Raw genomic sequence first — 72,089 nt, 5'->3', positions numbered from 1 at the left:
CAACACTTGAGAATAAGCAGTGCCAGCCAAGCTTATAAAATTAAAAAAGAAAAAAGAAAAGAAATGTTCCTGTTGCATCTATTAACAGCCCTGACACAAAGCTTGTTGCAAGAAATATTTAATAAATTTAGCATAACGTGCATTATTTATATAATAAGCATACAATTTAGTAGTAACCAAAACAGTATTAGATTAACAACTAATATATTCAAAGTCAAGAAACAATTTCTGTTTATTAGTTATTTTCCCATTTGCTCACTCAAAACACATTTAATGAGTGGTGGACCTGTCAGACAGATCCTTTCTTCATGAACCTTAAATTAAAGTTGATCATAGGACAATAAAAAAAAGAAAGAATTAATGAAATGAGCAAATTTCAGATAATCACAGGGGCTATGAAGGCAAAACAATGTTAAAATTCACTAGAATAGAATTTCTGGTGTCAAGGCAATAAAAGGTTGGTCAGTTGCTTTAGGTAAGTTGGTTAGACAGGTCTTTCTGGGGAAATTATGTTTGAACTGAGATCTTCATGACAAGGAGCCTCCTTTGTACATTTAGGGGAAAACTATCAAGCTGAAGGAATAGTTAACGTAAAAGTTTTTTGAAGGATGAATTTAGAAATGTCAAAGGCCAAAAGAAGTTTTATGTGACTCAAGCCTAATTAAGAAGAGGAATAGGATTTCCATGTGAGATCAGAGCAGTAACAAAGAGTCAGTTTGTACAGGACCCCATAAGCCATGGTACATATTTGGATTTAATTTAATTTCAACAGAACACTTTGGGAGATATTTGAGCAGAGAAATAAAAAGATTTTTTCACATTATCTTCACTATTATATTATCTTCTTAAAATTAATTAATTTTAATTGAAGGACAATTATTTTACAATATTATGATGGTTTTTGTCACACATCGACCTGAATCAGCCATGGTTATACCAGTGTCTCCTTATCCTGAACACCCCTCTCACTTTCCACCCCACTCTATCTCTCTGTGTTGTCCCAGAGCACTGGCTTTAGGTACCCTGCTTCATGCTTCTAACATGCACCGGTCATCTATTTTACATATGATAATATACATGTTTCAGTGCTTTCTCTCAAATCATCCCACCTTTGCCTTCTCCCACTTACATCTGTGTCTCTTTTGCTGTCCTGTATGTAGGATCATCATTATCATCTTTCTAAATTCTGTACATATCTGTTCAATTCAGTTCAGTTCAGTCACACAGTCGTGACCGACTCTTTGCAACCCCATGAACCGCAGCACCCCAGGCCTCCCTGTCCATCACCACCTCCCAGAGTTTACCCAAACTCATGTCCATTGAGTCGGTGATGCCATCCAACCATCACATCCTCCGTCATCTCGTTCTCCTCCTGACCTCAATCTTTCCCAGCATTAGAGTCTTTTCAAATGAGTCAGCTCTTTGCATCAGGTGGCCATCTAGGTTGCTCCCATGTCCGATTTATTGTAAATAGTGCTGCAATGAACATTAGAGTACATGTGTCTCTTTCAATTCTGGCTTCCTCTGGCTTCCCCATATGCTTAGCAATGAGATTGCTGGGTCATATGGCATAGAAAGATTTGGTTGATCTCTTTTATTATATTTATGTTAGTGATCAAACTGGCTAAAGCTAGATTGAGAACAACAATAGGAGAAGATGAGTGCCTGCCTGAGACTTTCATTCAGGTGATGTGTTGTTCAGAGCAGGGTTGATAGCAGTGAGGGGGGAAAAAAAAGTTAAATCTGCAATGTTTGACATACTTGACTAAATGTTGGAGAAACAAAAATAAAACAGATAACCATATACTTGAAAAATTTATAGGCCATCTAAAATAGCATAAGTGCTGTGATCACTAATGTAATTAGAGGAATGTAATCATAGTTTTAAAATTTTGTGTTTGGGAGCTGGACTGTTAAAAAGCATAAATCCAAGTCCTGGCATTTATTAAAAATGAGAACTCACTAAATAACCTACACTTCTCTGAGACCATTTTCTTATTTCTAAAAAAAACTTATACACAATTTAACTCTTTTAAGATGTCAATTCTTCTCATTTTGACATATAAATAATAAAATACCAATCAAAATCACAAGCTATTTTGTACAAACTGACAAACTTATTCTGAAGATTGTAGGAAAGGCAAAAGACTTTGAGTAAAGAATAGAGCAGTGAGGAAGAAAAAAGTGAGAGGGCTCCCACTGCAGAATTTAAGTTTTGAGACAGAATTATAGTAACCAAGATACTATAGTACTGGTAAAAGAATAGAAACACAGATCGTTGGAACAGAATAGAGAACCCAGAAATAGACATATGCATTTAGTCAAGTTTGACAAGGGACCAAAGATGTTCAATGGGTAATGGATAATCAATTTAGTGCTAGAATAATTGGATGTCAATATGCAAAATCCATGGATAGATAAACCTACACACAAGCCTTCTAATTTTCACAAAAAATACCAAAAATAGATAGTAAACTTAAATATAGGATATACAATTGTATAATATATAGAAGGTAACATGGAAGAAAATTATGGCATTGGAATTGCTGACAGGCTTTTTATATATAAAACATTAGTGTCATAAAAAAATAAGTTGAAATGTATTAAAATTTAAAAATTATCTTCTTAAAAGGACATTATTAAGAAAATGAAATTGGAAGCCACATACTAGGGGAAAATATGTGAAAAACATATTTAATAAATGCCTTCTGTCTAAAATAGACAAAGAACTATTAAAGTTTCACAAAAAAAGTTAACCTAGGCAAAAAAATGTGAACAGATATGTTATCAAAAAAGACACAGTACTTTCAAATAAGTATATAAAAGATGATTAGCATCATCTGTTACTAGGGAATTTTAGATTAAAATACTAAGATAATACCACACATTTATTAAAACAGTAAACATCGTAAAGTTGACCAGTTGTGAATAAAAATACAGAAAAATGGAGACTGTCATTCATTGCTAGTAAGAATGCAAAACATCACTTCTACTTTTGAAGTTTTTATAGCCTTGCCACATGATCCAGCAATCACACTCCTAGGTATTAACCCAGCTGATTTGAAAACTTACATCCACACAAAAAGCTGCAGATGCATGTTTATGGCAGCTTTATTCATAATTAAAAAAAAAAGGCAACAGTAAACAAGACGACATATCCTTGAACAAGTAAATGGATAAACAAACTGGAACATTCCTATAATAAATTTCTATTCATCAAAATAGGAATTATTAAGCAATGAAAAGACAATGAAATTTCTTAAATGCATATTGCTAAGTGAAAGAAGTCAGTCTATAAAAACTGCATACTATATACATGAGTCCAATTATATGATATTCTGGAAAAAGGCAAAGTTACAGTTATGCTATATTAGTTTCTTATGGTTGCCATAGCAAATAGTACAAAATTGGTGACTTAACACAATAGAAATTTATTATTTCATAGTTCTGAAAACGGTAAGTCTGAAATAAACGTTTTGGCAGGGTTATACTCCCTCCAAAGATACTAGGTTCCTTGCGTTTTCCAACGTCTGGAAGCATCTGGACCCAGACATTTCCATGCTGGTAGACACATTACTCCTCTCTCTGCCTCAGGGGTCACATGGGTTTTTCCTCTTCACTGTTTGTCTTCCTGCTGTTTGTTTCTTATAAGTTCATTTGTCATTGAATTAATACTCATCTGAGTCATTCAGGACATTCTCCTAATCTTTAACTTAATTACATTAGTAAAGACCATTTTTGCAAATACTGTTGCATTCAATGCACTACAAATGGTAATGTTGCCACTAGCTTAGGGATGGGTGGAGGATTGGAGAGCTAAAACACAGGTGATCTTTTTAGGATTGTAAAATGACTATATGATACTAAAGTGTGGGTACAAAACATTATGTATTTGTTGAAGATCCATAAAACTTATGCCACAAAGTGCATTCATGCATGCTCAGTTGCTAAACGTGTCCGACTCTTTTCAATTCTGTGAACTGTAGCTCACTAGGCTCCTCTGTCCATGGGATTCTCCAGGCAAAAATGCTGGAGTGGATTGCCATTTCCTCCTCCGGTGATCTTTGTGACACAGGGATCAAACCCCAGGTCTTCTGCATTGACAGGTGGATTGTTTACCACTGAACCACCTGGGATGGAGAAGGAAATGACAACACACTCCAGTATTCTTGCCTGGAGAATCCCAGGGATGGAGGAGCCTGCTTGGCTGCCGTCTATGGGGTTGCACAGAGTCGGACACGACTGAAGTGCTTAGCAGCAGTGGAACCACCTAGGAAGCCTCACAAAGAGTGGATCTTAATGTATGCAAATTATAAATTATTTTGAAGGCCTGAGGATTTCTGGATAGAATGTAAAGTATGATAAATCAATTGAACTATATTACACATTTAGAAAATAATTAAAGGGGTGGGGAAAATAATGTTGACCTAAGTAACTGGAAATGAGTAGAGTTTATAAAGTTAAAGGTATATGAAATCGTTCATAGCACTACACGTTAGTTGATAAAATTATTCTCACTGAAGTTATGGGTTAGCAATTCTGATAGCACTACACACATGCTGGAGTTAAACAATTATGTAATAAGTCGTGGCTTGTGGGAGCCAGGCTTCTCAATTTTGAAGTAGGACATTATATATGAGCAAGGGAAGGAGGTTAAACTGATCCATGTGTTAATAGATTAGAGTTGGGGATGTCTGAAGTCATATTAGCTTAATATAAGTACAGATGGTTGCATACAGAAATACTTTTACATATGACATATGTTAGTTTATATACATGCATTTCCTTGTCATGCCAGTTGAGAGGACATAGAAGCCATAACATTCTAGTAGGATTGGCACACCTGACACTCAGATCTTGATTTCTCAATTTATTCTCCAATAAAATTGACTGCAGTTCATTGAAATAATTGGCCGGTTTTGGGACTGGGTCAGAAAACATAGAAGATGAGCCTGGAGCACCTAGTAGTGCCCCAAAGTAAGAAAAGTGCTTAACAAACAAAAACAAAACAAAATGATGAAGGCAACAACCAAGAGGAAAAAAAAAAAAGAAGGGAATATGTAAAAGTGGGGCCAAGAGTCAACTGAAAAAGCTCTCAATGACCAAATCTGAGACTATGTGAATAATAAAATGCATGAAATTTCATTGGATTATAATTGAAAGTATAAAATAAATATTATAGAGTCCACACTGATATAAATAAATGACTGAATAAATTAATATGTCAGGGAGAATAGGCAAATCTCCAATGCAGAAGAATTTCAAATTAATTTAGATACTCCACTGTCAAGAAAGTGTGACTAGGATATCCATTCTTGACGTAGGTGGTACATAATGACTTCCTTCCAAAGTGCAGTATGCTATTTCCAAAAAGTGCAGTATGGGAAAAAGAGTAACTGTATAGTTGAGAGCTCGGACAAATATCACCTCAGCCAGGTGGTTAAGGTTAATATCAACAGTTATGAGCAATATTGATAGTATGTATCCTTGATATGATGTGATGAAAATGGCACTTTACCTTGGTCGTCTTCCTCCCCTAAACAAATCAGTCTAACCTAATAATGAAAGAAAAGAAGATTTCAATCAAAAGACATTCTATAAACTATCTGAATAGTACTTTTTCCAACTGTTGAGATAATAAAAATCAAGGAAAATCTGGAGAAAAGTCATAGTTAAGAGAAGCCAATAATATATAATGACTAAATTTAATGTGGTATTCTGGATGGGACTCCAACTGAAATATACATCAGATTAATGCTAATAAAGTATTATTAATGCATGGATTTATCTAAGATAATGTATCAGTATAGATTCATTACTTGGAACAAATACATACTTATGTAAGATACTGATAATAGTGGAACCTGGATATAAGTTATATGGGAACTCTGTCTTCACAATTTTTCTTTAAGGCTAAAACTGTTCTAAAAATCTTAAAAGATTTTTTTTTTTTTAGTGTTGTTTAACAACATGGTGGAAATAAATGTAAGAAACCTAAAACATTAACTGTGAAAGAGTATTAGCTCATTATATGAGTGTATATATTATTTTGGGGGTTTCCCTGGTAACTCGGGATTAAAGAATCTGCCTGCAATGCAAGAGACACAGGAGACTCAGGTTCAATCCCTGGGTTGGGAAGATCCCATGGAAGAGGGCAGGGCAACTCACCCCAGTATTCTTGCCTGGAGAATCCTATGGACCGAGGAGCCTGGCAGGCTACAGTCCATAGGGTCACAAAGAGTCAAACAGGACTGAAACAACTGAGCAACACACACATTATTATTTTTACTTTGAATAATTGAAACATCCTCCAGTGCCGGAGTCCAGCTCCAGCAGCCAGGGAATCAGCCTGAAGGGATGAGTGGTGTTGGCGGGGAATGATGCAGCCTCTGACTCAAGGTGCGGGACTGCATGTTTATTTTAAGCATCAGGTTTTCTTCTATACTTTTACCAAAGCATTAGGTCAGAGGTTTGACATCGTCACTTTCCCCTCACCCAGATTTACTGTCTCCATAAATCGTTGTTGTCCTTCAGAGTTCCCTCTTAAGTGTCCTTGTGATTACATTGTAACTCATGTTTGTCTCTGGGCTACATACCATATTCCTCAGTTTATTTCTTATCTTTCCAAATCCTGCTAGCCCCTAGTATCCTAAGCTCATTATCTCCTAAAAAGTCTTCTAGCTATTAGTATCTCTAAAATTCCTAGTCTCTATAAGCTGTAGTAAAATATGCCAACACTACAACATTCCTTAAACTTTTAGCTTCTAACTATTCTTAATTATTCCTAAACCCTAAACTCAGCAAACTTCTTTTGCCATAAACATTTCCCTCACAAGCAGGTCTCAGATAACAATGTTTCCATGGCCTCAAGCTGCGGCCTATGTGTTCATCTTGGAACATTCTTTGTAAAGATCCTTGAACAAATGTCAATAGTTAACTTTATGGATTATTTCCTGGACATAACTGCAGAAGGCTTTGTGCTTTCTCATGCTCCTCGCAAGAACAATAAGCACCTTAACATTCTTTCCAGCCAACTCAACCGAAGGAAGGAAAGGACAAGTCAGAATCACAAGACCTAACTCCTTCATCCTGGGACCGTGCCTGCGGGATGAGGAGAGGGATTGGGGCCATGCCTCCATTTTGTCAGTAATGCCTAACGTGGCTCCCGACGTCTCCCCCTTTCTTATTTTTTAGAGCATATGTGTGAAACTCAGTAGATAAAGCAGAAATACTTCAGTTGAGTATTCTGAAAAGGCACGGGGCTAATAGACAAATCAGAACCAACAGGCATAAGCATATGGCCGCATTAATCATTATTGTAAAAAAGGATCCATGGAAAGATATCCCTCCAGATTTTTAAAAAGGGAATTAGAAAGCCATTGAGAGGAAAAGTCAGACTCCACCTGCTTCATATTTTGAATATCCTGATGTAACTTAGAAATATCAATACTAAAATCTGAGTGATTCCAAACACCTAAAATATGATTCCTCATGCATTCCCAAGAATGCACGGAATCATTTACTTATAGAGGGGTAACGCACATCCATTTAAATTCAGCATGGCACCTTAAAGACAACTTAATTTTTAAATTTGGAATTTCTTTCCCTATAAGCAGGACTGCTTCTTCTAAAGCGTTGACCTTATTTTCTATCTTCCTATCTATAATTTCCTGTGTAGTAAGAGCTACAGAGACATTTTTGGACAGGTGATCGACAGATGAAGCAGTATGCACTTCTTTTGACAGGGCAACAGCAGAAACCGTAACTGAAGCAATTATGGCAATCAAGGCAGTTATTCCCACAATCAGAGCTTCAATGAATCTTTTAGGTCGAGAAATTAAGCCATTAAATTCATACAAAACTTTCAGTGCATAATCATCAAACGATTGTCCCTCTAATTTTACAGGAACCATTAAATATGGTGGTTGCTTTACAATCATCACAGCCTTATAATTACTATAATCATTCCCATCAACACAATTTTATATAAAACAATTCACACATTTAACATTATAAACAGTTTCTCCTTCAAAAACTCCCAAATCATTCCGATTTTTGGCCAACAGAAAGGCATAGGGAGAAGGTACACAGGCCCATACAATATATCTTTGTTCATTTAAAGGTCTGTGTAAAATCACAGGTGCCATAGCAGCCAATGCTCTCCATAATTCAGGTTGCATGGGATCTGTTCCATCGAAACTTACTAAAGGAGGAACCCATCCATTAACATGCCACTTAGTAATTGCTAAAAGATAAGGGATAAATGAATCATTCCATGTGGACCTATAAGATTCTTCAAAAATTAATCTGTTGGCCTGTCCCTTCCAAAGCGCTTCCCTCTGTTTATTTGGCTTCTGTTTGGAGATTCAATCATTGATCCGAAAGATAGAGGCACCCCCTTTCAATCAGAAAATGTTTGGTGGCAACAATGGGAATAGGTAACTTTAGGGCATACATGCATTCTTTCCAACAAGGAAAGCCAGAAATTCTGCTTATGCTTTCCCAGGCCTGTAGTCCTTGTTCATCAGAATCTGGGGGCGGGGAGTGTACAGCTCGGAAAGTCCTTTAAATGCGGGGCTGCCTGTTTTATGGCGTCATATTGTTTTTCTTGTGCCCCCGGCATCAGCAGCTGTAAGGACCAAAAGACTCTCTTGCCATTGTTTCTCGGAGAATCAGTAAGCATGCCTTTCAAGAAAGTGCTAACACATCGGAGCTGATCCTTGTAAGGAGGAAGGTATGACAAAGCAAATAGGTGGATAAACGGACATGCCTGAAAAATTGAAGTGAGCACTGACCACTGTTTTAACATTATTAGGATAGATGGAAGCCCCGGCCAAAAGATGAGTATCATTAACAAAAACACGAATGGGCTCATCCATCCAATCAACAGGCTGGAAAGAAGGTGGATTAGGCAAATAGGCCCAAAGAACTTTTTCTGCGCTGGAGGGTCTCGTCTGAGAAGCCAACACAAGCAAGCATAGCCACAAACATTACCATAGGAGTGGCCTCATATCTCCCCCTTTCTATTAATTCTTCAGTCTGCTGAGAGAGGTGTTTCAGCTGGCCCCATGTTGGCACCGTGCTGGAGGTAGTTGCTTGAGTACCATGACGGCGACGAGGTGGAGCAGAATACAGCTGGACTCGATCAGCATGTCTCTGCTAAAGCGCCAGGTGCCTGAAACGATGTACTAGCAGTGAAGGCTCAGGTGAAGGGTCACTTGCCCTTCGGCTTCTCCTTGGCTCCCTCAGGTCCGGACTCAATGAGCTTCTGATCTCCCCATTTTCCCTCTGTCCCGGACTCCAGGGATCTCAGTGACTTCAGGAGTCTTCATGATCTTGGAGATCTCATGGGGCTGGACATGTCAAATCAGTCTGTCAGGAATCCAAACAGGAGAATTAGAATCCTGCTGAAACACACAAGCATACCCTCTCCATCAAGTTAACAGCACATCTGGCCCTTTCCACTCTTCAGTAATGAGGTCTTTCCACTTGACCAGGGGCCGAGTCGTAGCCCCTTCAGGAATCCAATGTCTCATCATTGTAGTCTGCCCCTGTGTGTCCACGTTTAAATGATTAATTACAAACAAAGCATGGTGTAGAACATGATGTGGAGAGGAATACTTAAATTTTACCTGTCTTAATTTAGCTATCTGATTTTTTTAAAGTCTGGTGCGCCCTTTCCACTATGGCTTGGCCTTGGGGATTATAAGGTATTCCTGTTGAATGCAGTATAGAAAATTGTTGACAAAATCTCTTAAAGGCAGCAGAAGTATAAGCTGGGGCATTCATATTGAACACTGTTTGCATGGATTGGAATGGAGCTGCATTTACATTGATTCCACTGCTATGTAAATGTTTACTTGTCCAGCCTGGAACACTTGAGGCTGAGAAGCAGCAGGAAGAGATGATGTTGCTGTAGTCTGATCTGTATTTAAAGAGATCATTGCCTGAATCTGGCCAATTGGTTCCTTTTATGGTTGTTGCTCAGTAGCATGGGAATGTTGGTACAAGGGTTGAGATGCTGTATATCCCTCACTTGTGGATGAAACCAAAGGAACCTGTGTAGCTTTTGGCTGTACAGAAACTTGATTAAGTTGAGCACGTCTAGATTCAGAATGAACTGGAGGGCAAACCAGCTGGGGTATGTCCATATTCTGTGCTGGATTCATCGGCTGTGCAGATACAATGGCAGGATCAAGTGTCTGGTTTTCAAAATCCAGCATTGAATCCTGTATGAAATTATAGGGCCCCTGAATTTGTGCCATAAGGTCCTATACTCACTGTCTTCTCATGAAGGGATCGGCTTGAGCCACTGGGGTCAAAGAGTGAGGTTCTGGTACTGAAGGAGATGCATCCTGAGGTTGCTGCTGGAGTGGATTTACCACCTCAACTGTCCAATCGTCTACCTGCTCCTTTTCACCACTGCTGAACTGTGTTTCTGCCATAAATTGTCTATTTACATACTCTGTTGATTCAACCTCATTTTGTTCAGTGTATTCTTCCCCTGGCTCAGGTTCAGCTTCAGCTACCTGGTCTTCAACTGTAGGTGCTGAGGCTGCCTCCTCTTCCTCACATAGACCTTTCTGTTGGTTGTGGGTACTGTCAAAGTAGTTTGCCTGGAAAACACGCTCAAAAATTTCCTTTAGAGCTTTATAAGTTGTTCCACATACAGGTTTTTCCTTTCCTTCCAGCAAGTCCCACAGGTGAATGGAGGCATGTTCATACTGCTCATTCAACCTCAAGCTCATGTCTCGTTCAGGGTCTGCTAACTTGTAGAACTCATCCAACAACGACAATTCTTCTTCAGACAATATACTGACACTCCAGAATATAATAGCATTTAACATTTCACAAGTGTCTGAATCTCCCACTTTGGCTGATATTATCTTTACCCTTCTTGCTGTTGTCTTTTGAAATCCAACTTATTTTTTTAAGGTCTAACAAAAAGCTATAAAGGCTTTTGCACTCACCTCCCAGAATAATGCTGTCTTTCTTTCCTCTGCATTTATTAGGACAGTCATGTTATAAGAACACATTGCACTTAAGATGTGCATTTTTCTGTCCTTGAGGAAATGTGAGTTTCTGAGACACTGTGAGATTCTCAGAATCAGCTTAACACAGTGATTAGAAAATGGATACTCAATCAAGAGGACCTGGAATTGAATCATTAGCTACTCCATTCTCCAGTTGCATGAACTTGGGCGTTATTTAACCCTTCTGTGTCTCAGGTTTCTTATATATAAAATGGGTCTACCTACAATGATATTGTGATGAGTAAATGAGTTAATATGTATGACAGTTAACAAAAATCTTGGTATATGGAATGAACTTTATAGAATATCTCTATTATTACTATTAATGATATTGCTGTTTATCACCTGGCTTAAATAAGCAATGGCTTATTAGACAGCTGTTGCTTTTCTATTCAAGTTTAATAAATGCCATCGAGTAAAATGTAGCCAATTTATTGCTCTTTGTAAAAATATGATATAACTTTATGGAATAAGTTTAGGGAATCAGAAACTGCAAATCATCTCAACTCTACTGAAAGCTGAACGACTGCAGTAAAGAATTCATCTTTCATTATAATTGAATAGAGAATGGTAGATTCTAGTATATAAACTAGACACATCTCTAGTGTTTAAAGAATATTGTTGGAAATTTGAAAAATGTCTTTTACACAAAGGGAAATCAGTTGCCTTAGTAAGGCAAAATGTTACTTAGACATTCTATAAACTTTAATATGTTAAACTTTTTTGTATCTCAAACTCATGATGTTATTTCCATAAGAATACCTGACACACATTTAAATTTCTGGTCCAAGGGCCTATGAAATTCATAAATGTAAATAATATTTGTGAAGCATTAGAATTAAAAGTATATAGAAGTGCTCATTTTCTATTTTAAGCATATAATGGAGATTATCATAATAAAGTATGTTTGCATTTCCTAAAAATCTTAGAAATAGTATTTCAAATGTATTTTAAGATTTAAAAATAAGTAATTTGCCTTATCTTTTAATAATTTACCTTAGAAAGACCAACATGTATATGACAGCTAACATAGGTAAATATATCATATGAAAGACTTTTATCCCAATGAAATAAATCCCTATAATACAGGAAATCAGATAACTATGATAAGTATTTTTATATAATATATATGTGCATACACATTTTATATATGATATAGAATATTAGACAAATAGACAGCAATGACTGGCAGTGGATACAGAGAAGAGAATAGCTCTTAACTGACATTGAGAGACTCAATTTTCATGCTCATGCTGCTGCTGCTGCTGCTGCTAAGTCGCTTCAGTCGTGTCCGACTCTGTGCGACCCCATAGACGGCAGCCCACCGGGCTCCCCCGTCCCTGGAATTCTCCAGGCAAGAACACTGGAGTGGGTTGCCATTTCTTTCTCCAATGCATGAAAGGGAAAAGCGAAAGTGAAGTCGCTCAGTCATGTCCAACTCTTAGCGACCCCATGGACTGCAGCCCACCAGACTCCTCCATCCATGGGACCCTCCAGGCAAGAGTACTGGAGTGGGTTGCCATTGCCTTCATGCTCATAGTTAGTGTTATCTCTTCTCTCATAATTACCAAGCTAGGATTACTCCTAATAGTAGTAACACACTCACACACACAGACAAAAACATGCATGCACACACAGACGTATATAGAGAAAAACAGATTCATTTTTATAACCTCTTTCTTCCACAGAGCAAAAAAAGATGCTTTCATGTGAAATTATTTTTTTCATTTATTAACATGTCTTCTTCTAGGTATTTCATACAAATGAGAATATCTCTACAAGAAAATTATGAGAATTACTAGAACTATTGTATGTGATTATCCTTTGAAAATGAAGTTATTGTTATAGATTGATTTTGTTAAAGATTAAGAGAAATAAATAGCTTTCAACATGGATATATTTCTTGTGTTTTGATGATCATAACCACATTGGAAAAAAAAAAATGAGAGCCATGAGTCCTCTCTCTGGGTATTTGAGCACAGATACATTCACTTTCACACACACACACACACACACACACACACACGCACGCACAATTCATGTAAATATCCAACATGTCTATGAATCACCTAAAGCTGTGCATGTGTGCATGTTCAGTCGTGTCCGACTCTTTGTGATCTCATGGGCTGTAGCCTGCCAGGCTCCTCTGTCCATGGGATTTCCCAGGCAAGAATACTGGAGTGGGTCGCCATTCCCTCTTCCAGAGGACCTTCCCCATACAGGGATTGAACCCATATCTCCTGTGTCTCTTGCATTGGCAGGGAGATTCTTAACCACTGAGCCACCTAGGAAGCCCTTCACCTAAAGCTGTATAGCCACTCAAAGACCCCAGATAAGAACTTTTGTTCTAAAATATTTCAACTACATAAAACTTCTAGGGCAGTGGAATATCAATGATAAGCAATATGAATGTTGATTAGTGAAATACTAATAATAAACAAGTGATCATCCTGGATTCAATAACCCCCAGGATGGACTTGGGAATTAAATTTCTATTCAAAAGACAATATTCAAATGCAAGGTTTTATTGTGGGATCACATCCTGATTCAGTTTAACCTGCAAATTGACTAGCATTTTTGTAAATTTTGTGGGGAATACTATGCTCCTCTTGATTGCTCTTTTCTTGGATATTAAAAAATCCACACTTTCAGTTAGCTTCAACATCTTCAGAAACACAAGCAGCAGGATCTTCACAAATTACTTGTCTTTTTGAAAATACAGTCTTTCAATCAATAATTATTTCACATGGGTGAATATGCTGCCATTTTGCTTCATTAACATTTTTTTCCTCTGAAGTCATAAGTTGTAGACTGAAATTTCTCATGTTGATTCTTGCAATGTGTAACATTCAATTCAGTAGAAATCACTTAAAGATATACAAAGTCTTTTAGAGCATTTTACCCTCTGATTAGATTTGTATATATTCACATTCTGATCGTCCCAAATGAAATTAGCTTTTTCTGCCAAATGCATTTTGACAGTTTTCTGACAGAAACTGCAGCAGTTACAGATTATTACCAATAAATTTGTTTACACCATATTGTAATCCTATGCTACATGAAGAATGAATACTATTTATTCATGCAATGCAAGAAATACTCTAAGGAATTTCTGTGAAAGAGAATCGGGTCATTATTTGTTGAAATGAACAAGTCATTAAGAAGTACAACACATCTCTTAATCAATGAAAAATTATTTCTTTCTAATTTTGCCTTCATAACTTCAAGATATTTTCTATCAAAGCAAAAGCCAAGCATGAATTAATCAGTTCTTACAAGTCCACATTAATGGTAAAAAGTTATTCTAACATTTCAGAAACTGTATACTGATCTTTAAAAGGTTCTATAAGAATACATAACATTTAAATTAAATAATGAAACATCATGTTAAGCCCATGGGCATCTTCTTCATTTTTTATTTGATATAGATATTTCTGATAAACAATCAGTTAAAGCTGAGCAAACACTTTTAGTTAAGTTTGCTGATTATCTATCTTTTTAGTAGGAAAAACAATTGCTTAGGATTAAAAAGTAGTGTTCTTATAATAACTAAATAATAGATACTTATCTCTGTCTCAAAAAAACTACATACTTAAACAGTGAGAACCAAATATGGTACCCATATAAGGAGACATGATGAAAGGTTGAAGGGCAAATGGCCAGTAAACTTATTAAAACATTCAAACTCATCAGGAACCAGCATTAACATAAATTATTCCAACAGACAAATGCCCCTTTAACCTAAAAAATTGGAAAACAAAAATAAAAGACTAAATAATAGGTTACTGAGCTGCCCAGGGGCTCAGCGGTAAAGATCCACCTGACAATGTGGGAGATGTGGGTTTGATCCCTGAGTCAGGAAAATAATCTGGAGAAGTATCCTTGCCTGCAAAGTCCCATGTACAGAGGAGCCTGGCAAGCTGCAGTCCATGGAGTCACAAAAGAATCAGACATGACTGAGTCACTAAAAAACAACGATAAGTTACTACTACCTACCTATCTAGATATCTACTGAATTTTTGCTCTGTCTTTCCAGAAGATTTGAGAAAACCCAAAAAACTACAAACTTATTGAACAGTAAAAACACATATGTACCATGACATACACAGAGAGACTGAAGAATATATAGGTAAAATAAGTATTACCAGTTAAATAGAGAAACTAGATTTAAAATGCAACTTTTCTATATGAATATAATTATAAATATAATTTGTTAGTGAACCCTTTTGCTATAAAAATAGCTCCTGTTTCAGTGATTTATATGATCATCTCTTGAAAAGAGACTAATTTTAACTTGGAACAGTCTCACTTAGAGGTAAAGAAGTTAATAAGATAGAAAAGAAACAATAACAGAGAGCAAAAATTAGGCTGAAAGCTTTTTTTTTCTTCCAAATCCTTAATAAATTCATGAATGCCTAGGAAACCTAATGAACTTAAGAGAAAGAATTCATGTGAAAGTGAGAGAAAGAGCAAACGAGAGGGAAGAGGAGAGTAAAAGTGACAGAGAAGGAGACAGAATGACAGAAACAGCAACAGAGATGGAGAGACAAAGCACAAAAGAGAAACAGAAGGCACAGCTGACCAATGTCAGGATTAAATAAAGAAGAAAACAAAAAAAGATGGGAGGATTTTATGTCAAATTTAAAAATAAATAAGTATATATCTGGGAACATTTTTGACTAATATAGCTAAGCAAATATATGTTAAATAATGTACCTTAGCAAAATAGGAAGAAAAAAAAAGATATAGCTTACAAAAATTGACACTACAGGAATTAGAAAATTGTTTTCTTTTTTAATTAACTAACGTCCATACTTATTCATATTTTCTTAGTTCTCCCCTAATGTCTTTTGTCTGTGTCAAGGCCCCATCCTAGATACCACATTATATTTAATTGTCATGTCTTGTCAGGCTCTTCTCAGCTGTGACAGTTTCTTAGACTTTTCTTATTTTCAGTGGCCTTCCTGGTTTTGTAGAAAATCCTTCAAATGACACTTGTCTGATTTTTTTCTCATGATTTTTAAAAATTGATTGGAGTATAATTATTTTACAATGTGGTGTTAGTTTCTGCTTTACAACAATGTGACTCAGCTATACACCTACCTATATCCCCTCCCTTTTGATCTCACCCTCCTAGTTCATCACAGAACACTGAGCTGAGCTTCTTGTGCTATACAGCAGCTACAAATTAGCTATAAATTTCACACATATTAGAATATATATGTCAATGCTGCTCTTAATGTGTTCGATTCTCTCCTTCCCTCACTGTGTCCAGAAGTCCACTCTCTACATCTATGTCACTATAAATAGGCTCATCAGTACCATTTTTCTAGATTATATGTGTGTGTGTGTGCTAATATAACAGTTGTTTTTGTTTTTTTCTTTTTTCTCTCTCTCTTTCTGACTTACTTCACTCTGTATGACAGACTCCAGGTTCCTCCACATCACTACAAAGGATCCAACTTCATACTTTTTATCGCTGAGTAATGTTACATTGTATATATGTACCACATTTTTATCCATTAATCTTTTGATGATCATCTAGGTTGCTTCCATGTCCTGGAAACAACTAGGGCTGCAATAGTGCTGCAATGAACATCAGAGTGCATGCATCTTTTTAAATTATGGTTTTCTCTGGGTATATCCCAGATTGCTGGGTCATATGGTAGTTTTATTTTTAGTTTTTTAAGGAACCCACATACTGTTCTCCATAGTGGTTGTATCAACTTACATTCCACCAACAGTGCCTGAGGATTCAATTTTCTCCACATTCTCTCCAGCATTTACTGTTTGTAGAGTTTTTTATGATGGTCATTCTGACTGATGTGAGGTGATACGTCATTGTAGTCTTTATGTGCACTTCTCTAATAATGACTGATGCTGGACATCTTTTTCACGTGTTTGTTGGCCATCTGTACATCCTCTTTGGAGGAATGTCTATTTAGGTCTTCTGACCATTTTTTGATTCAGTTATTTATTTTTCTGATATTGAGCTGCATGAGCTGCTTTTATATATTGAAGATTAATCTCCTGTTGGTTGATTTGTCTGAGAATATTTTCTGCCATTCTGAAGATTGTCTTTTCATCTTGTCTATGGTTTCAGATGCTGTGCAAATGCTTTTAAGTTTAATCAGGTCCCATTTGTGTTTTTGTTTTATTTTCTAGGAGGCAGATCAAAAGATATCTGGGTATGATTTATGTCAGAGTTTTCTACCTGTATTTTCCTCTAACAGTTTTATAGTATCCAGCCTTACATTTGTCTTTAATCCATTTTGAGTTTATTTTTGCACATAGTCTTAGGAAGTGATATAATTTCATTCTTTTACATGTAGATCTCCAGTTTTCCCAACACCATTTATTGAAGAGACTGTCTTTTCTCCATTATATATTCTTTCCTCATTTTTCATAGATTAGGTGACCATAGGTGCATGGGTTTATCTCTGGATTTTCTGCCCTTTTCTTTTTTTTTTTTTTTTTATAAATTTATTTATTTTAGTTGGGGACTAATTACTTTACAATATTGTAATAGTTTTTGCCATACATTGACATGAATCAGCCATGGGTTTACATGTGTTCCTCTTCCTGGACCCCCCACCCACCTCCCTCCCCATCCCATCCCTCTGGATCATCCCATTGCCCCGGCCCTGAGCCCTTGTCACATGCATCGAACATGGAATGGTGTTCTGTTTCACATATGATAATATACATGTTTCAATGCTATTCTCCCAGAATGTCCCACCCTCACCTTCTCCCTCAGAGTCCATAAAATTGTTCTATGCATCTGTGTCTCTTATTCTGTCTCGCATATAGGGTTCATTTTGCCATTCTTATATTCTGAAGATTATAGAAAAATTGTGTGGTTAATTATAAAATTAGCCATCAAAATAGGTAAACTATTGGAGAAGTGGGAGTGAGTACAAGGAACATTCCTTTAAACAAAAATGTGCATTACACATTTTATCAACTTCATTATTAATAATATGCTCTGCATTGAGCATCAGTTAGCATAGAGACTTTGAGGCACAGTGAATCTTTAGAACTAAGTGCAAAGTGAAGGAGATATAGCCTGAATAAGCTGAAGAGCCTTTGTTGGCATGGGGATTCACAATGAGCTGGCTACTTGGGGAGTGACTCAGGAAAAGTGTTGGAGAATTCTTCTAAATAAGATATATATTCCCTCCAAAATCAATCAAGAGGCCTCTTTCTTTTCTTTTTTCCTTAGTAATAAAGTGCATAAGGTTGTAGCATCTTAACTTATACCTTTAGAAGATCCTGGCATGTTTCAGATCTTTTGGCCAAAAAAGAGGATGGATAATCTGGAAGTGAGTGCTAACACTTTATTGCTAAGTTTGTGTTTAAAGCAATTATATTGTGCTGTTTTATCTTACTGTGATAGATATAAAAGTGTTTATCAGGTCAATAGTTGCATGTTAACTAAATATATTTGTTCCTATTATAAGAGCATATCTAGAAGAACAGCTGCATTGGACTGATGACAGGATTAAACTTAAGATATTTCACTGTGTTCCTCCAAGAGGAATTTATCTTTTGTGTCAGCCAAGATAAAGTCTTAAATGGGAATATAATAAGAATCACCATTGTTAAGTCTTTAAAGTTTTAATGTTGACTCTAGCATCCCCACAATTACCTCCGGATTTGGTTTTGCTTTTTAATTTAATAGTCTTTTTCACTTGTAACAGGCCTTGCTTGGTGTATCAGTGAGCCATTGAGATGGTTCTACAAAGTCCTAAGCATGAATGTTCTGACTACATATACTATTTTAATAATCCTATTGTGAGAAAAATTCAGATCTTACATCATCTGATTCTTTGATCTTTCTAATGAATCTACAGTGATGATGCTCTGATTTCTCAATAATTGATATTAGCAAAAGACAGTGTCTAATAAGTTTTCCTTCCCATCTGCACAGCTACCCAGTTGAGTTGCCATAGGTCTCTTTAGGGATAGTTAAGTGGTAGTCACAGTATACAACTGTCATGCTACTGCATTCTGTCTTCTGATGGAGTTCTGGGTTTTTCTTCATTTAAAGAGTATTGTTTGTGATCTGATTAGATATACTCATGAACCTCCAAGCAAAGATTAACATGAAAATAAATATTTGTACATATACCATTTTAAAGAGTTAGAGCCAAACTAAAGAAAATATCTGGAAAGTAACCAGCATAAAATTCTACATTATATAAAGAGGAAATATGTGCTTCAAATTACTGTTGGTTTTCAACAGAAAAAAATATGTCAATGCCAAGCATAGTAGAATATCATCTTTATAGTACTGAATAAAATCTTACTAAATGAAGCTATCACCCTAGAATGCTATATTCAGCAAAAGCAAATCATAAGAATAAAGACAGAAGAAGATATCTAAGATAAAAATAAAAAAACTTAGAGAATTGTTTTGATATCAAATTCTCAATGTGAAAAGAAAGAAAGAAAATAAATTCTTTAAGATCATCATGATATATTACAAACTAGAAATTTATGTCTTAAAAAAAAGTTCATGGAAAGTGTTAAACATTTAGGTGAATATAAATACTCATTGTTTCTTCTTTCTTTAAAATTTATAAGAGAACAAGATGGCAGAGGAGTAGGTGGATGTGGTATACATCTCTCTCCCTGGATACATCAGGAATACACCTTCAGACAAAGAAGTGCATGCAGAACACTAGCTGAGAGCAGACAGGAGTATATAAAAGAATATATAGAACCACACAAAACTCAGTAGAACGAAGGAACTAGGGGGAAAAACAAGAATGTTAGTAGGCCTGGACCCACCCTCGGTGGATGGTGGAACTGAAGCAGGTATCCAGTCCCCACATCAGGGCAATTGTCTGAGTCAGAGGAGAAACATATAAGGGTGAGCATGAAACAGCTGATCTGTGACAGCTTAAATGGAATAAGAATCAGATAGTACGCAGCCATATGTACCCTGGACAGGGACAGAAGTGGGCTAGAAGGTGCAGCAGATGGGAACTGGAATGTAGGGATTGTGATGCAATTCCAGGAAGAAGGTTGCTGTTGACTGGACAGACAGACCAAGGGGATGCGAGGGAGGAGACTGTGGTGGGAAATGCCTGTGGAGGAAAGTCAGATAGCCATGGAAGCCAGGAAATCCTACTGAGTCACATGTAAGGGGTAGAACCATAACCATGGTCTCTCCCCACATGCCAGCATTGGCAGCTGAACAATTGACAGCCTGGCCCATCAAGAACCTGACTCATTGAATTACAGAGTAGGACCCCACCCAAGGTGTCACTTTAAGTGCTTGATGCACAGATCTACAGAGTAGGATCTGAGCCAGGGGGCATCCCTCTATGTGCCTGATACACCAAAGAACAGAGAAGGACCCCAGGAAAGGGAGCCTTCTAAGTGCCTGAATAGGTGGAGCTACAGAGAAAGAGTAACCAAAAAGGTCTTCTGATTGCCAGCTACTAGAGTCTTGAAAAAAGATTCTGATAGGGCCATAACTCCTGTGGCTGAGGCAGTCCATGTCCCCGAACACTTGGCCCCACCAGGTACCCATGACCAAAGCAGCTGCACCACCTTCACGCTGAACTCTCACTGAGGCAGAGCTGCCACAGTCAAAAAAAGACATGTCTATGCACATGGGCTTGCTTCACTCGTGTCCAACTCTTTGTGTCTCTGTAGACTGTGGCCTGCCATGCTTCTCTGTCAGGGGGTTTCTCCAGTCAAGAATACTGGAGCATATTGGTCAATACTGGTTGCCATACTCTTCTAGAGCACAATACGTTCTTCTGCCTTAGCCGCCAATTCCCCTGAGTACCTGGTGCTGCCAGAACCCCTGCAACCCAAGCAGCTGTACCACTTCTGCACATGGCCCTCACTGCAGCAGAGCCAAGTCCTCCAGGGTAGCCTCAGGAACAAACCCCAGTTGACGATTCACATGCAGAGGTGGAAATAAAACCACAATTGAAACACAGGGGCAGTGTGGTTAAGGAAGAAGATCCAAAACTTCCCACCAGCTGTACAAGCTGCAGATTAAGTCCACACAATCAACTAGGCAGACTGTGTCCATGGAATATGTAAAAGGACATTGAGAACTCTCACAAAAGAAAACTTGCTAGTTCTGATAGCTATGAACATTGGAGGCAAGAACACACAGGAGTAGGACCAAATTAGAATCTGAGCTGCCCCCACAGCAGGTCGAGAGATGAACACAGTGTGGAGGGCATCCTAGGGATGTGAGGTGGACTGTGATTCTCAGCGAGGGAAAGGACCCTGACAGCAGTGACAAAATTACAAAAAATAAAATAAAATAAAATAATAATAATAATAAATAAAAATAAAACTTTACTACTCTTATGCTTTGACTTGTTCTGTAGTTTCTTTTTTTTCTTTCCCTGTCCCCCCTCAGTTGTAGTTGTCTATTTCATTGGCATTATGAAATCTAATTAAGTTTTTGAGTTTCTTTCTTTTTTTTTTTCTTTTTAATCACACTTTTTACTTTTGTTGTAAACCTCTGCCTTTGTGTTGGCCTTTGGCAGTTCTGTGGAGTTTTCCTTTTTTTTTTTTTAGCTCTTTCCTCTTCTTCTTTTTTTTTTTCTGTTCTCTTTGTCTTTAATTTTTAATTTTAATTCTTAATTTTTTAAAATCTATTATTATTTTTTCTACATTTATTAATTTGTTTGCTTTTCCTATTGTCTTTCCCCTTGCTGTTAATCTTTAATATATATATAAATTTTCTTTATATATCTATATTTAACTTTGCATATATTTTCTTTCTTCCTTTCCTTTCCTCTCAACATATTTTTTAATTTTGTTTTCATTGTTTTATTTCCCACTTGGAATTTTCTTTAGTTTTGTTTTCTAGTTTGTGCTTTAGTTAGTTTTGTTCTTAATTGGTAGATATAATTTTTGGTTTCCTTTGTCTGCCGGGTCAGTCTATTGTACTTTATTTTTTTTAAACTGTTTTGATTTTGCTTACAGAAGTATATGTGTATATTCCATTATTTTAATTACTATTTGCCTGATTTTATAACTGCCATTTGCCTGGGACTCATCTTTGGTTTCTTTTTTTGGGGGGGTGTATGTGTTTTCATCTCACTTAATGCCATAACAAACCACTTGTGGAATCTTCGTTACTGACCTGAGATCAAGCCCTGAGGCTTTGGAGTGGAAGGACTGATTCTAAGATTCTAAACTATAAGAGAACTAATCCTGGGGAGTATCAAATAGTGAGAACTTCCACAAAGTGACAGCTTATGGTGATAGTTAATGGTGTCAGATTCTTGATCTCTGAAGATTTACCTTTTGGACCATGCTTGATCCCTCAAGAGCTTTTGTGTAGTAGAATTTTATTTAAGTTAAAAGGGACAGTGAAAGCTTCTGATACAGACTTCAGAAGAGGGATGGAGAGTGCCCCTCTTGCTAGTGTTATCAAGGGAGTTACATACTTTTTTAAAAAATTGGTTATTACAATAAATCCAAAGAATGCCTCAAGGTTGTAAAGATCTTAATAGACCCACTCTCATAATGTACATTTTAAGATAACAGGATTAGCCACAAGATTTTCAGGAAGGAGAAACTGTCCTCAAGCACTATACATTATATAATCCTTAGTACAGAGTTTAAACTGTGTTGTTTGTTGTGTAGTCATCAGTTCTGGGCTTAAGGAAAAAAAAAACCACATATGTGACTAAGACTAAAGAATGTAGAGAAGAAAAAAAAAAAAAAGAAAAGATGTTTGTCCTCTCCTCCTCCTTGAGAATTCCAGACCCCAATCTCTACTTTGAGAACCCCAGACCCCTCTCTCTTTAGGGATCTCAGACTACTTATCAACCTGCCTATAAATTGACTCTCTCAAAAGGAAACCACTTGAATACAAGACCCTGCATCACCCAACCACCATTAGCACCCTGTGCTTCATCCAGACAACAAACAAAACAAATATAAAAATCCAATCATCAGCAGACAGGATTACCACCTCACTCAGCCTTGTCCATCAAATGAAAATCAATAAATAAAAACAGAGAAAACTCAGCAAAAATCTCACCCTATACAAAGCTTACACAAACCACTGCACCAACCTGAGGGGGCAGAAACCAAGAGGAAGAAAAAATTTAATCTTGAAGCCTTGGAAAAGGAGACCTCAAACACAATAAGCTTTAAAAAAAAATAGAGTAAAGGTAGAGAAATACTGCCAAATGAAGGAACAAACTGGAAACACACATGTCCAGACAAATGAATAAATAAGTAAACTACCTGAAAAAGATTCAGAATAAGGATAGCAAACATTATCCAAAACCTTAAAAACAGAATGGAGAAAATGAAAGACACAATTAACAAAGACTTACAGGAATTAAAGAACAAACATACAGAGACAAACAACACAATTACTAAAACTAACAATACTCTAGAAGGAATCAATAGTAGAATATCTGAAGCAGAAGAAAGAATCAGTGAACTGGATGATAAAATGGTGGAAATAACTTCTGAAAAGCAGAATAAAGTAAAAAGAATGAAAAGAACTGAGTATAGTCCCAGAGACCTCTGGGACAATATCAAATGCACCAACATTTGAATTATAGGGGGTCCCAGAAGAAAAAGAGAAAAATAAAGGGTATGAGAAAATTTTTGAAGAGATTATAGTTGAAAATTTTCCCAACATGGAAAAGGAAATAGTCAATCAAGTCCAAGAAGTGCAAAGTGTCCCATATAGGATAAACCCAAGAAGAAACATACCAAGACACATACTAATCAAACTAACAAAGATTAAACACAAAGAAAGAATATTAAAAGCAGGAAGAGAGAAACAACAAGTAACATACAAAGGAAACCCCATAGGTTTAACAGCTGATGTTTCAGCAGAAACTTTTCAGGCCAGAAGGGAATGACAGGATATATTTAAAGTATTGAAATGGAAAAATCTACAGTCAAGATTAGTCTACTTGGCAAGTATCTCATTCAAAACTGATGGAGAAATCAAAAGTTTTTCAGATAAGCAAAAGTTAACAGAATTCAGTACCATCAAACCAGCTTTACAACAAATGTTAAAGGGACTTACATTGTCAAGAAATACAATAAAAAGATCTACAAAATCAAACCACAATTAAGAAAATGGTAATTGGAATATATATATATATATAATTATTTTAAATGTAAATAGATTAAATGTTCCAACCAAAAGACACAGACTGGCTGAATGAATACAAAAACAAGACCCATGTACATGCTCTCTACAAGAAACACTTCAGACCTAAAGACATTTATGCACTGAATGTGAGAAGAAGGGAAAATGTATTCCATGTAAATGGAAAGCAAGGAAAATGTGGAGTAGCCATTCTCATATCAGGCAAAATAGACCTGAAAAGAATGAATATTACAAGCGTTAAGGAAGAACACTACTTAATGATCAAGGATCAATCCAGGAAGAAGACATAACAATTGTAAATATCTATGCACCCAACATAGGAGCACCTTAATACATGAGACAAACACTAACAGGCATAAAAGGAGAAATTGACAGTAACATAATAATAGGAGGAACTTTTAACACCCCACTTACTCCAATAGACAGATCATCAAAACAGAAAATTAATAAGGAAACACAAATATCAAATAATACATTAGATGAGATGGATCTCATTGATATCTTCATGATATTCCATCCAAATGCAGAAGAGTACACCTTCTTCTCAAGTGCCCATGGAACATTCTCCAGGATAGACCACATCTTGAGTCACAAATCAAGCCTCAGTAAATTTAAGAAAGTTGAAATTGTATCAAGTATCTTTTCTGACCACAACATTATGAAACTAGATAACAATTACAAGAAAAAAAAAACTGCAAAAAACAGACACATGGAGACTAAACAATGCATTTTTAAATAACCAAAATGCTACTGAAGAAATCAAAAGGAAAATTAAAAAAAAAATCTAGAAACAAATGACAATGGAAATACAACAACTCAAAAGTTATAGGATGCAGCAAAAGCAGTTCTAAGAGGGAAGTTCATAACATTAAAGTCCTACCTCAAGAAACAAGAAGAATATCCAATAGACAACTTAACCTTACACCTAAAACAACTGGAAAAAGAAGAACAAAAACTCCTCAAAATCAGCAGAAGGAAAGAAATCATAAAGATCTGAGGAGAAATAAGAGAAAAAGAAATGGAAGAAACAGCAGTAAAGATTAATAAAACTAAAAGCTGGTTCTTTGAGAAGATAAAAAAAAATTGACAAACCTTTAGCCAGACTCATCAAGAAAAAAAGAAAGAAGAATCAAATCAACAAAATTAGAAACGGAAAAGGAGAGGTTACAACTGACAATGAGAAATACAAAGGATTATAAGAGACTGTTATGAACAGCTATATGGCAATGAAATGGATAATCTGGATGAAATGGATAGATTCTTAGAAAAGTTCAATACTCCAAGACTGAAGCAGGAAGAAGTAGATATTATAAACAACACAATTATAAGCACTGAAATTGAAGCTGTGATCAAAAATCTCCCCAAAAATGAAAACCAAGAACCAGATGGCTTCACAGGAGAAATCCATCAAACATTTATAGATGAGCTAATGCCTATCTTTCTAAAACATTTTCAAAAAATTGCAGAAGAAAGAATGCTTCTAAACTCATTCTATGATTCAATCATCACCCTAACACCAAAACCAGACAAAGAGAACACGCAAAAAAGAAAACTACACGCCACTATCACTGATGAACATAGATCCAAAAATCCTCAACAAAATTTTAGCAAACAGATTTCAAGAACACATTAATTTCAAGAAAGAAAAAAGAAAAAAAAGAACACATTAAAAAGCTCATACACCATGATCAAGTTGGGTTTATTCCAGGGATGCAAGGAGTATTCAATATATGCAAATCAAACAATGTGATACACCATATTAACAAATTGAATGATAAAAACCATATGATAATCTAAATAGATGCAGAAAAAGCCTTTGACAAATTTCAACATCGATTTATGATTAAAATGCTTCAAACAATGGCCATAGAAGGAACTCTACCTCAACATAGTAAAGGCCGTATATGATAAGCCTACAGGAAGCATTATCTTCAATGGTGAAAAATTGAAAGCATTCCCCCTAAGATCAGGAACAAGACAAGGGTGTCCACTTTCACGACTATTATTCAAAATAGTTTTGGAAGCCCTAGCTACAGCATTCAGAGAAGAAAAATAAATAAAAGGGATCCAGATTGTAAAAGAAGAGTAAATCTCTCACTGTTTCCAGATGACATGATACTGTACATAGAAAACCGTAAAGATACTATCAGAAAATTACTAGAGCTAATCAGTGAATTTAGCAATGTTACAGGATACAAAATCAATACACAGAAATCACTTGCATTTCTATATACTAACAATGAAATATCAGAAAGAGAAATTAAGTAATCAGTCCCATTCACCATTGCAACAAAAAGAATAGAATATCTAGGAATAAACTTAGCAAAGGAGACAAAATAACTGTACTCAGAAAGTTATGACACTGATGAAAGAAATCAAAGATGACATAGATAGAGAGATATTCCATGTTCTGGTACATAGAATCAATATTGTGCAAATGACTATACTACCAAATGCAGTCTACAGATTTAGTGCAATCCCTAACAAATCACTAATGACATTTTTTCACAGAACTAGAACAAAAATCTCACAATTCATATGGAAACACAAAAGAACCCGAATAGCCAAAGAAGTCTTGAGAAAGAAGAATGGAACTGGAGGAATCTACCTTCCTGACTTCACATTATGCTACAAAGCTACAGTCATCAAGACAGTATAGCACTGGCACAAAAGCAGAAATATAGACCAATGGAACAAGATAGAGAGCCCAGAAATAAACTTATGCACCTTAGGGTACCTTATTTTTGACAAAGGAGTCAAGAATATACAATGGGGCAAAGACAGCCTCTTCAATAAGTGGTGCTGGGAAAACTGGAGAGCTACATGTAAAGAAATGAAATTAGAACATTTTCTAACACCATGCACAAAGATAAACTCAAAATGGATTAAAGACATAAATGTAAGACCAGAAACTATAAAACTCTTAGAGGAAAACATAGGCAGAACACTCAATGACATAAATCATAGCAAGAACCTCTATGACCCACCTCCTAGAGTAAAGGAAATAAAAACGAAAGTAAACAAGTGGGATCTGATTCAACTTAAAAGCTTTTGCACAGCAAAGGAAACTGCTAGCAGGGTGAAAAGACAACCCTCAGAATGGGAGAAAATAATAACAAATCAAACAACTAATAAATAATTAATTTCCAAAATATACCAGCAGTTCATACAACTCAATGCCAGGAAAGCAAATAACCCAATCAAATAGTGGGGGGAAAACCTAAGCAGACATTTCTCCAAAGAAGACATGCAGATGGCTGAAAAACACATGAAAAGATGCTCAGCATTGCTCATTATTAGAGAAATGCAAATCAAAACTACAATGAGATATCACCTCTGACTGATCAGAAAGGAATCCTCAAAAAGTCTACAGACAATAAGTGCTGGAGAGGGTGTGGAGAAAAGGGAATACTCTTGTACCATTGGTGGGAATGTAAATTGATAGAGCCATTATGGAAGACAATATGGAGATTCCTTAAAAAACTAGGAATAAACTCACCATCTGCCCCAGCAGTCCCACTCCTAGGCATATACCTTGAGGAAATCCAAATTGAAAAAAGGCACATGTGTCCTATTTTTCACTGCAGCACTATTTTCAATAGCTAGAACATGGAAGCAACCTAGATGTCCATTGACAAATTAATAGATAAAGAAATTGTGGAATGGAATATTACTGAGCCATAAAAAGGAACCGATTTGAGTCAGTTCTAATGAGGTGGATGAACCTAGAGCCTATCATGCAGAATGAAGTAAGTCAGAAAGAGAAATGTAAATATTGTATACTGACACATAAAGTGAGTGAAGTGGCTCAGTCGTGTCTGCCTCTTTGCGACCCCATGGGATATAGCCTACCAGGCTCCTCTATCCATGGGATTTTCCAGGCAAGAGTACTGGAGTGGGTTGCCATTTTCTTCTCCAGGGGATCTTCCCAACCCAGGGATCAAACCTGGGTTTCCTGCATTGCAAGCAGACGCTTTACCGTCTGAGCTATAGGGTGGGTAATTACTGACACATATATGGGATCTAAAAAGATGGTACTGATGAATTTATCTGCAGAGCAGCAATGAAGAAACAGACATAGAGAAAAGACCTATTGCCATGGTAGAGGAGATGAGGGAGAACGGGAGATATATAGAGAGAGTAAGAGAAATTTACAATAGCATACGTAAAATAGATAGTCAGTGGAATCTACTGTACGATTCAGGGAACTCAAATAGGGACTCTCTGACAGGCTGAAGGGTAGGTTGGGGAGGGAGATGATGGGAGAGAGGTCCTGGAAGTAGGGGACATGGGTGTTCTTGTTGATGTATGACAGAAAACTACAAAATTCTATAAAGCAATTATCCTTCAATTAAAAAGTTATTAAAAATCTAGCACTGAATATTAAAATAAAAAAAGAGATATTAACTATTCTGAGAACAGAGTAAAATATTTCTCATGGGAGGTTTTTCTTCCTTCACCCTCTTTATACATTTTCCCTTTATATTTCATACACATCTTAAAAAGCATAAATGAAATAAAATATATAAATATAATGCAGTTCTCTCTAAACAAACAAAATCCAAGCCATATCCTGTTTTTTAATTCTCAACCTAGAAAATTCTAATAAACCTCTAGAACAGGAATTTAGCTCTCAGTTAAAATTATATTTTGCCTAAAATACATCATTCATGGATTATTGATCTACCTATATCAGAATTGTCTTATTAAATCCTCCAATTAAGGGGTGCTTGCACCTAGATATCTAAAAAGTTAATTTGGCTGGTTGTGCAGTTAATATTTAGTTGCACAGAACTAAAATTGAAAATATATTGACTTGGGTGTTTTTCCAACATACTAATATTTAGCAACGTAAGCTGAATTCTTAATTGCTTTATGATTTCCTAATTTGACAGTAGCTTTGAGGTTACATTGAACCTAACAATCTCTCCCAGACAAATTGGAGAATGTTAGTGTGTTGAAACTCTAATGTTAACCAAAATTCTTTCCTGGTATTTAATAAGATTTTTGGCTCCATAACCTGATTCACAACTGATGGGACCTTTAAGGCTCATTTTCCCTGGAAGGAGCAGGTTTCTAGTTTGCTGTAGAAACAAACATTTGCAAAATAAATAGTAGCAGGCAACTATTTTTAACTAAGCTATTACTTCCTAGAGTAAGATGCTTGCATTCACTTTTCTTCCAAAATGTAGGATTTCTATCCTTATCTTTAAACAATTTTGAGGGAAGTTTAAAAGATACTCAAACTATATTTTTCAGATGCATTTAAAAATCAAAAGTTTTCTCTATCCCTTCAGAAATGAGAAAAGTAGGGGAGAGAGTACAGTAAGACTTACCTTTGTTCATTTGGTCTTTCTGAGAATCAAACATCTCTATAACAGGCTGTAATGAGTTTCTATTATGGGCCTTGAGACAGTAGAATTATTTATTAGACATATTTAATTCTGTATCTCACATGACACTTCAGTCAAAGCATCCATAAGACATTGTCACATATAATGAAAACCATAAGACACCTGAATAAAGGAAATGCACATAGCATAGAACACTTTGCATTGCTAGTCTCTGTGAAATTCTATAAGGCGTTCTCTCTTATTTAGAGATACAGTTTTAGTTAGCTCAGCTCTATTAACTCGATAAGAGGCTTGTGATCTCTTATTAGTTTAGTGTCTCTTTCATAATTAAATAATAATGAGGTAAGATATATTCAAATAAATCTACAATTACTCTAATTTGGCAAGAAATCAAGTCTTAATAAAATAATACATTTAAATACTCTTAGTATGAGGATACACTAAATACTTATAGGAAAAACAATAACACAAATGAACAGTCCACAGATGACCTCACAATCTATTACTCATTATTGCTTTAGATACATGTTATATGCATACTTAGGAAGATAACATTCACCATCAATGGCAAGACACAGTATAACTTAAAATGGGATTTGTTGAAGCAACAGACAAACAATTAATCTCAAAAATATACAAGCAACTCCTGCAGCTGAATTCCAGAAAAATAAACGACCCAATCAAAAAATGGGCCAAAGAACTAAACAGACATTTCTCCAAAGAAAACATACAGTGGCTAACAAACACATGAAAAGATGCTCAACATCACTCATTATTAGAGAAATGCAAATCGAAACCACAATGAGGTGCCATTTCACACCAGTCAGAATGGCTGCTATCCAAAAGTCTACAAGCAATAAATGCTGGAGAGGGTGTGGAGAAAAGGAAACCCTCTTACACTGTTGGTGGGAATGCAAACTAGGACAGCCACTATGGAGAACAGTGTGGAGATTCCTTAAAAAACTGGAAATAGAACTGCCATACGACCCAGCAATCCCACTGCTGGGCATACACACCGAGGAAACCAGAATTGAAAGAGACACGTGTACCCCAATGTTCATCGCAGCACTGTTTATAATAGCCAGGACATGGAAGCAACCTAGATGTCCATCAGCAGACAAATGGATAAGGAAGCTGTGGTACATATACACAATGGAATATTACTCAGCCATTAAAAAAAAAAAAAAAACATTTGAATCGGTTCTATTGAGATGGAGGAAACTGGAGCCCATTATACAGAGTGAAGTAAGCCAGAAAGAAAAACAACAATACAGTATACTAATGCATATATATGGAATTTGAAAGATGGTAACGATAACCCTATATGCGAGACAGAATAAGAGACACAGATGCATAGAACAGTCTTATGGACTATGAGGGAGAAGGTGAGGGCGGGACGTTCTGGGAGAATAGCATTGAAACATGTATATTATCATATGTGAAACAGAACACCATTCCATGTTCGATGCATGAGACAAGGGCTCAGGGCCGGGGCAATGGGATGACCCAGAGGGATGGAATGGTGAGGGAGGTGGGAGGGGGGTCCAGGAAGGGGAACACATGTAAACCCATGGCTGATTCATGTCAATGTACGGCAAAAACTACTACAATATTGTAAAGTAACTAGCCCCCAACTAAAATAAATAAATTTATTAAAATAAAAATTCTAACCAAAAAATAAAAAAAATAAAAAAATAAAATGGGATTTGTGAGCTTTCATATCATGGATATCTTATTTCCAGATCATAAACCTGACTAAGTTTTAAGTCTCAGGAAGTGCAAATCTATTACTAAGGATTCATCCTAAGAAATTCCCATTACTTCATGTAGTTTGAACTGACATGAAACAAACTGCAAAATATATAAACTAATCTCTGACAGCCACTTCTAGGTCTTCCTCACTAGGCAAATGGAGTTAACTCTTCTTTTTAATAGTCAATGAACCAATAATCTTGAGTAATTTTTTTTTCCAACCAAGTTACATAGTATGAAAAAACAACAAATATAATTTTGAGTCATTGGGTAACCTTTAGCAATCTTGTATGAAGAGACATTTTATGAGAAATCACAGGTTCAACTTAAATTGAAAGAGAAGGAAGTATGTCAAACTCAAAAGCCTTTTAATTTCAAATGGCTTTTCCTTATTTATAATCCAAAATGATTAATTCATTAGTACATAATGAATTTACAAAGTTATCCTTCATTGCTGTAGATATTCCAGTGTGTGTATAGGTACACATATATCTATACATGTGTACCTGTATAAAATATTCTTAGTACAATTACTATCAACAAATGCTTTGGATATCATTCCTAACATTTTAAAGTAACCAAAACAGAACTTTCGTTCATGTAGACATATGTGTACATATGTATGTGCACGTGTGTGTAAACATGCACATAATCACACACACTCACACACTCTCTTACTTGGTTGAATAGTATTTTTATATGCATTGAAGAATGAAATTTATGTTGCTCTAAGTATAAAAGCCTAAACAACTACAACTACTTGCAAAAATATGTTTGGGTATAACACATGTATACCACAGTTATTAAATACATCGACTTTGGAGTCAGACTCAAAGGTTTCAATTCAGCTTGCAGCATAGCACCTTTGTGATCAAAAAAAAGAAAAGAATTTTTCTCTCGAATTCTTAGTATTCTGATGTGTAAAAAAATGTGAAAAAGTGAAAGTGACGTTGGCTCAATCGTGTCTGACTGTTTGCAACCCCATGGACTGTAGCCCACCAGGCTACTCTATCCATGTGTTTCTCCAGACAACAATACTGGACAGGGCTAATAATGTACTAATATCATAGAACTGTCATGAAGATTAAGAGAAATAATGTTTTCAAAGTACTAATGTAATGCAGTTAGTATCTGAAATTGAATAAATGCTCAATAAATGTTCGATATAAAAATATAAATGTAACATGAGGTATTAAAATGTACTCTCTCACTCCATGAAAATAATTTCACTATTAACTTGAAATTTCACTTTTAAATATATTTTTATTTTATTACTTTTTTCATTCATTCTTAGAAGATTTATTGAGTGCGTCCAGATTTCCTGCATTGTGATAGCAACTATTTGACAATGGTTGTCAAAACAGATATAGTCCTTTCCCTATTGAGATTGTACAGTGAAGACAATGACACAATAATTATGTAAATATATGACTATAAATTGTTTTAGTTGAGCTTAGTTCAGTTCAGTCACTCAGTCGTGTCCGACTCTTTGCTACCCCATGGACTGCAGCACACCAGGCTTCCCTGTCCAACACCAACTTCCAGAGCTTACTCAAACTCATGTCAAGTCACTGATGCCATCCAACCATCTCATTCTCTGTCGTCCCCTTCTCCTCCCATCTTCAATCTTTCCCAGCATCAGGGTATTTTTCAATGAGTCAGTTCTTCACATTAGGTGGCCAAAGTATTGGAGCTTCAGCTTCACCATCAGTTCTTCCAATGAATATTCAGGGTTGATTTTCTTTAGGATTGACTGGTTGGATCTCCTTGCTGCCCAAGGAACTCTGAAGAGTCTTCTCCACCACCACAGTTCCAAAGTATCAATTCTTCAGTGCTCAGCTTTCTTTATAGTCCAACTCTCACATCCATACGGTGAATACTGTAAAAGCCATAGCTTTGACTAGACGTATCTTTGTTGGCAAAATAAAGTCTCTGCTTTTTAATATGCTGTCTAGTTTGGTCATGGTTTTTCTTTAAAGGAGAAAGTATCTTTTAATTTCATGGCTTTAGTCACCATCTGCAGTGATTATGGAGACCCCTAAAATAAAGCAAGATGATAGGAGGGGTGAAATTGCATTTAGAATCAAACCCCAAGCCTGCCAGAGATGCTCAGAGGGCTCAAACAAAACCTTACACATATGAGGAGACCCAAAGAGACTGAGCCAGACCTACCGTTGAGTGTTTGAGTGTCTCCTGCAGAGGTACAGGTCAGCAGTGGCCTGCCGTAGCAGCAGGGGCTCTGGGTGCAGCAGACTTGGATATGGCATAAGCCTTCTTGGAAGAGGTCGTCATTAACCCCACCACAGAGCTGCCAGAAATTACACAGGACTGGGGAAACAGACTCCTGGAGGGCACACACCAAACCTTGTGCACACTAAGACCCAGGAGAAAGGAGCAGTGACCCCACAAGAGACTGACCCAGACTTGCCCATGAGTGTCCAGAAGGTGGAGGCATGGGTTGGCGGTGGCCTGCTGCAGGGTCAAGGGCACTGAGTGTGGCAGTGAGCACAAGACCTTTTGAAGGAGCTTACCATTATCTCCATTACCTCCACCATAGTTTGGCCTCAGGTCAAACAACAGGGAGGAATACAGCCCCGCCCATCAACAGAAAATTGGATTAAAGATTTACTGAGCATGGCCCTCCGCATCAGAATAAGACCCAGTTTCCCCCTCAGTCAGTCTCTCCCATCAGGAAGCTTCCATAAGCCTCTTATCCTTATCCATCAGAGGGCAGACAGAATGAAAATCACAATCACAGAAAGCTAACCAAACTGATCACATGGACCACAGCCTTGTCTAACTCAATGAAACTATGAGCCATGCCATGTAGGGCCACCAAAGACAGCCAGGTCGTGGTAGAGAGTTCTGACAGAATGTGGTCCACTGGAGAAGGGAATGGCAAACCGTTTCAGTATTCTTGCCTTGAGAACCCCATGAACAATATGAACAGTATAAATTGTTTCAATTGCTATAAAATTAAGGAATGTGTTAAGAGTATTTCAGAGGAAGATCTGTTAGAGAAATAGACTCAAATACAGAACATCTCATGGATATTTGGGACACACTTTTATTTAAAACAATCTAAAATATTTATCTAAAAATACTGTCTCTTTGAAATTCGAGTTTGACTGAAAATCCTGAATCTTACTTGTTAAATCTGGTCACTCTAATCTGATATTTAAACAACCTCATCTAAAAAAAAAAAAAAAAAAAGGAAAATCTGCTTCATTGACTATGCTAAGACTTTGAGTGTTTAGTTCAATTCAGTCCCTCAGTCATGTCCAATTCTTTGCGACCTCATGGACTGCAGCACACCAGGCTTCCCTGTCCATCACCAAATCCCCAAGCTTGCTAAAACGCATGTCCATTGAGTCATGATGCCATCTAATGATCTCATAGACTGTCATCCACTTCTTCTCCTGTCTTCAATTTTTCTCAGCATCAGGGTCTTTTCTCTTGTGCTCCATGAATGGGTTGGAAAAGAATTTCCAGACGTGAAATAGAATGAGAGAGAAGTAAAGTTTATTAGAGTGGTAGATGTTGTTAGAACAGCGGGCCAGCTCAAGGGGGAACCGACGTTGGACACAGGTCGTTAAGTTAGTCCAAGGAGTGTGATAGGGGCCTTGCAGGTCATTTTCTGATTGGATGAGGCATGTATACTGGGGGAAGAGTAAGACAAATACGTTTTCCCTGTGTAGGGTAGGAGGGGAGACATGTTATACTACTCAGGACGATCAGAAATTCGTTAGTAGTTACAACATGGGAGAGAGAAGGACGATGAGGGTCTATTGTTTCTGTTCCTGCATTCCAAGACCTTCCTTGGTTTTATTTGCTCTTTAGTCCTTGAGTCACTACATTCCTCCCTCTCTTTATTTTTAGGGACAGTTCTTTGGCCCCTTTTGATACCCTGGAAAATCCCATGGACAGAGGAGCTTGGTAGGCTGCAGACCATGGGGTCTCTAAGAGTCAGAAACGACTTAGAGACTCCACTTTCACTTTTCACTTTCATGCACTGGAGAAGGAAATGGCAAGCCACTCCAGTGTTCTTGCCTGGAGAATCCCAGGGATGGGGGAGCCTGGTGGGCTGCCATCTATGGGGTCACACAGAGTTGGACACGACTGAAGCGATTTAGCAGCAGCAGCCTGTCTAACTATCTACCTATTTCTCTTCTCAGGCACTTGGGAAACCAATCTCAAAGGAAAAGGGGCAATGATAGCTCTGACTTTTTCAGGCTGTACAGAGGCATCGTGGGGCTCTGGGTTTCCTTTGCCTGCTCTCTGTCAGGGTATATTTACAGAGGAAGATGAGAGTCCATGGAACGATAAGGTGACTTGTTTCAGCATCATCTGGGTGTTGGTCAGGGAATATTCTTGTACTACCACTTGGAGATTTGTTGCAATCTAGAAGAAACAAACTTAACAAGAAAGTTAAAAGGTACCATGGCCCAAAGATTAATAGAAGTAGGAAAGCTGATCAAGGGCTAGCCAGGAGAATGAGGACCAGACATTTGTACATGAGGATAGTGTTTCTCTAGGTATGAGAAGATGCAAGAATTTGGGCTTATAAAATCTTTACCTGAAAACATCTGACTATCTGAAGGCCAGTTCTTTGGGGTTTTTTCCCAGAGCACAGAGTGCCTTATTTTTGATCTCCACCCTGAACTCCTTTCAGGGGATGTTGAAGGTCAGCAACTTGCAGTGGTCATGATGTAATCTTTGTAGAGGCAGCTGGCAAGTGCCAACTTCCTGTCAGCAGGGTCCTTTCATAGCCACATATTTGACCATGCTTTGGGAGCATTTCATGGCCATTGGGTTCTGAGGTGCTGGGAAAGCTCATTCCCAGGTCTAAGGAAGGTTCCAGTGTGCTGTTATTGGACCAGGCCTTGCGGGTAGCAAAAGTCTCTGGGCCATACCTGTCTTACTAGCCTCTTGGTCCAGGAAAATATTCCCTCTTGCTGCTTCTTCCTATATCTTCTTCCCATTGATCTTATATCGAACTGCATATCAGCATTTTATCACAGGCTCAGTCACACATTTGGTAATGTAAGAACCAATCTTCTGAAACAAGTGACATAGAAAATAATATAGCTATAGCTAGCAGTTATTAGTAAGGTCATAAGTAAGAATTATAAATCAAGAACTTTCATTAGGTAGAGCCCAGTATACCCCAGGTCGTCTGACTTTGTTTGTTAAATGACTATAGCCTGGTGTTACTGGTTGTACATCAGAGTGCATCTGATCTTTATCTGAAGATTGGTTACTGAGATAAGCTTTAGAAACAAACTTAGAGTGTCCTTTTAAATAACTTAAATTAAATATTTTAGCAATATAACATAGCAACAAAGAATTATCTCAGAAGTGAGTCTTAGTAAACACTAGACCATAATTAACAAAACTAGAAACTTAGTTTAACAATTAAAAAAACTTAATATTCAGTGAAACATGATTTTTTCATTTTGAGGGCATTAACCCTGTAGCCAGGGAAGGCTTTAACCCATCAAACAAAAATGAGGTTTGTCAGGCAGTCGGGAAAAGCCAAGCAGCCATCTTGGATTTCCCATAGCCCTGACTCTTTGATTTTCAGCTATTGTTCACCCATTTTTAATTCCTCGATTTAGGAGTAGATTGTTGCCATGTTTTAAGGACATCAGGATAGCAAAAGTATAACCGTGAGGGCTTATTTTTTTGTAGAAGCAGAATGAACTCTGCCTGCATGTACCTTAAATAATGTTTATTTACTTTACCAAAGTAAAAAAAAAAAAAAAATTAAAACCAAATATAAATCACTTAAAGGCAAATAAATTCATAATTTGTTATCAAAAGTTGCATTCTAAGAAAACTTCGTTCTCTTAACATAGAGAACAGACTAAATTCCAGTCTGTTACCAGTTTGCCAGATAACCAGCAAATAGAATTTGTTTATAGGTTAATCTCAGAAAAGTATTTTTCGTAAATCTTGAAGTAGCAGTATGCATGCAAAGGCATCAGTGTGAAACCATAGAAGACATGTTTAAAATCTGATTAAATTGCAATTGACAAAGTAGCCTAGTCATTGCTGTGATATGTAACACTTTGATATGATAACTAAAATTATAATTGACCATATTTTATCAGGGCATATCAGATCTTTATGAATTCCACATAATTTTAGGATATATATATTAGTAACATCAATCATACAGTGTAACCTGAGAAGATTTATCATACTTTCAACAGTACTTCCCATGTAATTTAGCATGTCCAGTGAACCCAGGTAGTTTAATAGCTCTTTGGGATGTCTCAGGGGCCCTCTGAAGCATTCCAAAGTCAGCTAGAAGTCAAGTTATTTAGGAAGTTTAGTCAATAAATATCAAAAGGGTTTATAACACTCAGTCAGATAGAATCATTTAGATGATTCAGAATACATAGAATATATAGAATCAAACAATATATTTGCTTAGCCAAAGTAACAAAGAAGATTTCAAAGGTAAACATAGAACAGATCACTTCAGAGATAAAGAAGCTTAAAATCCATTGTCAAAGGCAGTTCAACATATCAAGAAAACTTGCATTTATGTACAAAACACTTTCTTTGGGGTCCACTTTCCATAAAATCTTCTTATTACTTTCTGTACCCATTCCTTTGTTCTCCCATCCTGAAATATGCACCTGTAAGTCAGACCTACTTCATTTTCCCTTCATAAAATGAAATTTCATTCCTCATACCTTCTTTACTGAAAACACACATCCTACTTTCCTTAAGCAATGAAGAACCAACATTTATATTAGCACTCTATAGATTGACGAACATAAATACCAGTGATAATTTATTAAAAAAAAATGCTTTCTTATAGAAAACATCTCATGATGGCATCAAACATTATTCATTCATAGTCCAAAATCTTTAGTCTATCTATAAGAGGAAGTTAGTGCTCAGTAATGAATGTTTCAGAATTTTATTTTATTTGGAAATGAGTAACCTGAGAAGGTTTATTGAAACCTAGGTTTATTGAATCTAGCTATTCAATAAACTTCTGTTACTTAGTTTAGCACACCCTAGACATTCATGTTACCAAACTCTAAAGAGACTGTTTTATATAAACATTTCTTAAGTATAATTATTCTTAATAGAATTTATCTAAAAGCTCATATCTCATTTACATTTTTTAAAAGTTTCTTCACTGGAGGTACTTTCTTTGCTGACAAATTTGTAACAGATATAACAATATAACAGTATTTAACTTGTAATAAACTTAGGCACAATGAAATATTATGCTTAATGTTAATGATTCTTAGACATGCCTATATTAGATTAGCTAACAAACATTAATACTAAACATTTAATATTGACTATTTCCCAGTTCACATGAATCTGAAATTCATTTAGGTTAATTTCTCTTGTATTTAGAATCATCTGATTTGTAAGTGCTTACTTTTCTTTAGGCCAATTAAATTAGAACTCATTTACAACTTCAGTAATATTATTAAAAAAAAAAAAGACACACACTGAGACACACATAAATCCAGACATACAAAGATCTCATAGTTTTCCACTTGAGATTTAAAATGTCTCCTTGAGCCCCCCACCTTTTTTTTTTTTTGCTTGAAGTTCTAATTTGTCCAAAGATGAGGTCTCGGACCAAGTTGGCTGTGTATTTCAAGGACATGGAAAGGGTTAACTTCAAGCTTTTCCCTAGGCAGGCCTTTTAACAAGATAGTTGTTTTTAATTACATATTCAAAAAGAACTCATCTTGCAGTTTCCAAAGGTGGGGGGTCATTTTAACCAGTTTTCTCTGGAGTCTAAAGAATATCATGGCCATCCTGTGTCAAAAAGTCATCTTTCCTTTATGTAGTCAAAATTTTATAGCTAAAATATGGACCAAATAGTGCTCAAATTGTCTTTTATATCAGGGGCATATCAGCTGATAAAAATCTTGGATTGTACCTCTGGTGGGAAGTGAGGTCTTTGTCACATCAGAAGAATTTGAAGGGTGCAGCTAAGGCACCATGTAACCCAGGCAGAGAAGGACAGAGCTAAGGCACCATGTAACCCGAGCAGAAAAAGAGATTCCCAGGAGCAACTAGGTGACTCACCATCTGGTGATTCCCTGAAACGTGGAAGGCACTCTTGGGAAGGTTCAGAGGCAACACCCAGGCTCCTGTAAATCAATCAGGACCAAAAGGGAAAGAAGTGAAAGTGACAGGGAAGAAGGCTGAGGAATCCTGCCTACAATCCTATTGGGGAGGCGGTGGCCAGGGGACAATGGTCTCTGTTTTGCTTCAACCACTATATGCCTGACACAGTGCAGGGAAGTTGTCTTGCTGGGGGCGTATGCCCTTGTGGCCTGATCTGTTCCATGTCCCCCTTATCCTCACATGGGAGTCTTCAGGTGGCTGGCGTCCTAATGGCTTTTAAGTGCCTGACTTGTGTCCACCCAATATTGGTTGGCCTAGTCCTCAGTTTGAAAGAAGACAAAGGAGAGACCCTCGCCCATTCAAGTGGAAGCTACTGGGGCACTGTGAGCACTGGGGCCTTTGGAACACACCAGAGGGTAACCCTGGACAGAGTTCCTCAGCTGCTTCCACAGCACTTGCCTGTTCTCAGAGGGTCCCTATGAGAAAGGAGCAGCCAGGAGGTAGGGAAAAGACCCCAAGTCCTGGTATGGGCCACCAAAAATGTCATGGTCCAAGCATGGGTTGGAAAAGAATTTCCATACATGAGGCAGAACGAGAGAAAAATAAAGTTGATTACAGTGGGACACTCTGTTAGAACAGTGGGCCAGTTCAAGGGAGAACCAATGTTGAACAGGGGTCCTTAGTCCTCTTTTATACCCAAGGTACAAGGAGTGTGGTAGGGGCCTTGCAGGTCATTTGCTCATTGGATGAGGCATGTATACTGGGTTGGGGAAGATTCAGGCAAATACCTTCTCTCTGTGTGGGGTAGGAAGGGAGACAGGTTATACTACTCAGGAGGACCTGAAATCCATTAGTAGTTAGAACACGAGGGAGAGAAGACAAAAGGGTCTGTTTTTTCCGTTCCTGCATTCCAAGACTCTCCTTGGTTTTATCTGCTTTTTTGTCCTTGGGTCTCTACATTTTCCAATGAATCAGTTATTGGCATCAGGTGGCCAAAGTATTGGAGATACAGCTTCAGCATCCGTCCTTCCAATGATTATTCGGGAATGAGTTCCTTTAGAATTTACTGTTTTAAATCCTTGTTGTTCAAGGGACTCTCAAGAGTCTTATCCAACATCACAGTTCAAAAAAATCAAATCTTGGGTGCTCAGCTTTCTTTATGATCCGACTCTCACATCCATACATGACTACTGGAAAAACGATCGATTTGACGAGATGGAACATTGTCAGCAAAGTAATGTCTCTGCTTTTTAATATGCTGTCTAGGTTGGTCATGACTTTTCATTTCAAGGCTGAAATCACCAATTGCAGTGATTTTGGATCCCAAGAAAATAAAGTCTGTAATTGTTTGTCTGCAATGGAAGTCTGCTTCCATTGTTTCCCCATTTATTTGTCATGAAGTGATGGGACTGGATGCCATGGTCTTAGTTTTTTGAAGTATGAGTTTTAAGCCAGGTTTCATGCTTCTCTTTCACTTTCATCAAGAGGCTCTTTAATTCCTCTTCGCTTTCTGCCATAAGCATGGTGTCATCTGCATATCTGAGGTTATTGAAATTTTTCCAAGCAATATTGATTCTAGCTTGTGCTTCATCCATCCCAGCATTTTCCATGATGTGCTCTGCATACAGTTAAATAAGCAGGGTGACAATATACAGCCTTGACGTACTCCTTTCCCAATTTGGGACCAGTCTGCTGTTTCACATGCGGTTCTAACTGTTGCTTTTTGACCCACATACACATTTCTGAGGAGGCAGGTAAGGTGCTCTGGTATTCCATCTCTTTCAGAATTTTCCACAGTTTGCTGTGTTCCACACAGTCAAAGGCTTTGACATAGTTATTAAAGCAGAAGTAGACTGCTTTTCTGGAATTCTTTTGCTTTTTCTATGATCCAATGGATGTTGGTAATTTGATCTCTGGTTCTTCTGCCTGTTCTAAACCCAGCTTGAACATCTGGAAGTTCTTGGTTCATGTACTATTGAAGCCTAGCTTGAAGCATTTTGAGCATTTCTTTGCTCGTGTGCGATATGGATGAAATTGTGCAGTGGTTTGAACATTCTTTGGCATTGCCTTTCATTGGATTGGAATGAAGATTGACCTTTTCCGGTCCTGTGCCCATTGTTGAATTTTCCAATTTGTTTGCATATTGAGTGCAGCACTTTCACAGCAACATTTTTTAGGATTTGAAATAACTCAACTGGAATTTCATCACCTCCATTAGCTTGGTTCATAGTGATGCTTCTCAAGGCCCACTTGACTTCACATTCCAGGATGTCTGGCTCTAGGTGAGTGATCACACCATTGTGATTGCCTGCACCATGAAGGTCTTTTTTGTACAGTTCTTCTGTGTACTCTTCTATGTACTCTTGTATAGTTCTTCTGTGTACCTCTTCTTAATATCTCCTACTTCTGTTAGGCCTTTACCATTTCTGTCCTTTATTGTGCCTATCTTTGCATGAAATGTTCCACTGGTATCTCTAATTTTCTTGAAGAGATCTTTAGTCTTTCCCGTTCTAGTATTTTCCTCTATTCATTTGCATTGATCACTGAGGAAGACTTTCTTATCTCTCCTTGCTATTCCTTGGAACTCTGCATTCAAATGGGTATATGTTTCCTTTTCTCCTTTGCCTTTCACTTCTCTTCTTTTCATAGCTGTTTGTAAGGCCTCCTCAGACAACCATTTTGCCTTTTTGAATTTCTTTTTCTTGGAGATGGTCTTGCTCCTTGTCTCCTGTACAATGTCATGAATCTCTGTTCATGGTTCTTCAGGCACTCTGTCTGTCACATCTAATCCCTTGAATGTATTTATCACTTCCCCTGTATAATCGTAAGGGATTTGATTTAGGTCATACCTGGATGGTCTAATGGTTTTCCCTACTGTCTTCAATTTAAATCCGAATTTGGCAATAAGGAGTTCATGATCTGAGCCACAGTCAGCTCCTGCTCTTGTTTATGCTCAATGTAGAGTTTCTCCATCTTTAACTGCAAAGAATATAATCAATCTGATTTCAGTATTCTTAATGTGATGGGAATGCCAGATCACATTACCTGCATCCTGAGAAAACTGTATGCAGGACAAGAAGGAACAGTTAGAACTGGACGTGGAACAATGGACTGATTCAAAATTGGGAATGGAATATGTCAAGGCTGTATATCATTACCTTGCTTTTTTAACTTATATGCAGAATTCATCATGCAAAATGCTGGTCTGGATGAAGCACAAGCTGGAATCAAGTTTGCAGAGAGAAATAACAACCTCAGATATATAGATGATACCACTTCAGTAGCAAAAAGTGAAGAAGAACTAAAAAGCCTCTTGATGAAGGTAAAAGAGCAAAATGAAAAGGCTGGCTTAATACTCAACATTCAGAAAATGAAGATCATGGCATCTGGTCATATCACTTCATGGCACAGTGTCAGATTTCATTTCCTGGAGCTCCAGAATCAATGTGGATGGTGACTGCAGCAATGGAATTAAAAGATGCTTGCTCCTGGGAAGAATAGCTATGAAAAACTTAGTGTATTGAAAAGCAGAGACATCACTTTGCACACAAAGGTCTGTCTAGTCGAAGTTATGTTGTTTCCTGTTGTCATGTATGGATATGAGAGTTGGACAAAGAATTGATGCTTTCAAACTGTGGTGCTAGAGAAGACTCTTGAGAGTCCCTTGGACAGAAAGGTGATCAAACCAGTCAATCTTAAAGGAAATCAACCCTGAATATTGATTGGAGGGACTGATGTTGAGGCTTAAGCTCCAATACTTTGGCCGCCTGATGGGAAGAGCCAACTCTTTAGAAAAGATCCTGATGCTGGGAAAAGGGCAACAGAAGATCAGACAGTTGGATAGCATCACTGACTCAATGGACAAAAGTTTGAGCAACTCCAGGAGATAGTGAATGGGAGGGAAGCCTGTTGTTCTGTAACCCAAGAGGTCACAAAATGTCAGACATGACAGTGACTGAACAATAACAGCAGCAACATTGAGTCAAAAACTGAAGAATGGGTAAGCATGATAAGATACAGGGGGTACAGAATGACAAATTTTTCTAAAGCAGAAAAGCCTCATTTTCAACTATCCTAAGTATAGAGGGAGCATCAGTGCATTCCAAGAACTGATAGTGCAGTTTGGCTGAAGCTCAAAGAGCTAGAGATAGAGTGATATTTTGTAGGGCAAAAGGAGACAGACAACTCAAAATAATAAGAAAGGATTTCATTCTTGATTGACTGTAATTCGCTGAAAGGTTTCAGAAAGAAAAATAGCATCAAATTGTACTATAGTTACAAGAATTTTTCCAATGTCACTTTTAATACACATCTCTTCTTGGCAGAATTGCTTCAGTGTGCACTAATTGATGAGCTTAAACTCCCACAAAAAGTCAAAGAAGAGGCACTAAATATATAAACATGAATATCCACTTAAGATAGTCCAGTTTCAGTGCATGATACAGGGTGCTCGGGGCTGGTGCACCGGGATGACCCAGAGGGATGGGATGCAGAGGGAGGTGGGAGGGGGGTTCTGGAAGGGGAATACATGTACACCCATGGTGGATTCATGTCAATGTATGGCAAAACAAATACAATACTGTAAAGTTAAAGAATAGATAAATAAACTAATTAAAAAAAAAAAAAAGGGAATGAGCACGTTGAAGTGCTACAGTGACTTCCAAGGGTGAAACAACTGCCTGAGGAGAACATTAGGAATAACTCTGAGATTGCTGTGGATAAATTGTTGTTGTTGTTCGTCATTCAGTCATGTCCAACTCTTTGTTACCCCATGGACTGCAGTACGCCAGGATTCCCTGTCCTTCACCATCTCCTGGAGCTTGCTCAAACTCATGTCCATTGAGTAGGTGATGCCATCCAACCATATCATTCTCTGTCGTCCCCTTCTCCTCCTGCCCTCAATCTTTCCCAGCATCAGGGTCTTTTCAAATGAGTCAGCTCATTGCATCAAGTAGCCAAAGTATTGGAGCTTCAGTTTCAGTATCAGTCCTTCCAATGAATATTCAGGGCTGATTTCCTTTAGGATGGACTTGTTTGATCTCTTTGCAGTCCAAGGGACTCTCAAGAGTCTTCTCCAACACCACAGTCAAAAAGCATCAATTCTTTGGTGCTCAGCCTTCTCACATCCATACATGACTATTGAGAAAACCATAACTCTGACAAGATAGACCTTTGTTGGCAAAGTAATGTCTCTCTTTTTCCATATACTGTCTAGGTTTGTCATGGCTTTTCTTCCAGGGAGCAAGTGTCTTTTAATTCATGGCTTTAGTCACCATCTGCAGTTACTTTGGAGCCCAAGAAAATTCTGTCACTATTTTCATTGTTTCCCCATCTATTTGTCATGAAGTGATGGGACTGGATGACATGACCTTAGTTTTTTTGAATGGTGATTTTTAAGCCAGCTCTTTAATGATGATATTTAATTATTATTATTATTATTACCAAGATAGTTGCCAGGTCAAAGGGAATGTCTTTGTGAAAGATATTTAATACATATCAAATTCTAAGGTGGTTCTTTTTGATGTTAAAGTGGTATGAAAATTACATAAGGATATTTTGCCTTATTTTTGTTATGAAAGACGTTTTGTGTTACCACATTTTGTGTACATTAACAGCCAACATGATGTATTAGCGAATGGATAGATTTTCAAATCACAGTATCCTGGGTTTAAATTTTCACTGTGCCTGCAGGAGTTATTTAGTCTACCTATGTTTGACATTCTTCATTATAACAAAATTATTCCCTCTCCTTCTACAGCTCAGCTGCTTCTACTATATAATAACAGTATGTTAGTTACTCTTATGTTCACCAACATATAATCTTTGTTGATTTTAATAATATACTCATACATAAGGATAGCATACTGCCCACATAAAACGGCCAGATAATCTAAACATCTGGGGATCTGGTAGGTAGAGAAAAGGAGTAATATTGATATGGCTCACTTTATTTGAAAAACAAAAGAAAACAGCTTATAACATAAAGACACAACCACTTCACCACACAAGGTTGTTAAATCTAACTACCAAGGAAAATAATTTAGCAGATATATCACTATAGCCTACACCTGCAATTTGCATAACTGTAGAAGATATGATTTTGAATCAATGGAGAAAGCTGAAGTGTAGGGATAAATTAGTACTTGCAACAGTACTAATAAACTTTATTCACCCTCCAATATAATATTTAAAATCAGTTTTCATGTTCCCAGTATGATGTGTTATTAAACAGGGCACTTTTATTTTTCTATCAGTAGTACATCAACAATAATAGGTGACAAGTAAGTATTTGTTAAACCAACAAATGAGCAGATGAATAGCTGAAGCATTTGTGAGTCAAAGTGTATCAAGCAAACAACTTTAAATACCTAGAGCTAACATAACTTGTAATACTTTCAGTGTTCCCTTAAGTGAAACCTTTGCTTAAATCAATAAAATTCAAAAGATGAAAAAAAAGTTAATATAAAATGCCTAGTCCAATGTGTATCATAAAGTAAATATCACTAAATTGTTTCTGTTATAGTTACTAATGACAAAGATATAAACTTTTATTGCAACGTATGTTTGTTTCAATCTAGTGTTGACCTAAAATTACAAAAATCAGTTTGTATTTTTATTCAAGTATTGAGATTTTTATTTAAAAATTATAATAAAACACACACACACATATTAGAAGTGAATTCCAGTTATATGGTTCCTGAATTGGAGGTGGGGTTTGGAGGAGAGATGAGGATTGGAGAGTTACTATCCTATGTTCCTGATACTGATCCCTCTTTTTCTTTTTTTTTTCTTTACCTGCTTGGGTATTTACTGAAACAGTAAATGAAACTATTTTTGAAACAACAGACAAAAACTTTATTTGTTGGCCAAGGAATGGAGAAGTGGAGCTTATGCTCTGAAAGTGCCTTCTCTCTGATTACAAGTGGGACAAGCCTTTTTTTTTTTTTTTTAATAGAAAAGGGAAGGGAGTGAAGGATGTTACAAGGGATGATCATCCTGATTCATGGAAATAGGGGGGTGATTTCCTACAATGGGGTCTGTGCCTCTTTTCTTCCCTTTTATGGTCCTTTGGGGTTTAGGTCAAATGCAGGTGGAACCAACATGGTGCTGTTGAGAGGGCAACAGGCAGGAAGGCCAGGGGTCTCCAAATGGAGGAAACAGGCTACACGTGTCATACATTTTTTATCTCTCTCTTAAATGGCAGAAGGAAACAAACTACAAGTGTCAGATTGTGTTTCCCCCCCCCTTCTCTATAAAAATTAAGAGGAGGTTTCATTTAAAATTCTGTGTTGCCATGACGACACCTGGTCCCATCTGAACTTAACTTTTCTCAAACCTTGAGCTTGTTAGCATTTGTTAATGCGTTTTTCTTGTGGAAATGTTTTTCTTAAGCTATGTTAATGAACTATGTATTTACTCTAAACTCTGTCTTTCTTCAAGTTGGTTCCTCTTAAGACTCAGAACCAATAATGGCTCAACATATCAGTATGTTTTAATCATACCATTGTTCTCCTAATCTGGTGAAGGAGACTATGCATTTGCTTGGAAATCTGCTTTTCTTCAAGATTCACATCAATTGTTTTCTACCATTTCTCTTCATTTCAAAATAAAGATTTCTTAAAATTCCTTTAGTTTATGGACCCTTCTGAGAATCTGATAAAACTTATGGACCTGTTCTTCAGGGTGTATCAGGTTGTCCAGATTCAGCTCTAGTGCCATATTTACAATGAAGACTTAACCAACTGCCACAGGCAGAATTCACTGTCTTGATTTGATATGCACATGTAGTATTGTATTAGTTGAGAACATAATCAGACTTGTAGTTCATGAGTCTGTACATTCTGTCAGGAATCTTGTCTTATTTATCTTTAAATTTCAAGTTTCTATTGAGTTTAGTATAGAGTAGTAACTTAAATTTGGTAATTTGTAGAAAAAAAAAAAAGATTCCTGTTGGGTTTTCTTGCTGCTGCTGCTGCTGCTAAGTCACTTCAGTCGTGTCCGACTCTGTGCGACCCCATAGACGGCAGCCCACCAGGCTCCGCCGTCCCTGGGATTCTCCAGGCAAGAATACTGGAGTGGGCTGCCATTTCCTTCTCCAGTGCATGAAAGTGAAAAGTGAAAGTGAAGTTGCTCAGTCATGTCCTACTCTTAGCGACCCCATGGACTGTAGCCTACTAGGCTCCTCCGTCCATGGGATTGTCCAGGCAAGAGTACTGGAGTGGGGTGCCATTGCCTTCTCCGTTCAAATTCTCTAAGGAACATTTTTTCTCCATAGTTTCTCCTGTGACTGACTAGAAACGATTCTTCACAGCCAATTCTTCTTTCAACCTCTACATTTGATCACTTTCCATGACATGCCTAAGTTCTGAAAAGAAATAAGGTAAACGAGTATAATAAATGAGCAGTCATGGCATATACTTCCATACTTTTTTTTAAAGTTATTTTAAATACGAACAAATAATCATGAGTATCTTGTATGATGACATAAGAAAACACACATATGCCTGTTGTCTATGTGTCTATTATTTCCAAAAGTAACATGTTAGTCACTCAGGCATATCCAACTTTTTGTGACCTCCTGGACTATAGCTCTGTCCTTGGAATTCTTCAGGCAAGAATACTGGAGTGGGTAGCCATTCTCTTTTCCAAGAGACCTTCCAGAGCCAGGAATTAAACTGGGGTCTCTTGCATTACAGGAGGATTCTTCACCAACTGAGCTATGAGGGAAGCCATGGTGAGGGAAGCCAGGAGTCAGTGATAGGATGGATGATGTAGCATCTTGAGTATGTAACCAGCATTAAAGAAGTGATATTAGGAACCACAGAGACAAGAAGATCTATATTATTTCAACATGAATACTGAAGAGTTATATAATTATGAGCAATAACGGCATTGATAGTTTTCTAATAATGGGAGATCTGAAATTAGCCAGAAACTGCAGTTGACCAAAAAGCAAAGCAAAACAAGCAAATAATATAGATGATTCCTGAACTAGACAGGAAATGATGGTGTTTGGATGTTGCAAAGATACTTCACAAGTACTTGCTGATAGGACAGTAAAAGAAAGAAAAAAGAATGTATACTCCTTTTTATTCATTTTAATAACTATTTATCAATAAATCACTACGACTAAAATAACTCAAAAATTCTCTAATGCATTTAGTCAAAGTGTATATATAGTGAAAGGGTCCTGCTGCCCAACACACTAAAGGGGTAGCCCTTTTTGTCAACACAATTCCTGCTCTTCTGAACAAATTCCAGAATACATATTCAAAGCAGTCATTGTGTATTATGCCTTTGAATGTTTTATTTATTTTATATTAAAATATAGTTGATTAACAATATTGTGCTAGTTTCAAGTATACAGCAAGTGATTCAGTTATACATATACTTGCATCTATTCTTTTTCAAATTATTTTCCCATTTAGTTTGATATATAATATTTAGCAGAATTTCCCATACTATACACTAGATCCTTGTTGATTATCCATTTTAAATATAGCACTGCATACATGTCAATTCCAAACTGCCTAACTTTCTCTCCTACCCTTTGCTTGGTAACTGTAAGTTTATTCTCTAAGTCTGAGAGTCTGTTACTGCTTTGTAAATAAGTTCATATGCATCATTTATAAGATTCTGCTTATAAGGGATATCATGCGTGATTTCTATTTATCTTTCAAAATTATTTCACTCAGAAGATCCATCCATGTTGCTGCAAATGGCATTATCCAGTCTTTTTAATGGCTGAAAAATATTCCATTGTATATATGCATCACATTGTCTTTATCCATTCTTCTATCAATGGACATCTAGGTTGATTCCATGTCTTCGCTATTATAAAATAAGAAGTGCAATGAACATTAGGATGAATGTATCCTTTTGGGCCAAGTACTTCTCTGGATACATGCCCTGGGGTGAGATTACAGAATCATATGGTAGCTCTATTTTAATTTTCTTAAGAAACTTTCATACTCTTCTCCATAGTGACTGTTCCAATTTGCATTCCCCCTAAGAGTATAGGAGGGTTACCTTCTCCCCAAACTCTGTCCAGTATTTGATGTTTGTTTGTGGAATTTTTAACAATAGCCATTCTGATGGATGTGACGTGATATCTCTTTGTAACAATTAGTGAAGTTGAACATCTTTTCATGTGCCTCTTGATGATCCATTGAGATAGACAAGGCTGTGGTCCGTGTGATCAGATTAGCTAGTTTTCCCTGTCGGCCGCCACCCCCGGCCCCCAGCCCCCAGCCCGGCCTAGGCTCTGCCGGTCGCCGCCCCTGGCCCCCGGCCCCAGCCCCCAGCCCGGCCTAGCCCCTGTCAGCCGCCGCCCCCAGCTCCTGGCCCACCCTAGCCCCTGTCAGTTGCTGTCCCCGGTCCCCTGGCCTGGCCTAGGCCCTCTCGGCCGCTGCCCCCGGCACCCAGGTCCTGGCCCGGCCTAGGCCCTGTCAGCCGCCGCTGACATTAACCTCAATGAAACTAAGCCATGCCGTGTGGGGCCACCCAGGATGGATGGGTCATGGTGGAGAGGTCTGACAGATTGTGGTCCACTGGAGAAGGGCATGGCAAACCACTTCAGTATTCTTGCCTTGAGAACCCCATGAACAGTATGAAAAGGCAAAAATATAGGACACTGAAAGATGAACTCCCCAGGTCACTAGGTGCCCAATATACTAATGGAGATCAGTGGAGAAATAACTCCAGAAAGAATGATGGGATTGAGCCAAAGCAAAAACGGTATCCAACGGTGGATGTGACTGGTGACAGACGCAAAGTCCGATGCTGTAAAGAGCAATATTGCATAGGAACCTGGAATGTTAGGTCCATGAATCAAGGCAAACTGTAAGTGGTCAAACAGGAGATGGCAAGAGTGAACGTCGACATTCTAGGAATCAGCGAACTAAGATGGACTGGAATAGGTGAATTTAACTCAGATGACCATTATATCTACTACTGTGGGCAAGAATCCCTTACAAGAAATGGAGTAGCCATCATGGTCAACAAAAGAGCCTGAAATGCAGTACTTGGATGCAATCTCAAAAATGATAAAATGATCTCTGTTCGTTTCCAAGGCAAACCATTCAATATCACGGTAATCCAAGTCTATGCCCCAACCAGTAATGCCGAAGAAGCTGAAGTTGAACGATTCTATGAAGACCTACAAGACCTTTTAGAACTAACACCCAAAAAAGATGTCCTTTTCATTATACGGGACTGGAATGCAAAAGTAGGAAGTCAAGAAACACTTGGCGTAACAGGCAAGTTTGGCCTTGGAGTACTGAATGAAGCAGGGCAAAGGCTAATAGAGTTTTCCCATGAGAACACACTGGTAATAGCAAACACCCTATTCCAACAACACAAGAGAAGACTCTACACGTGGACATCACCAGATGGTCACCACCGAAATCAGATTGATTATATTCTTTGCAGCCAAAGATGGAGAAGCTCTATACAGTCAGCAAAAACAAGACCGGGAGCAGACTGTGGCTCAGATCATGAACTGCTTATTGCCAAATTCAGACTTAAATTGAAGAAAGGAGGGAAAACCACTAGACCATTCAGGTATGACCTAGATCAAATCCCTTATGAGTATACAGAGGAAGTGACAAATAGATTTAAGGGTCTAGACCTGATAGACAGAGTGCCTGATGAACTATGGACAGAGGTTCATGACATTGTACAGGAGACAGGGATCAAGAAAAGCCCCATGGAAAAGAAATGCAAAAATGCAAAATGGCTGTCTGAGGAGGCCTTACAGATAACTTGGAAGAGAAGAGAAGCGAAAAGCAAAGGAGAAAAGGAAAGATATTCCCATCTGAATGCAGAGTTCCAAAGAATAGCAAGGAGAGATAAGAAAGCCTTCCTCAGCGATCAGTACAAAGAAATAGAGGAAAACAACAGATTGGGAAAGACTAGAGATCACTTCAAGAAGATTAGAGATACCAAAGGAACATTTCATGCAAAGATAGGCTCGATAAAGGACAGAAATGGTATGGACCTAACAGAAGCAGAAGATATTAAGAAGAGGTGGCAAGAATACACAGAAGAACTGTACAAAAAAGATCTTCATGACCCAAATAATCACGATGGTGTGATCACTCACCTAGAGCCAGACATCCTGGAATGTGAAGTCAAGTGGGCCTTAGAAAGCATCACTACGAACAAAGCTAGTGGAGGTGATGGAATTCCAGTTGAGCTATTTCAAATCCTCAAAGGTGATGCTGTGAAAGTGCTGCACTCGATATGCCAGCAAATCTGGAAAACTCAGCAGTGGCCACAGGACTGGAAGAGGTCAGTCTTCGTTCCAATCCCAAAGAAAGGCAATGCCAAAGAATGCTCAAACTACCACACAATTGCACTCATCTCACATGCTAGTAAAGTAATGCTCAAAATTCTCCAAGCCAGGCTTCAGCAATATGTGAACCGTGAAATTCCAGATGTTCAAGCTGGTTTTAGAAAAGGCAGAGGAACCAGACATCAAACTGCCAATATCCGCTGGATCATCGAAAAAGCAAGAGAGTTCCAGAAAAACATCTATTTCTGCTTTATTGACTATGCCAAAGCCTTTGACTGTGTGGATCACAATAAACTGTGGAAAATTCTGAAAGAGATGGGAATACCAGACCATCTGACCTGTCTCTTGAGAAACCTGTATGCAGGTCAGGAAGCAGCAGTTAGAATTGGACATGGAACAACAGACTGGTTCCAAATAGGAAAAGGAGTACGTCAAGGCTGTATATTGTCAACCTGCTTATTTAAGTTATATGCAGAGTACATCATGAGAAACGCTGGGCTGGAAGAAACACAAACTGGAATCAAGATTGCCGGGAGAAATATCAATAACCTCAGATATGCGGATGACACCACCCTTATGGCAGAAAGTGAAGAAGAACTAAAGAGCCTCTTGATGAAGGTGAAAGAGGAGAGTGAAAAAGTTGGCTTAAAGCTCAACGTTCAGAAAACTAAGATCATGGCATCTGGTCCCATCACTTCATGGGAAATAGATGGGGAAACACTGGAAACAGTGTTAGACTTTATTTTTTTGGGCTCCAAAATCACCGCTGATGGTGATTGCAGCCACGACATTAAAAGACGCTTACTCCTTGGAAGGAAGGTTATGGCCAACCTAGATAGCATATTTAAAAGCAGAGACATTACTTTGCCAACAAATGTCCGTCTAGTCAAGGCTATGGTTTTTCCAGTGGTCATGTATGGATGTGAGAGTTGGACGGTGAAGAAAGCTGAGCACTGAAGAATTGATGCTTTTGAACTGTGGTGTTGGAGAAGACTCTTGAGAGACCCTTGGACTGCAAGGAGATTCTATCAATCCATCCTAAAAGAGATCAATCCTGGGTGTTCATTGGAAGGTCTGATGTTGAAGCTGAAACTCCAATACTTTGGGCACCTCATGCGGAGGGTTGACTCATTGGAAAAGACCCTAATGCTGGGTAGGATTGGGGGCGGGAGAAGAAGGGGACGACAGAGGATGAGATGGTTGGATGGCATCACCGACTCTATGGACATGGGTTTGGGTAGAATCCGGGAGTTGGTGATGGACAGAGAGGCCTGGCGTGCTGCAATTCATGGGGTCGCAAAGAGTCGGACACGACTGAGCGACTGAACTTAACTGAACTTGATCATCCATATGTCTAATTAGGAAAAATGTCTATTTATGTCTTCTACCCATTTTTTTGATTGAGCCTTTTGTTTTAATGATATTAAGCTGCATGAGTTGTATATACATTTTGGAGACTGATCCATTATAGGTCACATTACTGGGAAATATTTTCTTCCATTCTTATGGCTGTATTTTCATTTTGTTTAAGGTTTCCTGGCTGTGCCAATGCTTTTGAGTTTAATTAGGTTCAGTTTTCATATTTTATTTTTATTTACATTACTCTGGGATATGGCTCAAAAATGATATTGCTGTGATTTATGTCAGAAAGTGTTCTGCCAATGTTGTCCTTTACGAGTTTTATCCTGTCCAGTCTCACATTTGGGTGTTTAATACATTTTGAATTTATTTTTGTGTACAATAAATGGTCTGTTTTTAATGTAACTGTCCAATTTCCCCACCAATGGTCAAGGAATAAATCCAAGAATTAAATATAACAATTGTAAACATGCATGCACCCAACATAGTGGCCCCTCAATTTGACTTAAGAGTCAAATACTAAGAGCAACCACAAAAGGATAAATTAACAGTAATACAATAACACTGGTGGGCCTTTAACATCTCAGTATCATCAATTGGCAGATCAGCCAGACAGAAAATCAGTAAGGGAACACATTACATAACTCATTAGGCCAGATGAACTTAATTGATACTTACAGAGCATTCTATCCAAAAAGCAGCAGAATATATATTCTTCTCAAGTGCACATGAAACATTCTCCAGATTGGTCACATTCTGGGCCAGAAAGTGAACCTCAGTAAATTAAAAAAAAAAAAAGAAAGAAAGAAAGAAAAATTGAAATCATATTAAGCATCTTTTCTGACCACATTATGAGATCAGAAACAAATTACATGAAAAAAAAAAAACAAACTAAGAAACACAGACATGTGCTACTAAAGAACCAATTCTTCACCAAAGAAATAAAACAGAAACTCAAAAAATACCTAGAGACAAATGAAAATGAAAGCACAATGATCCAAAACTTATGAGATACAGCAAAATAAATTTTAAGAGTGAAGTTTATAGCAATGCAACCAAATCTCAGGAAGCAAGAAAAATCTCAAATAAAATTAATGGTGTTACACTTAAAGAAGCTAGATAAAGAGTAACAAGGAAAACCTAAAATTGGTAGAAGGCAAGAAGTGATAAAGATCAGAACAGATATAAATTAAATAGAGATGAAGAAAATAATAGGAAAGATCAATGAAATTAAAATCTGAATCTTTGAAAAGACAAATAAAATTGATAAACATTTAGGCAGACTCATCAAGAAAAAAGAGGAGAGGACTCATATCAATAAAATTTGAAATGAAAAAGGTTAGATTACAAAGGATACTACAGAAATACAAAGGATCATAAGGAACTACTCTGAGCAACTGTATGCAAAACACACACACACAACCTGGAACAAACTGACGAGTTCTTAGAAACAGACAATCTCCCAAGACTGAACCAGGAAAAAAATAGAAAATATGAATGGCCAATCACGAGTACTGAAATTGAAACTCTGATCAAAAACTCCCAATGAAGAAAAGCCCAGGACCAGGTAGCTTCACAGACACCTATCAAAATTCTAGGTGGCTACAAAATTCTATGAAACATTTAAAGAGCTAACATCTATCCTTCTCAAACGCATACACAAAAATTGCAAAGGAAGTAAAACTTTCAAACTCATTCTCTGAGTCCATCATCACCATGATACCAAAACCAGACAAAGATAACACACACACACACACACACACACACACACACACACACACACACACACAATGCAGGTGAATATCACTGTGAAAATAGACACAAAAATCCTCAACAAAATACTAGAAATTCAAATCCAACAACACATTAAAAGACTCATATACCATGTATGATCAAGTGTGATTTATCCCAGGGATACAGAGATTTTTCATTATCTGCAAGTCAATCAGTGTATTATACCATATATCAACTAATTGAAGAATAGAAATCATATGATCATTTCAGTAGATGCAGACAAAGCTTTTGACAATATTCAACAGCCATTTATGATAAAAGAATTATCCAGAAACTGGGCATAGAAGGATATACCTTATATAATAAAAGTCATCTATGACAAAACTACAGCTAACTTCATCCTCAACTGTGAAACCTGAAAGCATTTCCTCTAAGATTAGGAACAAGACAAGGACGTCCACTCTCAGCAGTTTTATTCAACACAGTTTTGGAAGTTCTAGCCATGGCTACCAGAGAAGGAAAACAAATAAAAGAATTCCCAATTGGAAAAAAAAATGAATTTAAACTGTCACTGTTTGAATATGACATGATACTAAACAAGGAAAATGTTAATGACACAATGAGAAAACTACTAGAACTCATCAATGAATTAGGTAAGTTACAGGTTACAAAATTAATATACAGAAATCTGTTGTATTTCTATACACTAACCGAGAAATAATAGAAAGAGAAATTCAAGAACCAATCTCATTTACTATTGCATTAAAAAGAATGAAATACCTTGGAATAAACCTACCTAAGGAAGCAAAAGATTTGACCTCTGGAAAGCGTAAGACACCTATGACAGTAATCAAAGATGATGCAAACAGATGGAAAGTTATTCCATGTTCTTGGATTAGGAGAATCAATATTTTCAAAATGACTACTCTATCAAATACAATCTACAGATTCAATTCAGTCTCCATCAAAATACCAATGGCATTTTTCACAGAACTGGATCAAGAAAACTTAAAATTATATGGAGACACAGAAAAACCCAAATAGCCAAATCAATATTGAAAAAGGAAAACAGAGCTGGAGGAAAGAGACTATCTGACTTCAGACTATACTACAAAGCTGTAGTCATCAAAACAGTATGGTGCTGACACGAAAATGGAAATATAGACCAATGGAGCAGGATAGAAGCCCAGCAATAACCAGTGCAGCTACACAAAAAGGCAAAACTGGGCAACCCGAAATCATCCCCTCTAAGATTAGGAATGAGACAAGGATGTCTGCCCTCAGCAGTTTTATTCAACACAGTTGAACTGTATTCCCCATTGTATGATGGAGAAAAACATATTCTTCAATAAATGGTGTTGGGAAAACTGAACAGCTACATGGTATATTACAATTTTGTTCCCAGGTCAATGGTTGCTACTAACTTCCAACATGATGGCCAGGGGAAAAAAAGGCAGGGGGGGCGGGGGAGAGAGATTGTCTGCTATTGTTCAGTCTCATCATCTATTTCCCAACACAGCAGACAGAAGAAGGTCACTTCATAATCCATTAAAAAAAAAAAAAACAGGCATTTTGAATTTTGACACCTTTAATTTCACTGAAGAAGAAAATCTTTGTCCTCGTTAAAGAAACTTCTGATGATTTGTAATGCTGAGGAATTATAAGTATGTGTAATTTTAACAGGATGTTGTCCCTGCATCAAATTCTGGTGAAATTGTATTCAGAATATGCCTTCTCCAGATAAAATGTCACGCAACTACAATTACATGAAGCTTGTGATAAAGTAAGCAAAAGTATGTATAGAAATAAAAGAAAGTAAAATATATTAAAAACCATTTAACACCACAATTAAACAAAATAGTGTAACACAAAATGTGGTGTCTTGCCTACTGCTTTGGTAAAGTTTAGTTTTTCTCACTGGTAAACATGTGAGAAAATGGCCTTTGATTCATTGCAGGCAGGAATGTAAATAACTAAGTTTTGAAAGGATAATTTGGATAAAGCTATCAAATGATTTAAAATATATGCATATTTTAGTTTATCAATCTACTGCTAGGTAGATACATTTAGTATTTTTTATGTATAATATCATTGCAAAGTAACCATAATTAAATCAAATCCAAAGGAGAAGTAATCCAAATGCCAGAATAAGACATTATTTATAAAGTTTATGTTTATATTGTGAACTTTTCTGCAGACATTAGAAATAATGTAAAACTACCTGAAATTCAGGGAATATAATACATCATTAAATAAAAATGCTAAATTATCCCAGTAAGATACAACATTATTAAAATTTATGTGACATATATATGTGTAAATGTATATAATACAAAAAGACCTAAGCAAAATACCAACTGTGGTTGTCTCTAGATGATGACATCTTGAATTATCTTCTATGACTGATTGCTTTGATTGCTTGATTTCCAAAATAAAAAAGAAGTACTTTTATATTCCCCAAAGCTACATTTATAGGGGGAGGAGTCAAGACAGCCAAGATGTAGGAGGACACAGTACATCTATTTCCAAAAAAGCATCAAGATTACATCTGCAAATGGAACAATTCTCACAGAGCACCTCCTGAACACTGGCAGAGGACTTTGGAAACCTGAGAGGAAAGGAAAGTTCCCTGTAATGGAGTATGATGAGAGAAAGAAGGAAGGAAAAGGAAGAGGAGACGAAGTGGGATGGGACCTGTGCCATTGTCCCCATGGAACCCACATTGGGCCTGGATTAATGATTAGTTTAGTCCTGAGACATGGTTTCTATGGATCGATACTGGTGGCCTGGTGAAAACAAAATCTAAGAGTCATCAGGGGTAATTTCTAGCATGACTACAGTTAAGGTGAGACTGAGAGCAGTGCCAACCACTGTGTAACCTGAGAGCTTGCACAGCTTATGAAAGGTAACATTACAGAGTACACTCACAGATGAACAGCTGCAGAAGATGAATACTCAGTGATCCTCTTCCAGTTGGAATGCTCCAACCCTACCTACCTCACACAGCATATTAGAAACACAGATAAGAAACAGATTTGGGAGCCCCTACTCCAAAAACTAGGGAGCAGACCCCATCCCTGACAGAGCAGAGACAACTGCAAAGGGGAGGCCCTACTCAGTATGTAGTGCAGGCTATGGTCACCACAACATTAGTCACACCACCTATTGAAGGGATATTAGGCAGCATACACTGAGGAAAGAGACAGGAGACATTTATACTAAAAACAAAACTTGGAACAAAAAATTAAGCCCACACAGGCTACACAGGGATGGTCTCACATAAAAATAGCCCTCCAAGACATTCTGAGATTCTGGCATCAGAAGGAAGAAACCCCAGAGCATTTATCCTTGAGGATCAACAGGGCTAGAGTGCAGGAGCTCCACAGAGCTGGAGGAAACAGAGTTTCTACTCTAGGAGGATGCATACAAGGTCTCACATGCACTGAGACCCTGCACAATGCAGTACTTCCACAGAACCTGGGACAGATCTAAGTAGGGGTCTTATATGGCCTCCCAGATAGGTGGGGATTATCTGTAACTCTCTTTAAGGGGAAGAACACAGGTAGTAGAGGCCCCAGGAAATATTGATTAACCTGAGCTCTCCCAGAGGTCTCCATACTGGCACCAAGAACTGACCTCACCCAACAATCTGCAGGCTCCAGTACTGTAAAACCTCAGGAAAAACAACCAACACAATAGGGACACAAACCAATCCATCAGAAGACAGGCTGCCTAAAGTAGTACTAAGCTCACAGCCACCTCAAAACACATATGACCCTGCCCACTAGAGAGAGCAGCTAATTCCATCCACCAGAGGCCATACCAGTGCACCCACCAAGATGCCTAAAAAAGCCCCTGGACCAACCACACCCAGCAGGGGGAAGGCACCATAAACCACAGGAACTATGTATGGTCCTGCAGCCTGTAGAAAGAAGACCACAAACACAGAAATTAAGGCAAAAAATGATACAACAGAGAAATATGTTGCAGATGAGGGAACAAGGTAAAACCCCACAAAGATAACTAAATGAAGAGGAGGTAGGCAATTTACCTAAAAAATAATTCAAAGTAATGATGATTCAAAATCTTGAAAAGAATAGAAGCACAGTCAGGGAAGATAGAATAAATCTTTAACAAAGAGACAGAAATTTTAAGAATAAGCAGAAGAACAACACAATAACTGAAAGGAAAAATACACTAGAATCTAGCAGAATAAATGAGTCAGAAGAACGAATAAGTGAGCTGAAAGACATAATGGTGGAAGTCACTGTCACAGAACAAAATTAAGGAAAAAAAAATGAAAAGAAATGAAGACAGTCTCAGAGACATCTGAAACAATACTAATTGCATCAATATTTGCATTATAGGGGTCCCAGAAAAAGAAGAGAAAGGGAAAGGGCCTGACAAAACATTTGAAGAGATTATAGCTGAAAACTTTTCTAACATGGGAAAAAAAACAGTCACCCAATTCCAGGAAGCACAGAGAGTCCCATGTGGAAAAAAAACTCAAGGAGGAATACACTGAGACACATGCTAATTAAACTGGCAATAGTTAAATACAAGAAAAAATATATTCAAAGCAACAAGAGTAAATCAATAAGTATCATAAAGGGGAAAGACCATAAAGTTATAAGCTGGATTTTCAGCAGAATCTCTACAAGTCAGAAAAGAGTGACATGCTATAATTAAAGTGGTGAAAGGGAAAAATGTACAACTAAGAATACTCTACACAGCAAGAGTTCACTCAGTTTCAGTGGAGAAATTAAAAGATTTACAGAAGAGCAAAATATAAGAGAATTTAGCACCACCAAAACAGCTTTACAACAAAGACTAAAGGAACTTTAGCCTTTTTTTATGGCATAAAAAAACATGCTATTACTAGAAACAAGAAAATCACCGATGGAAAAGCTTACTGGTGAAGGCAAACAAAAGTAATAGTAGGAAATCATCCAAACATGTAATGATATTGAAAAAGAAACCATGAAGAAAGTAAAAATGTAGGAAATGGGAATTCCACTTTAAATCAAGAGACAGCAACTTAAAGAACTTTGCACATATATAGACTATTATGGCAAAAGCTCATGGGAAACAAACCAAAAAAATAAATAAATAAACACTACAATATATACATACACACAAAAAAAGGATTTCAATCACAACACTAATGACAGTCATCAAATCCCAAGGAAATAGAACCAGAGAAGAAGAAAAGAAAGACCAACAAAACAAACCCCAAACAATTAAGGAAATAGTAACACTAATTTGCATATGGACAATTACCTTAAGTGTGAATGAATTAAATGTTCCAACTACATGACATAGAAAGGTGATGTGATGAAAAAATAATATAATATATACAAGAGAATCAACTCCGAGCTAGGGACAAATACAGACTGAAAGTGAGGGACTGATCACTGCCAACGGTGACTGCAGCCATGAAATTAAAAGACACACACTCTTTGAAAGAAACTCTGGCAAATCTAGACAGCATATTAAAAAGCAGAGACATTGCTTTACCAGCAAGCATCTGCATAGTCAGAGCTATTGTTTTTCCAATAGTCATGTACAGATATGAGAATTGGATCATAATGAAAGCTGAGTGCCAAACAGTTGATGCTTTCCAATTGTGATGCTGGAGGAGGCTCTTGAGAGTCCTTTGGATCACAAAGATATCAAACCAGTCAATCCTAAAGGAAATCAACCCTGGATATTTATTGGAAAGATTGATGTGGAAGCTGAAGCTCCAATACTTTGGCTCCCTTATGCAAATAACTGACTCATTGGAAAAGACCCTGATGCTGGGAGAGACTGAAGGCAAAAAGACAAGGGTGTGGTAGAGGGTGAGATGGTTAGATAACATTACTGAACTCAGTCGACATGAATTTGAACAAATTCTAGGGAATAGTGAAGGACACGTATCTCAAAGAGTCAAACACATCTTAGCAATGAACAGAAACAACATGGAAGTGAAATGAAATGAAATGAAAAAAAAAAGTTAAAAAAAAAAACACATGGAAACGAAACAATCTGTTACTAAATAACCAATGGATCCCTGAAAAATCAAGGAGGAAATTTAAAAAAAAAATACCTAGACATAAATGAGAATGGAAATATGACAATGCAAAACCTATGGGGTGTAGCAAAAGCGATTTTTGAGAGGGAGGTTTATAGCAGTAAAATTTTACCATAAGAAATAAGCCTCATGCATACTCAGTAACTTCAGTCATGTCCAACTCTTTGTGACCCTATGGACTGTACCTGCCATGCTCCTCTGTCCATGAGATTCTCCAGGCAAGAATACTGGAGTGGATTGTCATGCTCTCCTCCAGGGGCTCTTCTCAATCCCGGGATCAAATCTGTATCCCCTGTGACTTCTGCATTGCAGATGGATTCTTTAACCACTAAGCCACCTGGGAAGCCTCAGGAAACAAGAAATATCTCAAATAAACCACCTAACCTTACAACTGAAGAAACCAGAGAAAGAAGAAAAAATAAAACACAAATTTAGTACAAGGGAAAAAATATAAAAATTATGACAGATATAAGTGAAATAGAGACCAAGAAAACAATAGCAAGATAAGTGAAACTAGTTCTTTGAGAAGATAAACAAAATTAAAACAAGCAAACAAAAAACTTTTAGCTAGAAAGAAGAGAGGGGACTCAAATCAATAAAATTTGAGAGGGGGGAAAGAAAAGAATTTGCAACAAACAACACAAATACAAAGGATTATAAGAGACTACTTCAAGCAAATGTATGCAAATAAAATGGGCAACCTGGAAGAAATGGGAAAAACCTTAGAAAGGTACTATGACCCAAGGCTGAACCAGAAACAAATATAAAATATGAACAGACCAATCACAAGTAATGAAACTGAAACTGATTTAAATACTTCCAACAAACAAATGTCCAGAACAAGACGGCCTCAAACGTGAATTAACTCAAACATTTAAAGAAGAGTTAATGTCTACCTTTCTGAAAATCTTCCAAAAATTTTGCAGAGGAAAGAACTTATTTCATTCTATGAGGCACCATACTCCTGATGTCAAAATCAGACAATGATATCACAGGAAAAAATAAATAAATTAAATAAATAAATAAAGTTATAGACCAATATCACTGATGTACATGGACACAAAAATCCTAAACAAAATACCAGCAAACTGAGTCCAACAGCTCATTAACAGGATCATGCACTATGATCGAATGGGATTCATCCCAGAAATATGAGGATTCCTCAATAAATGTAAATCAATAAACATGATACTCTATATCAACAAACTGGCAAATAAAAACTACTTGATCATCTAAATAGATGCAAAAAAATATTTTTTATAAAATTAAACAACCATTTATGATTAGAAACTCTCCAGAAAGTAGGTATAGAGGAAGCCTATCCCATAATAAATGGCCATATACAAAGGTCATATACCAGCCAACAACTAACATCATTCTTAATGGTGAAAAACTAAAAGCATTTCCAAGATCAGAAATAGGGCAAATATCCCTTCTCACCATTTTTGATCAACATAATTTTAAAAATACTAACCACAGCAATTAGTCAGTTCAGTTCAGTTCAGTCACTCAGTCATGTCCGACTTGTTGCCACCCCATGAACCTCAGCACCAGGCCTTCCTGTCCATCACCAACTCTCAGAGTCTACCCAAAATCATATCCATCGAGTCAGTGATGCCATCAAGCCATCTCATCCTCTGTCATCCCCTTCTCCCCCCTCCCACAATCTTTCCCAGCATAAGGGTCTTTTCAAAAGAATCAGCTCTTCGCATCAGGTGGCAAAAGTATTGGAGTTTCAGCTTCAACATCAGTCCTTCCAATGAATATCCAGGACTGATCTTCTTTAGGATGGACTGGTTGGATCTCCTTGCAGTCCAAGGGACTCTTAAGCATCTTCTCCAACACCACCGTTCAAAAGCATCAATTCTTCAGTGCTCAGCTTTCTTTATAGTCCAACTCTCACATCCATACATAACCACTGGAAAAACCGTAGCCTTGACTAGATGTACCTTTGTTGGCAAAGTAATGTCTCTGTTTTTTAATATGCTATCTAGGTTGGTCATAACTTTCCTTCCAAGGAGTAAGCATCTTTTAATTTCATTGCTGCAATCACCATCTGCAGTGATTTTGGAGCCCAGAAAAATAAAGTCAGCCACTGTTTCCACTGTTTCCCCATTTATTTGCCATGAAGTGATGGGACCAGATGCCATGATCTTAGTTTCCTGAATGTTGAGCTTTAAGCCAACTTTTTCACTCTCCTCTTTCACCTTCATCAAGAGACTCTTTAGTTCTTCTTCAATTTCTGCCATAAGGGTGGTGTCATCTGCATATCTGAGGTTATTGATATTTCTCCTGGCAAACTTGATTCCAGCTTGTGCTTCCTCCAGCCCAGCGTTTCTCATGATGTACTCTACATATAAATTAAATAAGCAGGGTGACAATATACAGCCTTGACATATTCCTTTTCCTATTTGGAAGCAGTTTGTTGTTCCATGTCCAGTTCTAATTGTTGCTTCCTTATCTGCATACAGGTTTCTCAAGACACAGGTCAGATGGTCTGGTATTCCCATCTCTTTCAGAATTTTCCACAGTTTATTGTGATCCACACAGTCAAAGGCTTTGGCATAGTCAATAAAGCAGAAATAGATGTTTTTCTGGAACTCTCTTGCTTTTTTGATGATCCAGCGGATGTTGGCAATTTGATGTCTGGTTCCTCTGCCTTTTCTAAAACCAGCTTGAACATCTGGAAGTTCACAATTCATATATTGCTGAAGACTGGCTTGGAGAATTTTAAGCATTACTTTACTAGCGTGTGAGATGAGTGCAATTGTGTGTTAGTTTGAGCATTCTTTGGCATTGCCTTTCTTTGGGACTGCAATGAAAACTGAACTTTTCCAGTCCTGTGGCCACTGCTGAGTTTTCCAGATTTCCTGGCACATTGAGTACAGCACTTTCACAGCATCATCTTTCAGGATTTGAAATAGCTGAACTGGAATCCCATCACCTCCACTAGCTTTGTTCGTAGTGATGCTTCCTAAGACCCACTTGACTTCACATTCTACAATGTCTGACTGTAGGTGAGTGATCACACCATCGTGATTATCTGGGTCATGAAGATCTTTTTTGTGCATTTTTTTAATGTGTGTATTCTTGCCACCTCTTCTTAATATCTTCTGCTTCTGTTAGTTCCCTACCATTTCTGTCTTTATCGATCCCATCTTTCATGCAAAGATGGGCTCGATAAAGGACAGCAATTATAGAGGGGAAAAAAAAATCCAAATTAGAAAAGAATATGTAAAACTATTTCTGTTTGCCAGATCCACAGTACTATACATGTTGTTGTTTAGTTGCAAAATCATGTCCTACTCCTTTGTGACCCTATGGACTTAGCCCACCAGTCTCTGTTGTTCATGAGATTTCCCAGGCAAGAATACTGGAATGAATTACCATTTCCTTCTGCAGAGGATCTTCCCAAACCAGGGACTGAATCCATGTCTCCTACATTGCAGCTGAATTCTTTACCACTGAGCCAAGAGGGAAGCCCAATACTCTACATAAACATTCCTAAATATGTCATCAATGGGGGGCGTGGCACAACGGACAACATGTCTGATTATGGATCAGAAGGTTCTAAATATGCTACCAGCAAACTTCTCAGTTCAGTTCAGTCCCTCAGTCGTGTCCAACTCTTTGAGACCCCATGAATCGCAGCAAGCCAGGCCTCCCTGTCCATCACCAACTCCCAGAGTTTACCCAAATTCATGTCCATCGAATCAGTGATGCCATCCAATCATCTCATCCTCTGTCGTCCCCTTCTCCTCCTGCCCCCAATCCTCCCCAACATCAGGATCTTTTTCAGTGAATCAACTCTTCACATGAGGTGGCCAAAGTATTGGAGCTTCAGCAAATTCCTAGAATCCATCAATTAATTTGATAAAATTGCAGATTACAAAATTTATACAAAGAAATCTCTTACATTCATTATACACTAACAGCAAAAGATCAGAAAGAAAAATTAAGGAAACAATCCCATTTATCATTGCATCAAATATAACACAATACCTAAGAATAAATCTATCTGACAAGGCAAAAGGCCTGTACTCAGAAAACTATAAGATGCTGATGAAGAAATCAAAGATGATGCAGATAGAGAAATAGGACATATTTTGGGATAGGAAGGACCAATAGTGTCAAAATGACTATATTGCCCAAAGCAAACCACAGATTGAGTGCAACCCCTATCCAATTACCAATGACATTTTTCATAAAATTAAAACAACAACAAAAAATTAAGTCTATGGGGAAACACAAAAGACTTCAAAGAGCCAAGTTGATCTTGAGGGCAAAAAAAAAAAAACTGGAGAAATCAGGCACACTGGCTTCAGACTATAGTACAAAGCTGCAGTCATCAAAACAGAGAGATGCTAGCCCCAAAACAGAAATATAGATCAATAGAAAAGGATAGAGAATATGGAGATAAACCTATGCACTCACCCTCAATTATCTATGATCAAGGAGGCAAGACTATTCAATGGATTAAAGATAGCATCTTTGATAAGTCTGATGGAAAAACTGAGCAGCTATATGTAAAAGAATGAAATTAGAATAATTCCTAACACAGTACACAAAAATAAATTAAAAATGGATTAAAGACCTAAATGTAAATATGGATACTATAAAACTCTTAAAGGAAAACAAAGGCAGAACACACTCTGACATAAACTGCAGCACGATTTTTTTTTGTCCACTTCATAGAGTAATAAAAACAAAAATAATATGAGTAAATTAAACTTAAAAGCTTCTGCACAGCAAAGTAAATCATAAACAAAACAAAAAGACAGCTTGCAGAATGGGAACCCAATTAAAAAATGAACAGAATACCTAAGTGGATATTTCTTCAAAGAAGACATAGAGATTGCAAAAAATGCCCATGAAAAGATGTTCACCATCACTTGAGAAATGCACATCAAAACTTCATTGAGGCATCACCTCACACCAGTCAAAATGGCCATAATCAAAAAATATACAAGCAATAATTGCTGGAGAGGATGTGGAGGAAAGGGAACCCTCCTACCCTGCTGGTAGGAATGTAAATTGGTACATCATTATGGAGAATAGGAATATAGTACATTTAAAACTAAATATAGAACTACTATATGATCCAGCATTCCTACTCCTGTGTATACAATTGGAGAAAACCATAATTAAATATATATATATATATATATATATATATATATATATACATGCACCCCAATGTTTGTTGCTGTTGTATTTACAATAGCCAATACATGGAAACAAGTTAAAAATCCATCAAGAGAGGTTCAGAGGATAGAGAAGATGTCATACACATAAACAATGGAAATTCACTCAGCCACAAAAAGAACAAAACAATGTCATTTGCAACAACATGGATGGACCTAGAGATTGACATATTGAGTAAAGTAAGCCAGGAAGATAAAGACAAATATATGATATTACTTACATGTGACATCTAAAAAATTAGACAAATGAAGTAATTTTCAAAATAGAAATGGAGTTACAGACATAGAAAACAAACTAATGGTTACCAGGTGCAAAGGGGGGAAGAGGGGTAAATTAGGAGATTGGGATTGAGATATACACACTAATATACATAAAATGGATAACTAATAAGGACCTATTATATAGCACAGAGAACTCCATCTGATATTCTGTAATGACCCATATGGGAAAAGAATCCGTAAAAGAGTGGATTTATGTATATTCACTTTGCTGTGTACCTGAAATTAACACACCATTGTAAATCAACTACACTCTAATAAAAAATGTTTTTAAAGGCTATGGTCATATAAACTTTTATATTCTAAGCAAACTAAGTGATATAATTTTTATACCCACTCCTTTTCACTCATTCATCCTGGCACATGCATTGTCTTCTAACTACACTGGTTTATATGTATGTACTCTACTAATATATCAGTTTAATTAAGATGATCACATTAGTGTTTAGGAAGTTTCACATTAATAAGTTTCACATTAGTGTTCAGCAATTAAGGGATAATACATTGCTTTCATAAAACACATTTAAAAAAATTAGTAAGATATGTAAATCATAAGTGAACTGCTCAATGAACTTTCCCCTAGAGGATGACATAGATCATACCTGTCATCTCAGAAAGTCTGTTTCTTATTCTTGTCCACTCAATACCACTACCAGCATTTTAGCTCATAGCAGTTCTAGAAATAATAGCAACATCTAGCATTTACTTAGTTTGTGCCACGTGCTTGATTCTGTGCTAGATCCTTTAATTACAATATCTCATTTAATAGATGATTCTCTGCCTCTGACATAAAATGGGACATTTTTATTTTTAATCTACTAGTCCAAAGCTGCACAGAATGTTAGTAGCAAATAGAACACAAAGAGTTATTTGGCTTCAAAATTTAGAACTTTGTCCAAATTACACAGACATTCATTAAGAGAACAATAGAGTTTGGTGATAACCACATGCTCCAAATAATGACAATAAAACTAGTTGAGACATCAAATAATATAAAACTGACAGAGATAAACACTGGAGACCTTTTAGTACCTAGGGAAAGATAATCCTAAAGTTCCCTGCCACTTGAAAACTAAAGAGATTTTGGAATGAAAGTCACCATACTACCTTATTCTAGGAGAGTGATCCTCAAAAAGATTACATGCCCTTCAAGATTTCAGGGAAATACTTTAGCTTTTTAGAAATCTTTATTTAAAAGAATAAAATAAACACTGTGTAAACCTAATTGTAAAACAAAAGAATTCATACAAAATCTTGCAAAAAATAACTAAGTTAGCAAAGATATTATGAATTGAAACTAAATTAAAATTCATTTTAATGACTGTGTATGTACAAGTCTTCAGTTCATTACTCTTTTGACAGTTTCATTACTCTACAGAGATGTAGGAAATTTGCATTTCCCTAGTTTATGCTTCTCTAAGTGACTGACCAGGAGTGAGGCTGCTCCTGAACTCACATTAATGCGCCACACACTAATTAGCAGCAGAAGGCAGTAGCCTTTACAATGCATGTAAATTAAGTATATTATCAGCTGGCTTTTCTCTTAAAGTTATTCCATGGGAAAATGCACTCTGGAGACCCTCTCTCTTCCTTTTGTAGCAGCATGGGAAAAAAAAAGTCAATTCACCCTCAGTTTTAGCTCAAAGATAAATTAAAATGACTATTTGTATCAGGAAAAGAAAGGGTGATTTCCCATGGGGCCACCATTACAGATTCAGAGTTCTATGTTCTGGCTATATTACTGATACTTATTTCCAATGGGTTTAGAAAAACATGACTAGATATGAATGCCATACTTGACTGCTCACAAGGGATTTGCCTGAAGCCAAACTCCTGCTTTACCTTTACACAGTATCTTCGTCTCTAAATGACACACGTGTGACTCCTCATCAGAAATTTTCAAAGCCATGGCAGACACAGAAACAATAGGCTGAGGGAGGTCAGACAGTTTTGGAAGAAGAAATAACAAGATCAAACAAAACCAGGAGTCCAAGGAATGGGATTATCCCAGAGGGGAGATATTATGAAAAGAAGATGAACTATAATGACCATTTTTATTTCTTTGAACTACTCTCAGCTGTAGTTAAAAGGGCTCAGCCTGGAATCAAAGTCAGCCAGCTGATCAATCTCTGAACAGGATATATCTAGTTTGAGTAACATGCTGTACATTCTATAAATCAAAACTTTATTTCAGTTTGGTGATAGCCATAGAGGAAGTATTCCAAGGCTTTGACCTTTGTTAGCATCAAGGGATCAGGCATGCAAATTAGCACTAGACCACAGGCCCTTAGCTGAATCATACTCATACCAAGAACAATGCTAAAAGGACCTGGAAAATGTCAGCAATGTCTTTACATAAACCTAATTTTTCTTCAAATTATTTAATGAAGAGCTTCATGTAGAAATCTTGCATGTAATTTCTATACACTGAGTAAATCTCAGATTCTAAAGAACCTCCCCACAAATTCTCTATTCTTCCTTCTACTCTGCTCCCAATATCAAACATGATTAATCCACTTATTCTTCAACTTACCTTCTTCCATTCCCTATATCATTTGACTTTTTTTTTTTTTTCCAGCACATCTTGGAAGATTTTTTAAAATATTGTGTTTGGATCAGAGCAGGTGTTCTGCATTCTTTTCCAAGGTGTTGTACAATTTACTCACTTAGCCTAGTCATTCTCTATTCTGAAAACAGTGGGTCTCAATTCTGACTACACATGAGAATCATCTGGAAAACCTGAAAAAAGAGAGTATGTTTTGGACATACTCAATAACAAATAACAATACTAAATCTCTAAGTACAAGGCCTTGACAATATATTCTAAAAATTCCCTAGATGACATTTGATATTCATCTCTGTCAAGAACAGTGTACTAAGAGTTTACATGCTTACATCAGAGGAAAACAACTAGAACAGAGACATTTCACATTCAAAGGTGAAACTTCAAATATTTTAAACAGAGGTTCATGTGGCAAGCTAAACAGGTTATAAGCTAGGGACTCAGTGCCTGGACTCTTAACTCCTGACTCACTCTGTGAGATTACAAACCATATTTTATTTCCTTGCAGATCTCCACCCAAGAACAATTTTAGTAAGAAGCTTCAAAATGTAAATAATCAAAATGCTGCAGCAGGAAATCTGTTAGGAAACACATAGCATGAGAAGAAAAATATCAGGTGGTGTTAATTAAGGTCCCTGAAGCCCTGAGAGGCACTGATTTGTGGACTAGAAAAATATCATCAATTATGCAACATGAAAGAAAATTTACAGTTAATATGATGCTTGAAAGAAGAGCCTCTGATTCTTGCTGTAAGGATATAGCTTGTCTACAAAGACTGTGAAGTGTTCATCAGCAGGAATTTGCCTGGTGAAACTTTTATTTTCCATTCCCTAGCCTCATACTGGTGACTCACGATGATTATCTTTGTTACATATTGGATGGAACAACTGGGGAAAAATCTAGCCCCTTCACATCATAGCTAAAGAAATTAATATTTTTAAATTATATTTTAAAAACAGAGACTTAGAGGAGCGGATGACTTTCCAAGTCCTCATGTTGAGAGAGAGAGTTAGGAATAGATTAAGCACAGATTTGTGATCACCAGCCTCATTTGGGCAGGAAATATTTCTGTGTGCTCTTGTTTCTTGATTTCCTGCTTGCCTGCACTTCACAATGACTATATCAAAACATATGCCCTCTCCTCAACTATATAATATCCCAAACCATACCTCTTATCTTTTGTAAATTCAGAGTCTATTTCCTTACAAATGTGGCTTACAGATTTTCCATTGCGGCCACTCAGACCCATCTTTTTATCAGGATTCTTCAGCCTCATTAGCAATAGAAAATCTCTTTCTCTCATCCTCTCCACATCTTTCTATTTGTCTTTCTCTTCATATTTTTATTTAGCACTAAAGAGATCTAGTTTATTTCAGGTAATTTTTTTGACACTAGACCTCATCAAAAAGCTCTGAGTCAGACTTTTGTCCCTTGGGTAGCTTCTCTGGGGGCAATAATTCTCCCTAAAAGATATTTTAGTAAGGAGGAAACTGCATCAAATCCTTTTCTGTCTTCAAGGCTGAGCTATTACACCAAACTTGCACTCTCTTTGGATCCAGATAATTCTGATATTCAGCAGGGATGAGATCATTTACCAAAAGCTTAATGCTTAGCTAACATATTAAAGTTTCAGTTATGCTAGGTTGTCTTTTTTCAACATTACTATCACAGGTTAACATTCTGGAAATGTTGAACAAAATCTCATAGAACAACCTAAACAGGTTAGCTTAATGAATAATTGCTGTTTATGGAAATGCATTTATATCTAAGAGAAACTTTATAAACACATTTGAATTAAATTCTGTTGTTTTTAATTATACAAAAAATGGTTTCTCTACACACTAATGACATCTTAAGCATCTGAAGACAGTTGAAAATGTTTGGTGTATGTGTGTTGGGTGTGGGTAGTGGGAATATAGGTTTTACAATTGCATTAAACTTACTCAGCAGGTGCAGAAGGTAAACTTGTTTTAGTTTCTTTGAAAGAGAAAGGTGATTTATTTATTCTCCTGGGAAGCCACACATTTTGCTAATATTCTTAAATGTATTTTAGATTTTTAGAGTTATACAAGTACATGTATCATTTAAAATCGAAATAATTTATCAGGCTAATACCAAAAAGGAACAGTCTTCATCCCATGGTGTCACACTAACCAGATGTACGTCTCAGAAGCAACCATTTCCATATTTCAAAATGGTTGCTTATACTGTGATCTGCATTAAGGGAATTCTGATTTCATTTATAGTTGGAAAATATTTAACTCTATGATTGGCCTGATCACTCCCACCCCTATTATATTATTGACTTTCATGTACTTTCCAAACCTGACTCAATTTCATGGAATTTTTTGTAATTTTGTAGTCATAATAGCATTATCCTTATTGGTAAATGCTGTTCACTGATGCACTAAGTAATATACTATTACAATATTTATTTTCCTGTACATTTTGCTCTTCCTAGATTTTCTATTTGTTTTTCTTAATATGCTATTCTATGTAAAGATAATCTTTTAAACCTAAACAAATCTTTCAAACACAAGTATTATTTTCAGAATATTCAAATAAAAATTTAATTATGTGTACTCAGAATATTCAAATACATTATAAATCTTCTCATATCCCTGTAAAAATACATATATCTTTTATTCTGCACCTTATTGAGTATCTCCCTGGAGGAGTGATCTGTCTTTCTTCTCCAAACTAATGGACTGTTCTATAGGTCACAGCTTCACAGTGTCTATTATGAACACTTTGTACCAATCTTAAGTGCTCTATAGTTAGATTGTATATCTACTTCTTCATTAGTTTATTTCCAAAGTTTTTAATGGGGCTTCCTTGGTGGTTAGGACAGTAAAGAATCCACCTGCAATGTAATAGATCTGGATTTGACCCCTGGGTCGAATAGCACCTGGGTGCAATCCCTGGGTTGAATAGGTGCCTTTTAATAGCATCTATCAATTAAAGGTGCATAGGAGGCAATATTTTTGAGACTGTTAATTTCTTAAAATGTCTTTGCCCCCATTACATTCATTGATAATAATTTTCTCTTAATTTCCAGAATTTTTGTTTATAAGATTAATGTCATCATGATAATTACACTTCATTCTTTTGCCTTTTTTTTTTTCAGAAATCTTTTAGTAGCTTACCCAATTGTAGTAAAATTTCACTATGATGTACTTAAATGTGAACCTTTTATTTT

At 37.0% G+C, this 72,089-nt stretch overlaps 2 long non-coding RNA genes and 1 pseudogene across 3 annotated transcripts; 1 reads left to right on the top strand and 2 right to left on the bottom strand.

Moving 5' to 3' along the window:
* Nucleotides 1-9,642: 9,642 nt before the first annotated feature.
* On the bottom strand, nucleotides 9,643-10,847 carry LOC145540426 (caprin-1 pseudogene; annotated as a pseudogene).
* A 29,298-nt stretch (nucleotides 10,848-40,145) lies between these two features.
* Nucleotides 40,146-64,306, top strand: LOC145540844 (uncharacterized). Its single transcript, XR_014078584.1, has 2 exons — nucleotides 40,146-41,024; nucleotides 63,218-64,306. It is a non-coding gene; the product is annotated as an uncharacterized LOC145540844 (long non-coding RNA).
* LOC145540843 (uncharacterized) lies at nucleotides 46,157-64,310 on the bottom strand. 2 transcript variants are annotated; one of them, XR_014078582.1, is made up of 4 exons: nucleotides 64,232-64,310; nucleotides 61,030-61,190; nucleotides 53,716-53,811; nucleotides 46,157-47,748 (listed from the first exon to the last, which is right to left on the bottom strand). It is a non-coding gene; the product is annotated as an uncharacterized LOC145540843 (long non-coding RNA). The 2 variants fall into 2 exon arrangements; XR_014078583.1 differs by having other exon boundaries at nucleotides 46,215-47,748; nucleotides 62,319-64,310.
* Between the last annotated feature and the right edge of the window lie 7,779 nt (nucleotides 64,311-72,089).

This window comes from Giraffa tippelskirchi, chromosome 3, assembly GCF_054371585.1.
Source record: "Giraffa tippelskirchi isolate mGirTip1 chromosome 3, T2T-mGirTip1v1.2.pri, whole genome shotgun sequence".
Classification (NCBI taxonomy): domain Eukaryota; kingdom Metazoa; phylum Chordata; class Mammalia; order Artiodactyla; family Giraffidae; genus Giraffa; species Giraffa tippelskirchi.
The sequence above is the reverse complement of the archived record's forward strand: the minus strand, read 5'-3'. Positions and strand labels throughout refer to the sequence as shown.